Source organism: Lontra canadensis, unplaced genomic scaffold, assembly GCF_010015895.1.
Source record: "Lontra canadensis isolate GAN:19392208 unplaced genomic scaffold, GSC_riverotter_1.0 scaffold66, whole genome shotgun sequence".
Classification (NCBI taxonomy): Eukaryota; Metazoa; Chordata; class Mammalia; order Carnivora; family Mustelidae; genus Lontra; species Lontra canadensis.
Window position 1 is genome coordinate 1,040,870 of NW_022631060.1, and position 72,089 is coordinate 1,112,958.

Genomic DNA, 72,089 nt, shown 5'->3' on the forward strand with positions numbered 1-72,089 from the left:
ACATATGTATCCACATGTGTGTGTATTAAAACTTCTATGGTTCAGTCTGTGCCAACCAGAGTAGTAGTTGCTCTACCTATTTTATCACAAGTCTACGAGCCATGTGATATTATTACTATTTTACTGAAGAGAAATAGGAAAGACAGAGACATTTCATGGTATGTCCATGGCAACTGTGAGAGATGGAATTTTTGAGATGAAAACCCAGGGTTGTCTGATTTACAAGCCCCCATTGTTTACCACCACACTATATTTCCTGATATCATCACTTAGTTTCTTCTAAGTTTCATCTGTCTAGGAAGTAGGCAGTGCATGAACGTAGTGTTTCTAATTTAATTTATTTTTGCTCTGTAATAAATCAAGTGTATTTAATGAGCATTCAGAAAATACCATGCACTGCACAATCACATATGTATACACATAGTATCACACTGGATATATATTTGATTAAGATATAATCTTGCCCTATAGAAGAGAGAGAATGGGGTAAAGAGAGGGAAAAAAAGTGGGAGAGAGAGAAAAAGTAGGGAAGGAGAGACAAAGAGTCCTTGTCTACATACAAGGACTGAATATACTATTAGAAGGTATTTCTATGGTAGAAGAAAAACAGGAAAAGGAAGGAGAGGGGAAAGCTGTGCATCTCAATGTTCTGAAAGTAAAAACACCTTGCATTCCCAAAGGTAGGAGAAGAAAGTCAAACAAATAGGAGGAGTACTTGCCAGGGAAGCAGAAAAATGTAGTCTTTAAGGAGCCCTCATTTCAGCAATGTCTTTTTGACCTTCTTCTGCTGAATTTAATTTACCAACTTAATGTCCTTATATAAAGTTCTGAAGATGGTTAAAATTTTTTTTTTCTTAAGAGAGAAAGAGCACAAGAGGGGAAGGGCAGAGAGAGAAGGAAAGAGAGTCTCAAGCAGGCTCCAGGTTCAGTAAGGAGGCTGACATGACTTGATCTCATGACCTTGAGATCATGACCTGAGCTGAAATAAGTCGGCACTTAACCAACTGAACCACCCAGACGCCCCAGTGGATAAAAACTTTCAAGCACCATTAACTCATTAAATGCACGATTTATTTATTTAATTTCTGCTATTGTTGATAAAGAGCCAGTAAAATGAGCTGTCGAGTTCTCAGGGAAAAATGAGAACATCACTTTGAATTATGTATATACCAGAGTTGGATTCTGGTACTTTCCCAAATGGGGTTCTTGCACAACTGTCAGGATGCATTTTCTGGAACATTTTGTTGTTGGTCTGTTGGTGGCATCAAACCTCCTGAAAATGGTGCAGGAAATGCAGTTTCTGCCATGTAAGGATTTGATGGCATAATCAACATAACCTGTGAAGTCAATCAGAGTGCCATAGGTGAGTCAACCAAAAAAACCACAGGGCTTCTCCTTCCTATCCACACAATGGCATCACTATCAGAGTCTACTCTTTCTTCTTGGAATTTGGTTTCCATATTAACTTGGTGGGGTTTCTCTGACATTCTGGAGCTCAGACTGGATCTTGGAAAAACATGCAGCGATAGCTCGTGGCTGTTTTTGTGACTCTGTAAGTGGACTGATCTTACATATGGATCAGTGTGCACAGCAAGTTGCAGACCAAAGTGTTATGGAAAATTTAGAGCTCTTCTTCCAAATCCAGTTCTTTATGCTGATGGCAACAAGATATCCAAATCATGATTTGCTGGCCATGACTCAATCATTTCAAAAACCACAGAGACCCAGAAAGGCAGGAACCATCAGCAAACTAAGGAAAATTCTGGTCTTTCTTCCACAAACTCAAGTGTGAAATGGAGTATTTATGTGTGTGAGGGCTGGGGGAGGATAGAAACAGGAAGAGATAAAACTTTGGCCTTAATGCCTCAAAGACACTTCTCTTCTGGATTTGCCCCAAGAGATTTGTGGGAGCAGCTTTCCCCAACTGTAACTCCAGGAGCAGAAGGACACACAGGCCTAGACATTACGATAGGAAGGCTACTAAAGAATTTGCTCCCTTGTGCAGATGTTTTGGTCAATGAAAATTAAAAAGTTTCACTTAATGAAATTACAAAGTCATTAGGAATTGCTGAAAACTCTAACTTCTAGGGTCTTATAACACAGAAGTCCACACATAGAGTTAGTCCAGCTCTCTTCTGTGGGGCAGGAGATGCAGTGTACCACGGCAGCCCCAAAAGAAAGTAAAGAGGCACAAAATGGTAGAGAAGAGCAAGAGAAAAATAATCTCATCAAACTATTACTGTTTTAGGATTTGCCTTTGGATAATAAAACTATGAGCAACTCTTGGCGTTTTAATTCAATTCTTGGAAGATATCCTTGTCCTATTCTTCCCAGTGCCTCTTGGTCTCTTCTCTCTTCCCATTTACCAATTATCTCTATGTGATGCTCTTTCAGTGGCCAGGAGGATCTGCTGCAGGTCTCTGGGTAAGAGATAGGCAGGTATGCACACATTGGTAAAGAAGTTTGAAACACTAACTTTCTTTAGTAGTCCAGGGAAGGTTGCTATGATAGGATAATGAAGCAAAATCTGGCCCCCTCTGGGGACCTCTCCATTGTGAAGTATTTTCTGATCTGGACTAAGAGAGGAAGCCCTTAGGGGGAGTAAGGATGGAGAAAATTAATTTGTCTTTATTCGTTGTGGGAGGCAAGATGCTAAAAAGACACCCAGTGACCCATGCCCCTATGTGATACCCACTGCTTGAAAATGAGTGGGATCTGTGTATCTGATGGGATATCACTGCTGTGAGTAGGTACTGAGCAGTTGACTTTGAGTTTATCAAAAAGGACATTACTCTGTAAACATTTTCCCAAAGAAGACATACAGATGGCCAATAGGAAAAAGTGCTTAATGTCATTCGTGATCAGGTAAATGCAAATCAAAACCACAGCGAGGTACCACTTCACAAACATGTCAGAATGGATACTATCAAAAAAGACAAGAGACAAGTGTTGGCAAGAATGTGGATCTTGTTGCATTATTGATGGGAATGTAGATTGGTGCAGTCACTACAGAAAACAGTATAGAGGTTCCTCAAAAAATTAAAAAATAGAAATACCACATGATCCAGTAATTCCACGACTGGTATTTACCCAAAGAAAATGAAAACACTAATTTGAAAAGATATATGTTCCCCCATGTTTATTGCAGCATTATTTATAATAGCCAAGATACGGAAGTAACTGTAATATCCATCGATCAATGAATGGGTGAACAAGACGGATATATACAACTCAGCCATAAAAAAGAATGAGTTATTGGGGTGCCTGGGTTGCTCAGTGGGTTAAAGCCTCTGCCTTTGGCTCAGGTCATGATCCCAGGGTCCTGGGATTGAGCCCCGCATCAGGCTCTCTGCTCGGTGGGGAGCCTGCTTCCTCCTCTCTCTCTCTCTGCCTGCCTCTCTGCTTACTTGTGATCCCTCTCTGTTAAATAAATAAAATCTTAAAAAAAAATGAGTTCTTATTATTTGTGACAATATGGATGGATTTAGAAGCTATTATATAAGGCAGAAACAGAAAAATACCATATCATCTCCCTTACATGTGGAATCTAAAAAACAAAACAAACAAAACAGATTCTTGAATACAGAGAACAAACTGGTGGTTGCCAGAGTGAAGGTAGGTGGGGGGGGGATGGGCAAAATAGATGAAGGGGGTTAAGAGGTACAGATGTCCAATTATAAAGTGAATCAGTCATGAAAATGAAAAGTACAGCGTGGGGAATATATTGTATTGTAACAACCTTGCGTGGTGACAGGTGACATCACAGTGAGCACCGGGTACTGAAAAGAACTGTCAAATCGCTCAGCTGTATACCTCAGTTTAAAAAGGATATTATTCTGGGTAGATTAGACCTAATCCTATGAGCTATTTAAAAGAAACTTAGAGCATCAGAGATTTTCACTCTCTTGCTGGCCTCAAAAGTAGAAGTCAGTTGTCATGAGTTGCACAGCTGAAAGGAAATCAGTTCCGCCACACGAGCATGGAAGGGGAGTAGAGGCCTCAGCTGCGACCGCAGCCCCAGCCAGCTTCTTGACAACAGACCCTGAGCAGAGGAACCAGCTGAGGTGTGCCCAGACTCTTCACCCATGGAAACTGAGAAGTGATGAATGTGTGATGTTGAAACCTCTAATTTTCTGGAATGTACTACACGGCCACAGAAAACTAGCACACTTGACTTGGTGGCAAGCCCAACACTCACCCCCTCAGGATGGCAGCAGGTTACTTTGCATCCGAAGGCAGAGAGGGACACAGAAACGCAGAACTCTAGCATACTTAACAGGATCACCATAGCATCCAAACCCTAGAAAAGAATTTATAGCCAGGAAATGTGAGAAATGGAGATGACAAGATGAAAAATACAGACCATCTGTTTACAAGGCTAAACCAGAAGCACTGGCCTGCTGTCAGAAAAACTGGTTCCTCATGGCAGTCATATGCCCTTTGGCCAGTGTGGGCCTGTTGAATGCCACTTATCCTGTCATTTTTTTCATTAATGAAATAACCACTTTTCCCTACCCTCTACCTTCCAGTGCTATTGTAGCTACAGAATGTGAAAACTCTTTAAAGAGGGGTAAGGGATCATAAGATAACTTAGGTTTTTCAAACACCAGACATTCCATATAGTTGACACAATAATATCACCTCCTATCTTGGTAGTTAGACACAGAGTAATAATTGTGGGTAGAATATTAAAAGACCAAAGAGGTCCACATCTTAACCTCTGGAACTTAGGGATATGTCAAGTTACATAGCAAGGGAGAATTAAATTTGCATATTAAATTAAGGTTGTTTATTAACTGACCTTGAGATGGAAAAGTTATTCTGGATTACCTGGGTGGGCCCACAATAATGAAAGAATCCTTCTAAGTAGAAGCGGGAGGCAGGAGAGTCAAAGTCCAAGAGAGATTTGAAGATGTTGCCCTGCTTGCTTTGATGACAGAGGATGGGATCACAAGCCAAGGACTGAGGGCAGCCTCTGGAAGCCGGCAAAGGCAGGGAAACGGATTCTCCCTTACAGTCTCCAGAAAGGAATGTAACTCTGCCAACATTTTGATTTTAACGCAATGACAACCATTTGAGACTTCTGACCTCCAGAATTATAAGATAATAAATTTATGTTGTCTCGAGTCACTAAGTTGGCAATAGTTTTGTTACAGCAGCAGTAAGAAGCTGAAGTAACAATAAAAACAAAGTTAATCAGTCTTTAAGCCATCTCCCCAGAGAACCGGCCTTAGGTTTCATCTTTAACCAAAACATATGGTCAGATTTGAGAAACACTGGGCAGTACTCTTACTCCTAAAAATCTGAATTGGAGGCCTGGGATTCTTTGGTCTAAATATTCTCTCTTTCTCTCTCCATGGACGGGCATAGTATCTATCCCTAACTTTGAGAAAGTGTCAACAGATCAGAGCCCAGGACACAAGTGACACAGACTCAACTGGGCCTTGAGAATATTGGCATTCGTCATTTTAAAAAATCTATTTACTCATCTCTTCAACATATAGTAGCCTCTATGTTTCAGGAATTGTTGTAGGCACAGAAGACAGAGCAGTAAATAGAACAGACCATTTCCCTAACCTCAAGGATCTTACCATCTGATGGGGTAGCCCAGGAATTGGCAACTTTTTTCTGTAAGAGGGCAGCTAGCACATATTTTAGGTTTTATAGGCCATAAGGTCTCTGTCATAAATACTCAGGCTCTTAGAGTACCAAAGCAGCCACAGACAATATGTAAACAAATGGGTGTGGTTATGTTCCAATAAAGCTTAATTTACAAAAAAACAGTGGTCAGGCTGGATTTCCAGCAAAAAGTAGTTTGAGCAAAAAATCTGAGTTTAAGCCATATAAAACCATTGTCTTTCTAAACCAAGCAGAGTTGATCATTGGCAATTTCATACTGTTCTGCCTAATGATTACAAGTAGTATGTGCTGTTCTCTTTCCTTCAAAGAGCTCACCTTTTCTAGCCTCTTCTTATAATCGTACTCAAAAGTAAGATCTTAGGTCTTCAAAACCGCTAGCTGCTTTCCAATATTTCTAAACTTTCCTACAAGGAACTCCTAAAGGTAGAGGCCTGGTCTCCTTAAGTCTCCTGGAGTGTCAATGCTAGGACCAGGAGTATAGTATGGGCTCACAGACCTGTGGACTGACTGTGCAGGTGCACAGGCAGGAAGAGACCCGAGAGTTCAGACCCCAAGTAACCCTTATGGATTTACCCCCCAAGGACAGGCAGGAAAAATGTTCACAATAGGCATCTGTGACTACCTCTGGGAGAATGTGATTGAGATTGAATATGGAACTGGCTACCCTATTTAGAAGGCCTCTTGTTAAAAAAATCATTAAGGACTTCAAGACAGCAACAGCAGAATAGTAAAACAGGTGTAGGTCTCTTTTAACTGGTAAGCCTGTGTGTCTGCACAGGTCCCATGCCCAGGCAGCCAGCCCCATGAAGCCAGTCTGTTCCACATTTTGTCCTTAGCACTGTACCCTGACAGACTGCAAGTGGACAGAACTGCAGAAACTGAAAGTAGGCTTCTTCTTCAGGATAACAACACAGAACAATATAAAATATAGATATGGATAGGGACACTGGAGGCGGGAAAGCACAGAATCTCATCTTGCTTCTGCCAATTCCCAACTGCATGATCTTGGGGCAAAAATGAAAGTTGTCTGAAGAAACTCTATTATTTTGAGTAATAGGCAAGAAATAAGCTTTGCCTACTATGAGCCATGTTAGAAACCTCAAGGGAAGTATGCATTAGTTTAGCAGAGACAGTCAAGGGGTTGTATTGGTGTGATGATGCAGCACTCAGGACTTATCGAGGATTAGCTGGGAATGAAGAAAAACCATAATGAGTCTGGAAGAATGTTGAGTTTCCATGTTTGGGCGCAGACAAGAGAGGGTGAGACAGAGAACTAACCAAACAGCACAGAGAAAGGCCACAAGGAAGCTTGCATGGAGGGTAGACAACAGGAAACTTTGTGGTGCTGAGAATGGCTAATCGACTTTTTTTTTTTTTTTTTAAGATTTCTTAGGAGTAAAGTTTCAGTTGCATTTTGTCCAGGGCTGTACCTCAAGAGCGCTCCCTCCCTGCACTTACCCAGAGGCCCACAGCTTCACAGCCTACAATATCTTGTGTTAGTGGCAATTTGGAGAACTAAAGACATTAGGATAACATCTAAATGAGGGCAAGTGGTACAGAGAAGTAGTGATATACAGAATGGAAATTGGGAATTTGCCCGGAGCTGGATGTAGAGGCCCAAAGTGCTTAATCTTGCAAGAACATTCAGAGATGTTGGGGGTGGGGGAGGAGGGTAATGGGTGATTTGCCACTTGTTGGATAATGTTCAAGACAATTTTATTTTATTATTAGAGAACCAGGAAACTCCACCAGGGAGCTCCAGGGACACAGAGGGATTGATATCTGGGCTCCCGTTTTAGACTGGACAACAGAATTGTTGTTTTGAAATTAAACAGAAAAAAATATGCAATGTGCTTAGTGTACTAACTAGTGAGAGTAGGTGTTCCATAACTATGAGCTTCCTTCCCACTTTCCCTTATCACTTATGGAGGAACAAAGAGAGAGACGAGACACGGGCATGGCTCCAAATACAAGATTTTCCTCTTCTTCAATCATTTTCAATTTCCCAAAGTGATTCATTCATCAGTCAGGAACTACTGCGTGTTGCTTTTGCCGGAGCCAGAGCTCCTGTAACTTGCTTCCATCCCAGTACCCCAGGAAAAGAGGAAGTACTCACCATGAAAATATACAGGGACATGAAGCAGTTCTCTGTCTTCTCAAAAGTGCCGCAGTGAAAGAGATTGTATCGGAAACTATTCAAGTGGCTTGCAGTGAAATAGGTCCCGAGTGCAGCCAAGACAGAGCTGGAGATGTTTAACCCCAGGCTACTTCTGATCTAGGATGGAAGGAAAATCAATTCAGCAATCTGGTGGTATCCCCAGGGGTGTCACCAACAGGTACTCCACACCCCTCACTTCTGTCTCCACAGTCCAGCTGACCTATCATAAACAGTCACTGTGCTGTTTCCTCACTGGTCTCTCCCCTAACAGCTGCCCACGCACAAACATGATCCTGTGGTTTCCAAGCTTGAATCCTTCAGACAACCCCCACGCACATGAGATAAACTCTTTTTTCCGTGTTAACTAGACAGTTCTGTCCATGCCCATCTCCTGCCCTGCTCTGTGCTGGATGCCTGGCTGCGCATTATTTCCCAAATGTGGCCTCCAGGCTTTTTGCGTATGACCTCCCTCTGCTCTGTATTCCTTTCCTGCATTCTCTTCCTGTGGAAGCTTATTATAAGAATGAAAATTCTCCAAGAAAGCATGAGAAGTTGAGTGTGGCTGTAGCACGAGGGGGATTTTAATGGTCATAGCTGGACCAGATGCTATGGAGACACACAGGTCAGATTTGGAAAAGCCATAAAGATCATGCTCCGTAATTTGATCTTTATCCTTTGAGCAAAGAAAACGCAAATATGGCCTTTAGTGAGCAAAAACATATGTTGAGATCTGGGTTTTTAACTTTTCTTGGCTTTGTGAAAGACCTATTGGCATGAGAGTTGTATTATAAATTTGCTTTTCCTTATTTAATGGCCTTATTGTGAATTTCTTTCATTGCAAACCAAATGAAAATCCTTTTCATAAGCAGTCAGAATACACATATTAATTAATAAATCAACAAAGATTATAACCCACCAACACTTGGTGTCACTGTTATGGATTGGATCTCAAGCTGCAACGTCTGTTTGGTCAGTTCCATTAGAGATTCCTTTTCAGAAATTCTCTGTATTTTCATAAAAATTTTCTCAACACTGCCTTCCCAAACTCTTCATGGTCATATCATTAATTTTATGAGCAGCCAATTTTTTTATTATAATTTCTGAAAGACCAATGCAACTATGTAAAACAATCTCTCCTGATTTTTAAAAAACAAAACCCCTCTTGTACTCTGGCAGAACAAACACTTGAATAGTCCTTCTTCTTCTGGTACAAAAATAAGCAAACAGATTAAAAGAAAAAAAAAGGAAATATTACTCACCAGACCTTTTGTAGTTTTAGTCCCTGCTACAATTGACAAGGACCCTGAAACAATAAACTAGTAACAAGAGAAAAAAAAATGTGGGTAGAAAAACGTTAAACAAATATTTGAAGTCAAAACTTACTAAAACTTACCCCTAACGTGATAAATTTGTTAAAAAGATCAATTATGTTGGGAGAAACACAAAAGATTGTAAATAACTCTCCTCTTCTCCCGGAAAGAACAGAGAAACTCTACCAGATGGATTCACAGGAGAAGTTTTCAAGCCTCTCAGAAAAATGTCTAATTGCAATTGTATTTAAACATTTGAGGTCATTGAAATACAAAGAAAGCTCCTAAATTCCTGATATGAAGGAACCCTAATATGGTACCAAAATTTAATAAGATTTTAGAAAAGAAAAGAAAGTAAAGATCGTTTTTATTTAAAATGACTATTAAAAGTTATAAACAAAGTAGTAGCAATGGAAGTTTTAAAATTCCATATTAGATGCTGATTATTTTAAAAAGTTTTTAATAATATACTACTCCATTTGGTTCCATCAGTTGGGTGATTATTTTCCATTTACCTAAAACAGCTAGAATCAAGTTGATTGGATTCCCCCCCGCCCCTGCCTTAAATTATTTGCCTGTTTGAATTTCTGGGTTTGCTTTCCAATTTGATTTCAGGAGTTTCAAAAATTGTATCTTAATATCAAACAAAGACTGATCAAATGAAACAGCTTGGTAAATTTCTTCAAAATGTTTATAAATTCAAAGACATGGAGATGGTAAAGGTTAACTAAGTCACCTCCGGAAAAAAATAGCGGCAAGAATCATCCATTATATTATATGAAATGAATCATGACTATGTGGGATATTCCTTTAAATGTCCAGGTTTTTAAAATATTGATTAGTATTATAATTTATAAATACAAATTTAAGGAGAAAATTCACATCAAATTATTATTCAAGTTTACAATGTTAAGACATTTAATAGAATTCAACACTATTATGACTTAAACATTCTTTTTTTTTTGATAGTTGAAAGAAGATAAAAGAGGTTTTATTTTTTTAATTATTTATTTCTTTTCAGTGTAACAGTATTCATTGTTTCTGCACCACACCCAGTGCTCCATGCAATCCGTGCCCTCTCCAATACCCACCACCTGGTTCCCCCAACCTCCCACCCCCCAACCCTTCAAAACCCTCAGGTTGTTTTTCAGAGTCCATAGTCTCTCATGGTTCACCTCCCCTTCCAATTTCCCTCAACTCCCTTCTCCTCTCCATCTCCCCTTGTCCTCCGTGTTATTTGTTATGCTCCACAAATAAGTGAAACCATATGATAATTGACTCTCTCAGCTTGACTTATTTCACTCAGCATAATCTCTTCCAGTCCCGTCCATGTTGATACAAAAGTTGGGTATTCATCCTTTCTGATGGAGGCATAATACTCCATAGTGTATATGGACCACATCTTCCTTATCCATTCGTCCATTGAAGGGCATCTTGGTTCTTTCCAGTTTGGTGACCGTGGCCATTGCTGCTATAAACATTGGGGTACAGATGGCCCTTCTTTTCACTACATCTGTATCTTTGGGGTAAATACCCAGTAGTGCAATTGCAGGGTCATAGGGAAGCTCTATTTTTAATTTATAAGATACAAAGAGTTTCATCTTCCATACATAATGGAACATTTGTCTTGGTCTGGAAGTCTTTATCATATTTAATGAGGAAACACTAGGGCAATCTTTATTAAAGTCAAAATCAAGATAAAAGATAAAAGTGTAGATGAACAGATATTACTCTTCTTAGTATATTAACCAAAATAACTATGTAAGAAAAATATTTGAGGAAAATGTTTACATTTACTGCTGTTTACATATGAATGTGTTATGCTGAGGATCTCCAAGAATATCAACTAAAGGCTACTATAAACTTTAAGAAAAATTAGTAAGGCACATGGGAAGAACATTATACAGAAATTATATATAAATACATATGTATTTGTGTGTGTGTGTGTGTGTGTGTGTGTGTGTGTAAAGATTTAACTATTTGAGAGAGAAAGAGGGAGAAAGTGTATGAGTGGGGGAAGGGGCAGAGGGAGAGGGAGAGAGAGAATCTCAAGCGGTCTCCTCACTGAAGGCAGAGCCTGAGGTAGGGCTCAGTCTCATGACTATGAGATCATGACCTGAGCTGAAATCAGGAGTCTGATGCCTAAATGACTAAGCCCCCCAGGTGCCCTTGTATTTCTGTCTTTAAAACACAGGATTTAATATCACAGCAAAAAATATATTAAGTTTCCAAGAGAAAAAAAAAAACAAAGACTGTGAACAGTGTATATGAGTAAAACTTTACGGTGTTCCAAAAGTCCACAGAAGAAAACTTGAACAGATAGACTCATGAGGGAATAATTTTATAGTATTCTGAAAAAAGACATACAGCTGTACTGGAAACTAAATTGTCAAAGATAAGAGATATTTGTGATTCGTTCTTGGTATTGGTTGTACTGTATAAGAAAGTAAAGGGAAAATAAGGTTGAACGAATAATGGAAGGTTGCAGCAAAAATGTTCCACCAATTAAATAAAGACTGATCTAGTGGGATTCCTATGATGGTTTGAGTGATAGTTCAATTGACAAACACAGCTCCTGCAGTTCCTGGAAATCTATGGAACCTGTGTAGAGGACATAAATTATGAGAACTGGTTTCCAAAGCAGTGTTGAAAAGGAAATGAGGGGTGCCTGGGTGGCTCAGTGGGTTAAGCCTCTGCCTTTGGCTCAGGTCATGATCTCAGGGTCCTGGGACTGAGCCCTGCATCAGGCTCTCTGCCTGCTTCTCCCCCACCCCCCACCTGCTTCTTTGCCTACTTGAGATCTCTCTCTCTGTGTCAAATAAGGAAATAAAATCTTAAAAAAAAAGGGGGGGGAGTAAAGGGGAAGCAGAACGTGTGAGTGGCTGATGTCTGCAAGACTGAAATCAGAACGACCCTGTTTGAGCCCTGATTCCTATACCAAATAAAAGCATGATCTTGAGCAAATTGTTTAATTTCTCCAAGTCCCAGTTTCTTCATCCACAAAATGAGGACAATGGTAAATCTTTTCTCAGAAGTCTGTGATGGTTGCACAAATGGAACTGAATACATAATTCACTTAAAATAGTGCCCAGATTATGGTAAGTGTTGAATAAAAGCCATTATTGACATTAGTATCATCAGACGTGTAAAGCATGGTACAAATGCCCAGGAGTAACACAGTGTATGCTGTTCTTTAAATCTTGCACTTCTTCTGTAAATAGGCAAAGATGAACAAAAAGCCAACTCTGTAATAAAACTCTAAACTCTCTCATTCTCAACGTTGTAGATGAATGGAAACCCTACAATACCTGAACAGGGTTTTCTGGTTCTAACATAAACTTATTTTCCTCTTGTCACTTGATACTTTGCGTTCTGTTTACATTCTTAATTTGCAGAGAAACTCCCTTGTATTTTATGTTAAGGGAAAAAAATTGTAAACTTTCTTAAATTTTCACTTAATCTTACAGTTATTTTTGTTAAATTTATGAAACAATTTATCTAATAGCAGCTCCATTTGTTAAGATTTCATAGCTGATTATAAATTGCCTGCATACCAGCCATGTCTCTTCTTTCTTGTTAATGAAATCCTCATTTTGTTCATGAGGTCAGTGAGCCCTTCCCAGCCTAACTGAGAAGTAAATTTCAATTAGTCCAAGCCAACAATGGCAAATCCATTACCTTTGCCAGAGTTGGTTTGGGAATATAAAGGATTTATGCACACAAAACATTTATGAACAATGAGATGTATCCAGTCTGACACGATATGCCAGCCATCCTCAATGAGGTTCTTGCACTCCTGAACTAACCAACCCTGGTAATGACTAGCCACTGGGTTTCTAGTTGTGAAAAATCAATGCTTTCAATGTTTAATACATTCTGTTTGGGTCTTTTGCTATATGCTGCTGTAATATACCATACTAAATATTTAATCTTCCCAACTTTCTATGAGTCTTTTATTATTATTCCTATTTTAAATGTGAGAAAATGGAGTCAAAAGGAGATTAGATATCTTTCTCAAAGTTATAGAACTGCAAAAGAGGGTTAGATATGATTCTAAATCTCAAGACATTAACAACGAAGTTATGTTGTCTCCAACGATATCAGAAGGTATTCTACTCACCATCAGCGACCCCACAATTTTGTACACCTCATGCTCTAACAAATAATGATACTCATTGAATGGAAATGTGACATTAATGTTTATTATTCCCAGGCTGAGGTTTATCAGGGCAATCAGGATCTGCACAACCTAGAAATGATAAAGAAAGTAAAGACTGATTATCTGTCACCCTCTTTCCAACCACTAAGTTCCCCCTCTTCTCCATCTTCTGATATGATAGACGGTCTTGATATTCTCCTGTCGTTTTTCTTTCATATAAAGAACTATGGGTATATTAGCTTACTAAAACTGTCTCTTGGGATATCCATCCCAAATGTCCCAGTCATTTTCAAGGTAAAAAGAATGAACCAGGACCTACCCAGAGGTGCTTTACTGACCCCTGTTGTGTTACTCCTACCGCAGCTCTTGCTCTCCTTTGCTCAGATGGGAGTGACTCAGGAATTAGGAAGCAAGGAAAGATAATGTGAAGGAAGGAGCATGTGTATAGGTGAAGCAAAAGAAAAGAGCAATATGAGCTTTTCTTGGCATCTAGGATCTGAAAATAGAGGCATTAGATTACAGTTATCCCGTGGCATAAAAAGGATACAAAGCGTCATAATGATTTGGTCCCATTGGTTTAAAGCTTGGGCTAGAGATCAACCTCTGTATTCACTCTCCTTCCACCTGCACTAATCTTTCTTTAAACTGTCCATTTCTTTTAGGCACACTCACCTGAGACTCTGAACAGAAATGCACAGAGAATAAAAGAATTTTCATCCTCTGAGGAGCAGTCTGAGAAAATTTCCCAGAGACAGTAACAATGTGGGGTAATCAGCTTTCAGAAAAAACCGTTGGATGGACACCAGCTAGTGTACATGTGGCCTTTTCTTTTGCTGCTATTCCCTGTTGAAGTTACAGTTATCATGGATGACCCACAAACTTAGACTAGATCTGAAGTCACTATGTTTTAAATACAATGAGATTAGAAGCATGATGTAATAGAATATTGTACCATTTTGACTAATAGGGCCTGAGCATCAGATACCAATGTCCCTTGGGCAGGCTGATGTATTATAAGGTTAATGGGACAAAGTATTTGTCATTAAAATGGATCAGCTGTGAGTTTACAATACAACTGGTCTACTTCCGGATCTGCAACTGACTTACCCCAAGGACTTTAGGTTCCCCCTTCAAGAACTTCTCTGGCACCCATTTCCACTGATGTGGGTATAGAACCGCAGACTTCTCTGGCTGGTGCACATCAGGGCCAGCCCCTGTGGTCCCTTCTAGTCCTTGTGTGGTTACCATGGCAGCAGAAAAGGAGCTACAATAAGAAATGTAATTTAGGATGAGGTCCTGTTAATGACAGGACAAACTATGGTCTACATTCCCTAGCTTTATTATAACAGCTATTAGAACATCTTTGCAAAATGTAGTTATTGCAAACATCAGCCAGGAAAGTGGAAGAAACAACTTAAGGAGAGAAACAGAGAGAGAGAAATGCCATGTGTCATCAAGATGCTAGAAAGTACTGAAGAGAGGAAATCTAGATAGAATTGAGGTGAATATGCTGGGTCCCTCAAATATATGAAGTTTGTGCTCACATATTATCTCTCTGATTATAGCCATTTCCCCTTTGGGTTTTTTTTTTTTTTAAGATTTTATTTATTTATTTGTCAGAGAGAGCACAAGCAGGGTGAGAGGAAGAGAGAGAAACAGGTTCCGGGCTGAGCAAGGAACCCCATGAGGGACTCGATCCCAAGACCCTGGGATTATGACCTGAGTTTACGCTTAACCCACTGAGCCACCTAGGCGTCCCACCATTTCCCCTTTGAAAGATAACTTTTATAATAGGAATAAACTACACAGAATCATCTCTGTTCCCATTGATCGTAAAAGTGTTTTATGGTCTCCCTTTTCTAGTTGGAGCAGAGTTATATTCTCAGAGTTGGAAAACTCCTCCAGGTTCATCTTAATAAATTCTTTTAATCTTGGATTTTATCCTATAAACTTTGGACTTTGTGGATGGAATTTATGATCCTGAGTCGTAATCCTGGCACTGAGAATTTAAATCTCTTGTCTCATTTAAATATTTTAAAACCTGACTTGTCAATGCATAACAAGGACACATAAAATTATTTTTTATGAAGCTCAAAGCACAAACATAATACTCTTGTGCCACTTTCTCTTCTCAATCTAGTAACTCCAGTCAGGTTATGAAGTGAGTTTAAAGCACCGGAACACTTTATCTACTCATTTGAATCCATGTTCAGATGTTGCATGGCTCACATCCATAAATTTTGACAGAATTGAGACTTAAGACTTTGCAAAGCCACAATCAATTCTGATTCCATTCATGGTTCGGTGAGGCTCCGTCAAAGCCTCCAGTTTGGAGATGTGTGCTATTTCATTGGTAGCACAAGATCAAAGAATGTTCCAGCAACACACATTTTTCTAGTATTGGGAAAGAGTCCATTTTTCTCAGGAAAGGATTATTAACCTATATTTATACTCCATAGGCTAAGGGAACTACATTATTAGTTATCTAGCAAAAAAAAAAAAAAAAAAACCTGGCCAAGATAAGAAAAAAAAAAAATGAATCCATCTCAGAGACAGGCAAGGGTAAACAACCCAAATGAAAATAAAAATCATTTTAAAATATTAATTTAATTTTAGTAACAAATGTATTCAAAGTTCTGGAAAGCAGTAAAATGAAAAGTACAAAATAGTAAATCATAAAATAATAAGTAAAGCAAAATCTTTAAAAATAAGATGATAGAAAAATATAACTGGTAATTCATAAGGAATACATAATATGAAGGAGAATAAAACAGTTAAGATGAGGAAGTAAATAAAAGGATATAACCAAAAAGTCAGTGTTTCTTCTTCTGTTCTAGAATATTTCCAAAAGTAATACAGAGAAAATTAGAACTCCATTTTGAAACTGGGACACAACAAAAATTACCATAATTCAGATGAAGTATTTGTTAAAAGCAATGAAGACTGCATGAAGAAAAATTTGGGAAATGCAGAAGGGGTATCAAAGAAGCAGGACACTACGTCACAGATTTCAACATACACTTATCAAAGGCGAGAGTCTCGCTGAGGTATAAAACACATGTTCTTATTTATAATCCGGAGAATGAACACACCAGCTGACAGCTGCAGCTTCCTTGGGCAAGTATAGTTCTGAGACATAAAAGGTGGGAATAGCAGAGAAAACACATTGAAAAGCCACTTTTGTAGGAAGCCATCTGTCTCTGAATAATTCTTACACTGGAGTCTGCAAAGGAGGAAGCAAGTCTTCTTGCCAAAAATCTCCAAGAACTCCTACAGATTGGAATCATCTGAGTATATCATCATAATCAAAGATCACCAAGTATACAAAAACCAAGAGATTTAGTTATGAGGAACAACAAATGCTTCAGATATTATGATAATCAAATACAGAATGTGTATTCTGTATAGGTAAAGTGCTGAAGTGACGTGACAAATTTTAAATGTAAAGAAAACAATGTCGACATTAAAAAAAAAATACTTGGTTAATGTGTTACACAGCAATGGACACAGTAAAGGGAATCTGTGAACGGGAAAATAAATCTGGAAAAATGACCTAGAAGTCACACAGACAAAGAAATGGACATAGGAGAAGAAATGTAAAAAGTTTAGAAGTACAAAACTAAAAATTTGAGATGTGTATAGAGTCCTATAAAAAGAGGAGACAACAAATGGAAGATAGGTGAAATTAGCAATATGTGAAACTCACAGACACAGATCACATAACATACACCAAGCAGTTTTATTTCAAAATTTTATATTCAAACACATCATGGTAAACTTACAAGATAGCAAAAGGCAAAGATGATCTTAAGAGTAGTAAAAACGAAAAGTCCGATCCCGTGCAAAGTGAGAGCAATTAGACTGATTACAACATAAGCCAGAAAAGCATAGAAAAACATTTTTCAAGAGCCTGAGAGGAAACAATGATAGACCTAGAATTTTGTTACATGCACTAAAACTGGGCTTCGAGATCAAGGGTGACATGAAGACATTTTCAGATAAGTAAACCCTTGATGGTGTTTACCAGCACTGGCAAACATCCACCAAATAGAATATTCACTAAATAGAACTTTCAAATGATGTGCTTAAAAAATGAGAAACATGAGTCCCAGAAGGTTGTTTTTTGATGCAAGAAGGAATGGTTAGCAAAGAAATTGGTAAACACGTATGCATATGTGTTGTTTGTACAAAATAAGACCAACAATATTTGATTCATTAGGTGAAACATAAGGACAAAATAGAAAACACTGGACTCCCCAAAAAGCAAAATTTAGGATTGGGATGATAAGAATTGGTCTTCTAATGTCCTTGTGCTCTTTGGGAGATGGGTGAAGATAGTAACTTTAGATTTCTTTCTTTTCTTTTCTTTTTTTTACCTTTTTCTTTTTCTTTTTTATTTTTTCAGTGTTCCAAAATTCATTGTTTATGTACCACACCCAATGCTCCATGCAATACGTGCCCTCCTTAATACCCATCACCAGGCTCACCCATTCAATAAGGGTGAAAAAAACAAGAGTTACTGATAAAGATAAGGAATGGTTATGTAATTTTTTTCAATAAAGAAGGGAAAATGTTACGAGAAAATGAAGAAAAAAATGTAATCTATCCACCAAAAAGGCAAGAAAGGAGATAAAATGAACGGAAAAATAAGCAAGACAAACAGAAAGCAAAAACTATGGTAGAGGACTAATCACCTCCAGAATTGTTTGAGGGCATCTGAAAATCCACTCTTCTTTAAAAGCATTGAGATCACACTGGCAAAATGGTGAAAATCAACTTTCCCAGAACTCTAGACATTAACCAAGATCTTGTAACAATCAAAAACATTTATTCAAAGACAATTGTTGAATTTTGATAAGCATATTGAACTTTGTCACTTTTTCTTTGTCATAAAGATTCACAGGATATAATTTACCATTTAAACTAGTTTTAAGTGTAAGAGTTGCTTTAAGTCCATTCACATTGTTGTGCAAGCATTACCACTATACATTGCCAAAACTTTTTCTATTTTCTCAGCTAAAACTCTGTACTGAAACTCCCCATTTCAACCTCTCCTGGAAAACGTTCTACTTTCTGTCTTCATGAACTGAACTACTGCAGGAAACTCCTATAAGGAGAATGATGCAATACTGTTCTTTGGTGACTAGCTTATTTCACTTAACAAAATGTCTTATTTCACTCATGTGTAGCCGGGTGCCAAAACTTCTTTTCCTTTTAAGGCTGGATAGTATTCTATTATATGTATAAACTATATTTTCTTTGTCTGAGTATTGCATTAATTCTCTTCAATACTTATATCTTAGCAATTTTAGTCCATGAACATGGAATGTCTTTCCATTTATTTGTGTTATCTTCAGTTTCCTTGAGGAATATTTTGTAGTTTTCAGCATTGAAAGTCTCATCTCCTTGGTTAAGTTTAAGCTGAAATCTTTTATTATTTCAATGCTATTATAAATTGGTTTTCTTTATTTTCTTCTCAGGTTGTTCATTGTTAGTATAGAGAAATGCAGGTGATTTTTGTGTGTTGATTCTGTGTCCTGCAACTTTTCCTGAATTCATTTATTAGTTCTAACAGCTGTATGTGTGTGATCTTTAGGGTTTTCTATATATAAAAGCATGTCATCTTGCCAACAGAGATGATTTTACTTCTTTCTTTACAATGTTGATGATGCCTGTTATTACTTTAGCTTGCCTAATTTCTCTGACAGGGACTTCTGTTTCTATGCTGAATAAAAGTGGCAAAAGCAGGTCCTTGCTTTGTTCCTAATCTTAGAGGAAAAGGTTTCATTCTTTTTTTAACATTAAGTACAATGTTGACTGTAAACTTTTTACATATGGCCTTTATTATGTTAAGGGAGCTTCCTTCTATTTCTAGTTTTCTGAGTGTTTTTGTCAGGAAAGGGTATTGAATTTTGTCAAATGCTTTTTCTGCATCAATTCAGATTATCATGTGTGACTATTTAGGTCATTCTGTTAATGTGGCATATTAACTAATCCATTTTTATATATTGGACTATCCTTGCATTCTAGGTATAAGTCTCACCTGGTGTGGTATATAATCCTTTTAATAGACTGTCAAATTTGGTTTTTAGTTCTTTGTTGAAGATATTGGTGTCAATAATTATAAGGGATAGTGCTCTGTAGTTTTCTTGTCATGTCTTTATCTGGCTTTGGTAACAAGGTATAGCTCACCTCATGGAATGACTTATGGAGTGTTTCCTCTCCCCTTGAATGTTTTGGAAAAGTTGATAAAGATTGGTGTTAATTTTTCTTTAAATGTTTGGTAGTTTCACCAGTGAAGCTACCTGGTCCTTGGTTTTTCTTTTTGGGGAGGTTTTTAATTATTTATTCAATATCCTTTCTAATTATAGGCCTCTTCAGACCTTCTAATTTCTTCATGAGTAAGTCTAGGTAGGCTGTGTCTTTCTATGAATTTGTCCATTTCATTTAGGTTATCCAAGGTTTTGGGAAACAATTGTTCATAGTTTTCAAAGAACAAACTCTTGGCTTCATCAATTCTCTCTATTGTTGTTTTAACTTAATCCTACTCCTATTACCCTCTCCCAATTCTGTGGTAGCCCTGAAAACTAGAAGCCTTAGAACCATGGCAGCTACAGAAACTGGCCCCTTAACAGTCTGTGAAGGGGTTAAAATAAAATTGGAAATCTTTAACAAACCCCATCTCCAGGAAATTGTCACTACTTGACCTGTTTGGAAAACATCTGGAAAAGCTCTACTCATAGATCTTGTCTTTACTTGATATGTATAACTCAAGGCTCATTCACTGATGACAGCCTTAATCCCAAGGTGTTTGTCAAAAGCAATTATCAGAAATTGTTTAATTCATAGCTTCCTGAGGCAGTGATACAGTTGGAGTTAAAAAAAGAAAAAAAGCTGGATTAAAAAAATAGTTAAAAGAAAAAAACGGGAATGAGATTTCTGCAAGGACCTTGAAAAATTCTTAATATATTCCTGGGAATCTAGAAGGCCATATATGTATATATTGTATGTGTGCCCAGGAAAGACCTGAGAAGTTCCTAATTCCTCAACTATGGCTTATCTCAGGACTCTGTGCAAGGAAGAAGGAAAGGCTATAGAGAAAGGAAATACAGAGTCATAAACTACCAGAGTGTTAAAGTTTGCTCAATGTGTGCACACACACATGACTTTAGACAAAATGGAAGGAGACTTATTGGGGGGAGGAGGCTCTTAAAAATATCTGTTAAATCAGTAGCTGACCACTAAACTGAATCAAACAGAAATTCTAATGTGCACAGATTACACAGAATATAGACTTCACAGAAGAGATCTGGCAGATCAACAACAACAACAACAACAACAACAACAACACAGCAATGACAAATAGCCACAACAACAATGAATACTTGGAATGGGGTATTCTTTGAAAAGATCAACAAAACTGGAAAATCATTAGCTAGACTCAACAAGAAGAATTGTAAGAAGAAATTACCAAAATCAGGAATGAAGTCAACATGATAACCAACCTTACAGAAAAAAAAAATTGTAAAATTCATAGATTACTATGAATAACTATATGCCAATAAATGAGATAACTTAGATGACACAGTTAAAGTCTTGTAAAGATACTAATGAAACTGATGAAAGAAGAAACACAAAAGCTATATAGACCTATAACAAGCATTTAAATTAGGAAATTAAAAGTTTCCTATAAAGAAAAGACTAGGCCCATATGGTTTCACTGGTGATTGTATTAAGCATTTTTAAAAGATTCAATAACCCCTCTTCAAAACTTCTTTAAAAAAAGCTGGAAGAGGAAGACAAAAGATTCAATAACTTTTCTTCCAAAACTCTTTAAAAAAACTGGAAGAGGAAGGATACTTCCCAATTTATTGTTCAAGGCCAGTGTTACCTTGATATCAAAATCAAGAAAAGACATCATTAAGAAAAGAAAACCACAGATGAATATCCTTTATGAACAAAGATACAAAACTTGTTAAAGGATCCAATTCAGGCAGATATGGATCTCACTGAGTCCCCTGGTCAGAATGTTCCCCAGCCCATTCTGTAGATAAGAAAAGACACTAGAACAACAGTAGAACACACTTTCTTCTCAAGTGCACGTTCTAGGATAGACCATAGGTGTGGATACAAAGAAGTCTTAGAAAATTCAAGAAAATTAAAATCACACCATTTATCTTCTCTGACATCAATGGCATGAAGCTAGAAATCAAAACAAGAGGAAAAGAGGAAAATTCATGAACATATGGAAATTGAACAGCACTCCTCAACAACCAATGGGTCAAAAAAAGAAATTAAAGGGGAAATTTTAAAATTTCCTGAGACAAACAAAAGTGGGAACACAGCTTACCAGAACTTGTGGGATGCAGCAAAAGCAATTCTGAGGGAATTTCACAGCAATAAACACCTACATTAAGAAGCAAGAAAGATCACAAATAAACAAGCTAACTCTACCCCTTAAGGACAAGAAAAGGAAGAAAAAACTGAGTCACAAGTTAGCAGAAGAAAGGAAATAATAAAGATTAGAGCAGAAATAAATGACAGAAAACTCAAAACGATAGAAGAGGCCAGTGTCCAAAATCTATAAAGAGCTTAGCAAACTCAACACCCAAAGAACAAATAATCCAAACAAGAAATGGGCAGAGGACATGAACAGACATTTCTGCAAAGAAGACATCCAGATGGCCAACAGACACATGAAAAAGTGCTCCACATCACTCGGCATCAGGGAAATACAAATCAAAACCACAATGAGATATCACCTCACACCAGTCAGAATGGCTAAAATTAACAAGTCAGGAAATGACAGATGCTGGCTAGGATGTGGAGAAAGGGGAACCCTCCTACACTGTTGGTGGGAATGCAAGCTGGTGCAACCACTCTGAAAAACAGTATGGAGGTTCCTCAAAAAGTTGAAACTAGAGCTACCCTATGACCCAGCAATTGCACTACTGGGTATTTACCCTGGAGATACAAATGTAGTGATCCGAAGGGGCACGTGCACCCGAATGTTTATAGCAGCAATGTCCACTATAGCCAAACTATGGAAAGAACCTAGATGTCCATCAACAGACGAATGGATAAAGAAGATGTGGTATATATACACAATGGAATACTATGCAGCCATCAAAAGAAATGAAATCTTGCCATTTGCGATGACGTGGATGGAACTAGAGGGTATTATGCTTAGTGAAATAAGTCAATCGGAGAAAGACAACTATCATATGATCTCCCTGATATGAGGAAGTGGAGATGCAACATGGGGGTTTTGGGAGGTAGGAAAAGAATAAATGAAACAAGATGGGATTGATAGGGAGGCAAACAATAAGTGACTCTTAATCTCACAAAACAAACTGAGGATTGCTGGGGGGAGGGAGGTCGGGAGGGGGGGTGGGGTTATGGACATTGGGGAGGGTATGTGCTATGGTGAGTGCTGTGAAGTGCGTAAACCTGGCGATTCACAGACCTGTACCCCTGGGGAAAAAAATATATGTTTATAAAAAATAAAATTAAAAAAAATACATTATATGTTTATAAAAAATAAAATAAAATTTTTTAAAAAGAGGGAAATTTCAAACCTCATTTTATGAGGCCAGCATTAGTCTGATACCAAAACCAGGAAGGGCAATACTAATTGAGATACTGGAGGAATGTATCCCTGATGCATGCTAAAATTCTCAGTATAATACTAGGAAACTGAATTCAACAACACATTGAAAGGATTGTTCACTGTGACCAAGCAGAATTTATTCCTGAAACCAAAAATTGCTCAACATATGCAAATCAATGATACATCACAGTAATAGAATGAAAGAAAAGAACCATATGATCATCTCAATGGATGCAGGAAACAGTATTTGACAAAATTCAACATCCACTTATGATAAAAACTGTTAACCTGATAGACATAGAAGAACACACTCAACTTAATAAAGCTCATATACAAAAAGCCCATAGCTAACATCATACTCAAAGGTGAAAGGTTGAAGGCTTTTCTTCTAAGATCAGGGACAAGACAAGGTTGTCTACTCTCACCACTTCCATTCAATATGGTACTAGAAGTCCTAGCTGGACCAATCAGTCAAGAAACAGAAGTAAGAGGTATCAGAATTGGAAAGGAAGCAGTAATATTGTCTCTATTTGCAGATGATATGATTTTTATATTTAAAAAATCCTAAAGACTCAACTAAAAACCTATTAGATCTAATCAATGAATTCAGGGAAGTTGCAGGATACAAAATTAATATATACAAAAATCAGTAGCATTTTTATATACTAACTGTGGAATTTTTGAAAAAGAAATGAAAAAATTGATCTCATTTATAACACCAAAAACAATAAAACACTTATGAATAAATTTAACTAAGAAGGTAAAAGATCTATGCTGAAAACTGCAAGACATTAATGAAAGAAATTGTAAACACATATAAATGGAAAAGTATTCCCTGTTCACGGATTGGAAAAATCAATCCTGTTAAAATGTCAATACTACCAAAAGCCATCTATAGATTCAATGCATTATCAAGATTTTAATGGCATTTTTTATAGAAGTAGAAAAAAACACTCCTAAAATTTATATGTAAGCACAGAAGATTCCAACTAGCCAAAGAAAAACTGAAAAAGGAGAACAAACAGAAGGCATCACATTTCCTGATTTCAAGTTATACTATTAGGATTTAGTCATCCAAACAGTGTGGTGCTGCCATAAAAAGAGACAAACCAACAACAAAATTCAGAGCCCAGAACTAAACCCAAGCACACATGGTCAACTACTATTTGACAAGAGAGCCAAGAATACTCCACGGAGAAAAGACAGTCTCTTCTACAAATGGTGCTGGGAAAATTAGGTGAACACAAGTTGAAGAATTACACTGGACATAAATCTTACACCACTCACAAAAACTAACTCAAAATGGATAAAGACCTCAGTGTAAGACCTGGAACCATAAACTCCTACAAGGAAACATAGGAGTGAAGCTTTTGACATGGGTCATGCTGATGAATTTTTGCTATGACATCTAGAGCACAAGCAACAAAAACTCTACAATAAACAAACAGGACTACATTAAACCAAAATCTTCTATATATCAAAAGAAGCCATTAAGAAAGGGAAAAGACAACCTATGGAATGGGAAAAAGATATTTGCAAATCACATATCTGATAAAGGGTTAATGTCCAAAATACATAAAGAATTCATACAACTCAATAGGAAAAAAAAATGGGCAAAGGATTTGAAAAGAAATTTCTCCAAATAAGATATACAAATTAAAAATAGAGCTTCCCTATGACTCTGCCATTGCACTACTGGGTATTTACCCCAAAGATACAGATGTAGTGAAAAAAAGGCCATCTGTATTCCAATGTTTATAGCAGCAACGGCCACGGTCACCAAACTGTGGAAAGCACCAAGATGCCTTTCAACGACGAATGGATAAGGAAGATGTGGTCCATATACACTATGGAGTATTATGCCTCCATCAGAAAGGATGAATACCCAACTTTTGTAGCAACATGGACGGGACTGGAAGAGATTATGCTGAGTGAAATAAGTCAAGCAGAAAAAGTCAATTATCATATGGTTTCACTTATTTGTGGAGCATAACAAATAGCACGGAGGACAAGGGGAGATCGAGAGGAGAAGGGAGTTGAGAGAAATTGGAAGGGGAGGTGAACCATGAGAGACTATGGACTCTGAAAAACAATCTGAGGGTTTTGAAGGGTCAGGGGGGTGGGAGGTTGGGGGATCCAGGTTGTGGGTATTGTAGAGGGCACAGATTGCATGGAGCACTGGGTGTGGTGCAAAAATAATGAATACTGTTATGCTGAAAAAATAAAAAATAAAAAGATATACAAAACCCCAATAGATACATGAAAAGATGCTCAACATCACTAGCCCTTATGGAAATGCAAGTCAAAATCACAACGAGATATCACCTTACACTGGTTAGAATAGCCATCCTCAAAAAGAAGGGAGAGAACAAATGCTGGAGAGGATGTGGAGAAAAAGAAATACTTGTACACGGTTGGTGGGAATCTAGATTGGAGCAGTAACTGTGGGAAACAGTATGGAGGGTCCTCAAAAAATTAAAAATAGGGGCGCCTGGGTGGCTCAGTGGGTTAAGCCTCTGCCTTCAGCTCAGGTCATGGTCTCAGGGTCCTGGGATCGAGCCCCACATCGGGCTCTCTGCTCAGCTGGGAGCCTGCTTCCTCCTCTCTCTCTCTCTCTCTGCCTGCCTCTCTGCCTACTTGTGATCTCTCTCTGTCAAATAAATAAATAAAATCTTTAAAAAAAATTAAAAATAGAATGACCATATGATCCAGCAATCACATTTTTGAGAATATGTGCAAAGGAAATGAAGACACTAATTTGAAAAGGTATCTATCCCCCCACATTCATGGCAACATTACACACACACACACACACACACACACACACACACACTGGATTATTATTCAGCCATGAAAAAAAAAACAACAAGGAAATTCTACCATTTGCAACAACAGAGAGGGAGCTTGGAGACATTATGCTAAGTGGAATATGTCAGGCAAGACAAATATTGTATAATATCACTTACATGTCGAATCTTATTTTTTTTTAAAAATCCCAAACTCATAGAAAGAGATCAGAACTATGGGCACTAGAGGTGAAGAGTCAGGGTGGGCAGAAATGGCAGAAGCTGGTAAAAAGATGCAAACTTCCAGTTATAAGATCCATAAGTACTAGGGATGCAATGTACAATGTGATAACTATAGTGAACATGGCTATGTAATGTGTAGGAAAGCTGTTAAGAGAGTAAATCCTGTAATTCTCATCACAAAGAGAAATTTTTCCCCTTTTTTTCTTTTTCTTTTTATTGTATCTATAGGAGAAGATGGAGGTTAGCTTAACTGACTGATAATCATTTCACAATATATAAATGAAATGATCATGCTGTACTCCTTAAACTTATACAACGATATACGCCAATTATTTTTTAATAAACCTAGAAAAGAAAGAAAAAAAGACTCAGTTATTTCCTTCTTGCACCATAGAGACCAAAAGTATTGTAAAAGTAACTACTGGTAATTCTTAGTCCAAATAAAGGTGTACTTTAGTGTACTTCTTTTTTGATACAAATAAATTTCTGCGTTCACCTGTCAGACTTGTCTTCAGACTGAGGATCTAGGTGATATAGGCCCTATCTTGTCAAACAACCCTGGTGGTTCTTCCTCTCTATTTAATAAGACTTTGAGTTTCCCACAAGCAAACACTATATTAAAATAACACTTCCAAATGTCTCTAATGGTCTTTCCATATTCTGTGGCAACATATATATGGTCCTGGTGATTTGGGGCTGATGCTCTGGTCCTTCTAATGAACTCTGACTATAAATTTACTTAACTGCCTCCTTCTTTCCTACCACAGAAATCCATGTGTAATTGCCTAGGGGAGATAAATTCCTCAAGGATAAATACATGTTTACCCTCTAGGTCTGGACTTCCCTATTTTCAAATAAAAAGGAAACCAAAACAACAAAAAAGTTTGGATAGGTATGAGGAACATTTCCTCTAGATTGGGGAAGACTCTGAACTGTAGTATTACCATATTATTTGCGACGTGTGTTGGGCTGTTGACAAGTACAGTGTCTTCCTGTTATTGTTGTTCCTGCTACAAATGTGGAGAAACCTAGAAAACATCCCACTTTTCTTCTACTGATGTCAAATCTTCTTGGGGGTGAGTACCACCACCCATCTCTCGTTTCCTACTGCTTTATCACCAACTCCCTCCTGAGTCCCAACTGCCAATGAGGGAGCTGGACAATGGTCTTCATTAAACTTAAATCTACAAAATCCCTTTCCTCAGTGGACTTCCTCACAGGTATCTTCAGTCTCTAGCTTGGCGTCTCGTGAATGCTGCCCCGGAATGGTTGGAGAACTAGGTCAGACCACAGTGTACCCCAGGGCCTGCTTAAGACTGGGGACCCCACCTTCGCCTGACAGCATCTCCACCAAATTCTTCACGTGACAGGTCTTTTCTGACTGCTGAGTTATAAAAATGATGTCAGAGACAGAGAGTAAAGACCGTGAAAGAAGGAGACTCAAGAGTATATGAAATACTTAGTGAAAAAACATAAAATATTGCTTTCGGTTTCCTAAAAGCCTAGGGATGTAGGGATCAAACATAACTGTGACCACCTCACCCAGGCTCAGCCTCTAGGAACCTGTCCTTACCACCATCCTCTGCAACAAAGAATGTTCTCCAACCCACCCCTCCCAACATATACTTAAAGATGCACTAGACCCACCCCCAACCCAGAATACCAGCTCGTGCTGTGAGAAGTAACTTGATCCTCTCTCATTCCACTCCCAGTCACCCTAGAACCAGTGGATGAAAAACCCATCAGCCCCAGAGCCTAGGAAGGCATGCCCCTACCTTTCTTCAGGCCTGCAATGTCTGCAGTGAGTCCTTTGAGTGCCAGAGACTCTGGGCAAGTGCCTTCAGTCCAGACAAAACACTTGCCCCCACTCCACACCTCACTCAGGTCAATTCTGCATTCCTCTCTTGCAGTTTTTCTAAACCCCAAAGGCAGTGCTGAGTATTTCTGAGATGCACAGCTGCTTCCTTTTTTATGTCGGAAGTGCTAACTGATTTAGCATCCTTAATACGGGTGTGGGTGTCTGTTGTGAAATTTGCTGAACGAGCAATGACTGCCTCATACAGTCTTTTATAGGAAAATAATAGCATGTGTATTACCATATATATAGTCTATAATGTGTCTTTACTGTGTGTATCGGTGGAAATCAGTGGCTGAGGATTTACTGTGGGTCACATTCTGCTCAAAGGTCTTTATATACACAAACTAATTTAATGACATTTTAAACTCATTTGAAAACTCCTCTTCACAGCTTCACACATTTTACCTGCTCTCCTCATCTCCCTAGAGAACTGCATGTTACCATTCCATACAAAATTTAAACATTTTATTTACATGAAAATACAGCATTAGGGATGAAGGTCTGTAAAGTGGCAACAAGTTGATTGCATGGCAATAATTAATAAGACACATTTCTAAATCAAAAAGGCATCTGGTATCATAGAAAGAGCCTGTTATTTGACTAAGACAAAGCCCATTCCAACCATTTATTCATGGCCTTATTGTTTCTCTGAACATAAGATTCCTCATTTGTAATATGAAATCAATACTTTATATGGAGGAGAAAGCAAGTGGTATTCGGTTCTCATTCAGTAAATATTTTCTTAAGGAAAAATTGCTTTGAACCATCAGTGTGCTCTGTGCTGCAGATAAAATGGAGAAAATGATACATGGGCCTGTCCCTGAGGAGCTTACAGACTACCAGGCACACGAACAAGTAAATATACCACCATAATCCAGGACAATCAGCACCTTGCAAAATAGAGTAGTCTAAGAGAGCTAATGCAAGGATTTGTTAATCCAACTCTGGAGATGCAGAGGAGACTTCCCAAAGGAACCTCTAACCCGGGACCTGAGGATCGTCCAGGACAATGAAAGGAGAGTTGGGGGTTGGAGGGTGTTCCAAAGAACCAGTAAAACAAAGAAAAACCAAAGGGCAAGAGATATCAGGGTGCATTCAAGAAACTCAAAGAGCTTCAGAATCACTTGAAGAAGCTGTAAAATAGTCAGACATTCAGGGTTTTCCATCAGTGACCTTCAGGACTTTGGATTTTATTTTAGTAATGAGAATTTATAAAGTCTTCACATTAGTGAATGTAATTGTATCTATATCTAAAACTGATTAGATGTTTACTATGTGTCAGTCCATATACTTAAGATGTATGTCTACTTCAGTTTTCACAAAAGCTGGAATTGAAGCTCAGAGATATGCAGAGTTGATGTAGGTAAGACTGAAATCCAATTTTTGCCTACTCAAAAGACTGTGTTGTTTGGAATACTCTGGAATTATCATTCTCAAAATGAAAAATAAAATTTTTCAGAAATATTGTCATAGGTGCCATGTAGAGAAACAACAGGAAGAAGAGAAGTCACAGAGTTAGGCTCATGGAAGCTACAGTTATACACAGAATCGATGATGGTTACTTGAATGGCCACTGGTGCTAATGAGGGCGGAGAGAAGTGAATGAGTCTGGAAGATGCTTAGGAAGTAGAAAGGGTTGTACTTGGTGGTAGAATGGATGTATAGGATAAAGAGCAAAGACACGAAAGGATGACACTAAGATTCTGCTTCAGGGAACTGAATGAGTGATGGGACCATTCTCCAAGGTAACAGACATGGCCAGGGACAGAATGATGGGGACAAATAGTAAAATCTTAAGCATGTTTAAATGCTTAAAAGCATGTTTGGATTGTGTCAGGACCTTCAAATAGGGTTGGCAGTCAGGAATTGGATACCTGTCAGGAGCCAGGGAGTGAGAGCAGGCAATTGTCACAAGTGAAAGGATGAGACCACCCAGGGTTGCAGGTGAAGGCAATACTGAACTTTTAGAGAAGATAAAACCAGTATTAGCTGGAGTAGGAGTTCCCAGAAGGATACCGAAAGAGAGCTATGGAAAGTATTAGGAAAAAGTGCCATCACAAATGCCAAAGGCTACAGAGAGTTCATGATGTCACAGGAGAGGCTGAAAGATTGGACTAAGGACAGGTGTCCATCTCCTCCAGATTGCATGGAATGACAAAAAAGTTAGACACAGCATAACTGGCAAGTGATATTGAAGAATTATGGAAACAGGGACGCCTGGGTGGCTCAGTTGGTTGGACGACTGCCTTCGGCTCAGGTCATGATCCCGGAGTCCCGGGATCGAGTCCCACATCGGGCTCCCAGCTCCACGGGGAGTCCGCTTCTCCCTCTGACCTTCTCCTCGCTCATGCTCTCTCTCACTGCCTCTCTCTCAGATAAATAAATAAAATCTTAAAAAAAAAAAAAAAAAAAAAAAAGAATTATGGAAACAGAGTGAAGAGTAGAAATGAGACTTGACAGAGAAGCATGAATAGAATCTCTCTACCCCGAAGAAAGCAGATAGGACCACCACAGAAGTAAGAACAAACACAGAGAGTTCAGGTTCAGTGTCAGAAGCTGTAAATAATAGAGTAGGGCAGAGCCTGGGGAAGCTATTTAGCTAAATCATTTTTAAAATTTTGTTGGAAACATCTAGGTCAGTCGTCCCTTTCTCCCTCACCCAGGTACCCACGGCATTGTGGTGTAGCCCCAAGCCAAGGTTTGGGAAGTTTTTTCTGAGCAAAATTACCTTTCTGCTTTAGGCAAATACATAGGATGTGAGTACCAGATCACAGTAAGAAGCAGAACAGAGGCAGGAATAATGTCAAGCCTTCAAAATAACAGCAGAAGAAGAAAAAGTAGGAAGAAGGGTATTATGGAATTGGTACTCAAATGAAAGTCCTGACTATCCCCTCAAGAACTAGGATTCTGAAGATGGAGACTCAGAGGGCACTTTTGTCTAGAGAAGCGGGTGTTCTCCCCACCTAAATCACCATCTTCCTGCACATATGACCTGGCTTCATGCTTACTTCTCCCTCAAAATCATCAGATGTAGCCTGTGGTGAGCAGAATGTATATTTACTGACACAAATAAAGATATTACCAAGTTGAAGTGTGAATAGAAACAGAGCATTTAGGGAAACTAATACCATAAAATAGAGTAACCAGCTTAAACAAATGAACAAACAAAAAATGTTTTCTATTTTTTGGCAACTGCTCTGTATTCTCTTATTTCCCCTTTATTGCTTAATTTTCAATATGAGTACTTTTTCAATGAGTTTTTTATTATTATAGTTCTCTCTTCAATTAGTCTACTAATTATATAGTCTTTTACTATGTGTTTACTTATACCTCTAAAAATCACAGCGTGTATAATTGACTTATCAGATTCTAATAAGAATTAGAACTTTAATTTCTTCCAGGAAAGTCAATCTTAACATGGTAGATTTAATTCCAAATACACGAGTAAATATATTATGTGTAATATGTGACAAAGATTTTAGACTAGATTAAAAAAGCCAAACCCCATTACTTACTATTTAAAAGAGGCAAATCTTAATAAATACAACACAGTTTAAAGTAAAAGAATGAGAAAAGATGTATCAGGCAAACTCTAAAGCTAAGGCTTATTAATATCAGACAAATTTAACCTTAGAGCAGAAAGTGTTACTTATCCAAAAGAGGAAGATTACATAATTAAAAATTATTATTATAGTCAAAATCTCCAGGAAGATGGAACAATTTTATTTATTTATTTATTTATTTATTTATTTATTTAGATGGAACAATTTTAAATGTGTGTATACTTTTTGTGTGTGTTGAAAGCATTTTTTTAAATTTGAATTTAGTTAGCCAATATACAGTACATCATTCATTTCAGATATAGAGTTTAGTAATTTATCATTTGGATACAATACCCAGAGCTCATCACATCATGTGCTGTCCTTAATGCAAAAAAAGAGAACCTCTAATAACAGCAAAAATTGAAAATCCACTGAATTTTAGATGGCATTTTAAATATATATAAGCAAGAAAGGATATGTATCCTGAACATACAAAGAATTCTTATAAGTATTAGCTAAAGAAGAAACAACTCAGGAGAAAATTGTTTAAGAGACTTGTCCAGGCATTTCACAAAAACAGAACACCCAAATGGTCAAAGAAGATATGAAAACATGTTTAATTTCATTAGAAATAAATAAAATGAAAATTAAAGCCATATTTCGGTACCAGTGGACACCCAACAGAATCAGCAAATATTCTTAAATAAAAAGAATCCCCCATACTGGGTTCACTTCTCTGAGTTTCCTTATCATTTTCAATAATTAAGGAAAAAAATCCCCTGAGACGGCGAGCTGCTCTTGGCTATACAAAGTCTTCAACCTGTCTCTCCTCCTGTTCTCTAATTCCTGTCGTTGGCCAAGCCCAACCCACAAAGGTCACCTCTACTACTACCACTTGGTTCCAAAATGGGTTATTCTGGTGTTTCTCAAAGTGCTTCAGTTGAAAACTAGTCCCTTGAGATACTCTAAAGGGTTAAAACAGAAATGGGTAGATTCCATGGATCATTAAGTTCAGAAGGGATAGAAACTTCACTATCTTCTGGAACAACATGATGAACAGCAACTATGAGAAGTCCTATAAAATAGCAACACTCAAAAGTAAGGGCAAAAAAAAGTATTATCTAAGAAACAACTGGGCACAGAAGGCCTCCTCAGAGCTGTTTGGAATTATTAAAGGATATAACCCAGCAAAACAAAAAGCTAATGTGAAATAATGAGTAAAACACAAAATAGCATTGAACAAATAAAGCAGTAAGAGATTAAAGGCTAAGTGTTTTTTTCATGTAAAATATAACAACTGGAACTCAAAAATGACATGACTCCAACATGAGAAACAGGAGGAAAAGTACAAGTATCCTAATATCCTTTGCAGTAATTGAGGGTATTCCTTAAAGGAAAAAATTCTGAATATGGTTCAGAAAAATTAGAAAAGAGGCTGGTCAAGCCATGACCATATGTCTACTCTTTTCCATTCCTTGAATATCGAGTTCACAAACTTACAACCACCTATCAAAATCTTTATCCATCATTTATTATCTATTCTTTTTTTAAAATGTATACATCTAATGTAATGTAACTATCCCCCCTAGAGACAAAAATGCACTTGTTTCCCCCCCACCCAGGGGGAGAATAAAGCACAGATAGACTCATCTTTGGACCCAGTCTCTTTATTCTTACTTAACGGTAAATTTCACTACGTTAACACATTTCACCTATCATGAAAGGAAGAGAAAAATGAAAACCAAATGAAAATAATAGGAGGTAGGTTGTGATTTTTCCTGTAGGCCCTGGAGTTTATTTGAGACACAATTCAGAAAGTAAGAGCCAACAAGTACCCCCAAATGAAAGACAGCTTTTGGATCCATTTCTCCAGAACTTAAAAAAATGTTAGCGAAACTATTCAGTGATCATCAAACCCAGCAGCCCTTCACAGAAAAGCCTAGAGATTCATCATCAAAAAGGAGGATTTTTGAAGGGAATTTATAGGACTGCAGAAATTTTTGGCATTTCCCACGTTAGTCCTCACAAACAGACAAGTGCATGGTCAGCAAGGGAACTCTTTGGAGATTTGGGGGGAAGCAGTTGTCAGAAGGCAAGTCTGGAATTTTATTTGCTGAGCTTTAGAAAACCATAGGCGAGCCCTAAGTTGCCACTAGAGCAGAGAATAAGCAAGGTCATGTGTTAACTGGCTCATGACCCTTTAAGTCTACAATGGCTTAGAGATTCTCATCTAACTTGGTCCCAAAGAAGCCTGAAGATAGGACACTGACCAACTGTTGCCCATGGCAGAGGAAGCTAAAGAGTAGGGCAAGCTATATTTGGATGCATGGAATTTGTATGGACCAAGAGAATGCTGTAGGAGGTAGCTGCATTAACACTATCAAAAAATAATAATTGAAATAAATTCACATGGCAACTATTTTTCTGATTTTTTTGTTATGTTATAGTTAGCTAACATATAGCACACGGCAATTTTGAGGATCAAATTATCTTTACAGGAAGAGAAAAGGCCACAGTACTAGTAATCTTGAGTGTAGACTCTGGAATCAGAGAGAGCTAGGCTTGAGTCTCATTCCTTGCATGATCTGTGACCAATGAGCTCTCCAAGCTTCAGTTTATTTACCTGTAAAATGTAGATATGTCGGGGCGCCTGGGTGGCTCAGTTGTTAAGCATCTGCCTTCAGATCAGGTCATGATCCTAGTGTCCTGGGATGGAGCCCCGCATCAGGCTCCCTTCTCAGCAGGAGGCCTGCTTCTCCCTCTCCCACTCCCCCTGCTTCTGTTCCCTCTCTCACTGTGTCTCTCTCTGTCAAAAAAAAAAAAAAAAACAGATAAATAAATAAAATCTTTTTAAAAATGTAGGTAATATGTCCTATGGTTATTGAGAGGATTATCTTAGGTAATACACATAAACTGTACATAGCAGTATTTCAACAGAAAGAAATATTCTGAGGAATACCAGAAAGTTCAGAGAAGCAAGACATTAACAGCAAAATGTTCATTGGATTTAGCCTGAAGGAGATCATTAGTATCCCGTTACCAGCATCTCAACTAATTTCCTTTCTCTAGAAGCAAGCATTTAAATTTTTAGTTGTTTCATTTTGTGTTTGTTTCCGTATTTCTAAGCCAATGCATTTATTTGCTTTTAAGATTTTATTTATTTGAGAGAGAAAGAAAGAGAGAGCACAAGTGGGATGGGGGAGGCAGAGGAAGAGGGAGAAGCAGACTTCCTGCTGAGCGTGGAGCCCAAGGGGGCAACTGGATCTCAGGACCCTGAGATCACAACCTGAACTAAAGTCAGATGCTTAACAGACTGAGCCACCCAGGTGCCCTTAAGACAATGTATTTAACATTATTATTTCTTTTTCTAAAGATTTTATTTATTTATTTGACAGAGAGAGATCACAAGTAGACAGAGAGGCAGGCAGAGAGAGAGAGGGAAGCAGGCTCCCTGCTGAGCAGAGAGCCCGATGCGGGACTCGATCCCAGGACCCTGAGATCATGACCTGAGCCTAAGGCAGTGGCTTAACCCACTGAGCCACCCAGGCGCCCCTATTTAACATTATTTTTAATTTGGGGCTTTTATAAATAACTCCCCATTATTGAAGACAATGGACTCACCCCTACATCCTCCTCCCTTACTCTGGATACCCTTCCCTGTAATAACACTTTCTTTTCCCTCATTCTCCCAATAGAGTTCTATCATAATTTTTAGTTGAATCAATATATGGTGTTTTAGTCATGAATAGGTAAATTACTATGCATGTTATGATTGTATCTTCTTTCAACCACTTATTTTCCAGGACTTAAAACTACCTCACATTTCATATGCTTAGCTTTTCCTACCCCTTGGCAATTATTTCCCAAGTACCCCACTATGAATGCAAATCTCTCTATCTTTGCAGACTCAGAGGACAATATTTAATTTAATTTTTCTGGAGACATTTCTTCTGGAACTTTGTATTCTGTTGTTCCACTTAGAAATGACTACCCTCTAGGCCTTCTGAGATCTTAGTTCACCCTTCTTAGTGAATTTACTTGATTTACTAATTCACTAGCTTTTTAGTCAGAACCAGCCCTTCACCGTGTCCCGTGATACATCCAACCGGAGGCACTTCCAATTCTGGAGACTTACTGACTTCCACCAATGAGGATCAGCCTTTTTCCAGACGTCTAGCTCTATCGGTCAGATTCACACTTTCTGTGGGCTGCTAAGTTATTTACTATTTATACGTTTGCTTACTAACATTTGGAAAAAATGTGACACCCCTTTCTCTCCTATTTTTTGGATTTGTAGGTTTATAACGTTCTTCCTACCTCTTACTGTTATTTTTGTTAGGTTTCATGAAGCAACAGAATCAGATTAGTTTAATCCACCAAGATTAGCCATCAGTTAAAAATGATGTGTTTTCTTACCAGTCTATTATACCTCTGAAGATGGGTAAGTGTCTTATTTATTTTTCTGATTTCACTTAATGGTATCTGATACCACACAGGGACATTTCTATCGAATGTTATTGGGTCAAAGGAGGGAGTGGCTGTAGGTGATGCCTTAGGAGGGAATTGAGATAGATCATCAGAGGAAATTAAATTCCAACTTCAGCGAAAGACAAAGGAAAAGACTGAGACATCTGGTATTAAAGATTAGAGCAGAGGAAAAATGTGAGGACAAATATATTAGAAACTGGGGGTCATATAAAGTTGAGGTGATTTATTTATGAATTGTTCTTCATTATGTTGAATCTAGGAAGGATATTGCTTTGCTTTAATAAAGCAAAAATTTTTTAAAAAGGGTTTTTTTTCCTAGTGTTTGTAGAATTCCAAATTGGAAGCACAAACATACATATTTTTCTGTGTGGGCTTCCTCTACGATTATGAACAAAATGATTCCGCAAATAGTAAATACGCAGGAAAGAAAAGTATTATTCTTAAGAAATCACTCTGAAAATGCTTACTATGTAACCTCAGTCACTTGTGCCTGTATGTGACTAATACGTAACTGTTAGAGACCCATACACACAAAGTCTGTTCTGTGACAGTAGCCCAATCAACCTGCCCCAGCATGAAAACAGGCACACATGTTATAGTCTTCCCTTTTTTAAGAAAATTATTTTATTTATTTATTTGACAGACAGAGATCATAAGTAGGCAGAGAGGTGGGCAGAGAGAGAGGAGGAAGCAGGCTCCCCGGGAGCAGAGAGTCTGATGTGGGGCCCAATCCCAGGACCCTGGGATCATGACCTGAGCCGAAGGCAGAGACTTTAACCCACTGAGCCACCCAGGTACCCCTAGTCTTCCCTTCTTTACCATTGTCAGCTCCCTCAACTCTGCTCATTTACTGCTCTGCAATCATTTTGCCAACTAAGTAAATTGGGTTTTTCCCTGAACTTCTTAGAAAATGTTTTTCAGACAAAAGCACTGCTTCTTATTTTTTTTCTAAAGGTGAATTCTAAAGGCCTGCAATTTCAGGGACATCTAATCTCACTTGTTTTGAACACCAAGTTTCCCAGCAAATAATAAACACCAACAATCTGTGGTAAGTAATTCCCCCAACACTTCGGTTTTATCAGGAGTTATAAAGACATATTTTTGGTACACTGGATTTTATCTTGTAACCTTGGAGCAGGAAGAATAAATTCCACAAAGAGCTAAATACAAGATCTAAGCATTTCTCCAAATCCAACTTCACTGGCTTGATAGGACATTTCTCACAGTGTCATTTCCTCTAAATTCTGAACCTGGAATGATCAATTATCTCAGGTTTCCTCTAATATATTCACTAATCCAAGCAAATGCTCTTCTCCGCAGCCATTCATTTATTTATTTAATAAATAAAATAGCAGATGACTTAAAACTATATACAAACTTTTTTTTTTCCCCCTTTAAGCCAAGGGGACTGGGACTGGGAGCTGAATGAACATTGCAATAACAGAGAAGCGGACTCTGGGGGTACCTGAATCTGGGACTGGCTGCTGTGAATTAAGGGCCTATTCTGAGCAGGGTGCTGGACATGATGCTTTAGACATATCTCCTTTAATTCTCACAACAACTCTACAAGGAAGGTATCATTAGCACCAAGTTACAGCTGAGGCTCAGAGAAGCTGGGACACAAAGCTAGGATCACACAGCAAAGAAGGGCTAAGTCCAGATTTGAAACTAGAGAGATGGGTCTTCGAAGAGCCCCCATGCTTCATCTGTAGGGACCTCTGCTTCTATGCCGAGCTTACAGGGTGAGCCCCAAGAGTTCTTCACAGTCCCAGTATGCAGGAATCTATCTATCCGCCCTCCTGGGCTCTGGTGTCTGTGGTAAAGTGAGACAAAGAATGTGAAAGTATTTAGTACACTGTCAAGTGCTACAGAAATGCCAGCTGATTACAACTTGTTCCCTACCCCACCCCAGGACAAGAGCTTTCCCTGTGAATTATGAGGTTGTATTTCTATGTTTAATACTTCCTTTTTTGAGACATAGTTGACACAGCACATTATATCAGTTCCAGGTGTACAGCAGAATGATCTGACACCTGTATGTATTGCAAAATGATCACCACGATGTCTGGTTAACGTCCACCACCACACATAGTCACAAACATTTTTTTTTTCTTATGATGGGAACTTTTAAGATCCGTTCTATATAGAAACGTTTTGATGGGCCCATGAAGCCTGATTCAGTGAGATTTGAGATCTGGCTATGAATTTTAAGAAAAGGGCATGAAAACCCTGCAAGCAGGGACAAACAGGAAACAGAGATGGCCAGTGGTAACAAGGGAAAACCAGCAAAGCGCCCGCTGGACTCTGTCCCAGAGCTTGTTGCTGTGAAGACTGAGGAGCAACGGGGCCAAAGATGAGAAGCTACAGGACTTCACAGGGAGGTGGCCCAGATTTTAATTTCTGCTCAGCTGCTAAGCTCAAAGCAACGCCAGTGAGGTTTTTTTTCTTCTTCATCCTCCAGGAGAGGAACCAAAAGAGACATATTTTAATGACCAGCTGACCTGATCCCCCGTGGTTCCACATCTGGTTAGCTGCCACCATGGCTTCTCGCTCTCCCTATCTGACTGCCTCCTTGTCAGTGTGGACCCGCTGATCTGAACACCTCCTCCCCCGCCAGCAATGCCACCTTCCATGTGTATCTCGTGCTTGCTCTTTCTGCAGACCTGACCACCTTGATCCATAAAGCCCAGGCCTTGATCCATGCTGGGGCCACCGAACAGGCTCTTCACCCTTCACCTGACTGCGTGCAAGCAGCGGCACGCATAGGCAGGACTCCATGCTGCAAGGTCAGCATCTGCTCCCTTCACAGTGTATCCTGTCACCAAGAACAGATGGTGCCTGATATAGGCCAGAAGCACCAGGGCTATTTTCTCTGGTCTTTACCCTGAGAACCTGGTGGGGCTCCTGGAGGTAAAGGTCATGAAAGTGCGTCCCCTTCCTCCACTCTAAGTGAGCTGCAGCCTTCATCCTCTTAGAAGGTGACTCTAGGTATCAAAGCTACATTAAACATCAGGGAGAGCCATGGAGACCCCAGCAGACCCAGAAAGCTGCTCAGTCCAAAACTGGATGTAGCCTCACTGTCACTTCTTTTTTCTCCCTGGAGGAGAGGGAAGGGAGTGAGCAGATACTTTGTCTTCTCACCCACCTGTACTTTGAGTTTCCACATTTACTATGCCTGTGAGCCAAACCAGGTTTCATTTCATCATTTCTCCCAGGATGGCGGAGGGTGGGGGTCCCCTGTGGCATGATGGAGACTTCCCAGGGCAGCAGACATGAGCTCTAGATGTAATCTGGCCACTCACCAACTGTGCCTCAAGGAAAACCTCAAATCTCCAGTAAATTTGGAATCAGAAAGCAAACCGTATGTGGTTGTTTGGAGGATTAAGAGCAAAGCATTCCTTCCCCCATGCTTTCCCTGCATGGGCACAGCCTCTGCTGGAACTACTTCATGGCTAGCCAGCAAAGCAACTCCTTGACCGACTCCTGCCCTTATTGGACTCCAGGAAGGAACGCTTTCTTCTTTTCGTGCCGTTAGACCTAGAAGGAGTGCAGCCTCCTGCCGGTTCTCATCTTTGCTTCCTTCCATCCCTTCTTAGGCCTTTGTTAAAGTCCCTTCAAATGAATCTTGTGGGGTGAGTTATGTTTCCCAGGGAGATCCTGGCTGATAACTGGGGCTTCAACAAGACTGAACATGATGGGGTGAAGGACAGGGAAGTGCCTATCCCACTCCTGGGAATTTGTTTTGAGACGCAGTGATGCCCCCTCACAGTGATGTGAACCACCATCCTCTGTCCTGGGCATGGCCTCCTCACGGTTCTCCCCGCTTCTGCCCTTGCCCGCCCATGGTCTGTTTTCAACACAGCATGGTGGCAGAGTGATCCTGAGAAAACACAAGTCAGATCCTTTCTCTCCTTTGCTCAGAATCCCCCAACGCGTCCCACCTCACTCAGAATAAAAGCTTAAGTCCGCAGCGTGGCCTCAAGCCCTTTTGTGATCCAGTTCCCAGGCAGGGCAGACAGCATTGCCTGGTCCTCTCCCACCTCCGGCCCTCTGTGTCACACACATGCCTCCTCAGAAGCACCAGGCTCTTACTCACCTGAAGAACTTTGTTCTTTCCATTTCCTCTGCCCTAAGAATTGCTGGTGAACTCTAGGGATCTGTAGTATCCAATTGCTTGATTCCACTCACCACGTTCAACATTATTAGTCAGAAAAATAATAGTACTTATGTATTATGTTCGATTAAATTGTATTCACCTCAATTGCTCCTGAAAAAAATTCCTTTATTAGCCATATTGAACAGAGAGTGAGAACCCTAAGGGGTACACAGGGACCCAAGGTGGTTATTTAATTGCTGGCCCAGGATGGGGTGTAATTTAAAATTCTTGTGGGGGAGACAGGGCTGGAGAAGTGTTAGAACAAACCAGTGAAGCTCTGTCCTGTGTGACATAGTGAGAGAATCAAAACCAAACCAAAATCTCCAATAGTGGTAAGTGGCCCAGTCGTGATGGAACCAGGTATTACAGAAATATTCAAAGTCCTGGTTTCATTTCATCTTTTTAATGTTCCTCTCAGCTCTCCCACTGATCCACTCTATGGCATGGAGCATCTGTTCTCATCTGTTGGCTTCACTGGAAATGACCAGGTTGGCTCGATCCCCCCCAGAGACATTCTTAGCCCCAGAGATCATGAGTTATTCCAATGTCTGCCCTTGACGTATTTCCATGATATGTGTTCCAGATCCTCAAGTCCTGGTATGCAGGAGCCTCCAGGTCAGGGTCAGGCTGTTATCTGCTCCAGAGGCCAGTGGCCACCACCAGGACGGGAGGAAGCCAGACGTTGGTGGTGCCACCGGGCCACTCATCCTGGAACCTTCCCCAACCCTCACCTTCTACAGCAAGGTCCCCTTTCTACAAAACAGAAAATGACATGACATTGGCTCAGGTGTCCCACCCACAACCTAAATCATACAGAATAGGAGACCAGGTGAGATTTTCATCTTAGTCTCTCCCTCTACCTTAATCCATGCCCTCCTCCATCTGGCAGGTGCTCAGACTTCCCAGATTGTGAAGATGGAGAAAAGAGGAGACTAGAGCGTGTAACAATTACACCAAGTCTGAATGATTGCTTTCAAGTTACCCACAGTGTAGGGGATGAGATAGGATGGAGGGACAAAAACCACTCTTTGAAATGAGAGCGTTATCACTCTACGGGTCAGCATCATTAACACCCATCTCAAGATTCAACTTTGTGCTGTGTTTTTTGTCTTCAATCTCAATTATCCTTACAAACATCTTTCTATAGAACAGTGTCTCCTCTTAGCAGATGAGAAAACAGAGGCTCAGATGAATTAATTTACCCACTAAGCCCACAGGTAATATGGGATAGAAATGGGATCCAACCAGGTCTAGCACAGGTACCACAGCTATAGGTCTGCCTTCCCAGAGAGCTCTGGGAGCCTCCCCAAGACCCTAGGGCTAATGTGGGCATGCCAAGCACCTTTCCTTGCCCTCTGTCTCCCTCTTGTGGCTCCATTAAGTATGTCAACTCAATGTTAAGGAAAGGAGTCAAGTTATTGAGGAGAGAGTTGGGGAAACTGGTTGTAAATCCATTACCTTCACGATGCAAGTCACTTTCTTTCTCTGGGTCACAGTTTCCTCCTATTTCACTGTAGGGAGATCTCCAAGTCTCTTCTAGCTCTGATTTCTGTATTTCTAAGATGCACATTGGCTTCTCAGGTTGATCCCACTCCCCACCTTTACTCTGTAAGAACTGTGTGTGTGTGTGTGTGTGTGTGTGTGTGTGTGTGTGTGTGTGTTTCATTTAAGCAACTCCTCAGCAAGGGTCTCCATGACATTAGCAGTGCTCTAGAACAAAAGAAGGAACTGGAGTGTGCAGGGCTCTGAATTCACCCAGTTTATCACACGAGGGGGCAGGCAACCCAGGGCCATTCAGGGCACTGCCTAACCTCAGGGAACTTGGTCAAAATGGCTGGTAAGTGCAAGATCCTGGATGAGAACCCAGGTTTTCTGGCTCCAAGCTCAAGTTTCTTCCTTCCATGCATCTCTGTACTAGACTGAATAAACTTGGTAATGAGGCCACAGACAGGAAGAGGGCCCAAAAAGAACCACAAGGGAATGGTGAAACAGCTTGCTGGCAGTGTGAGAGCAGGATAACCGTAGTTGAAAACACAAGCATTTATGTGAATCCCTCCTTGGTGTCATCCAATGCGTTAAACACTCTCTAGAGGTGAGTCATATACACTGTTCTGCCACATACGCAAAGTTGACTTAACAGTCACTAAATTGCAGAGTTGTTTAAGGGCTGATGCATGTCATAAGAAGGTGCTTGGCAAGTGGCAATAAAGATGACTGTTTTCCTAAGCTTAGAGAAAAGCTACCCAAAGGAAACAGACTAGGAAGTCCCATGTGTAGGAAGAAAACAAACAAACAAACAAACAAACAAAATTCAGGACAGGAGAACTGGGTGTAGTGGCCTGGGATATAGGAATAGGCTAAGCCCATAGCAGAAGTTTCGTGAGGGGATATTCAGGGACGGAGGGTGATGAGGAGAGACAGGGAGATGACAACAATCAGAGCTACAGGGCAGGGACTAGCAGAGCGGTGTGTCTTTGTATTTCTGGACATCTTAAGATGGTGCGGTGTTTTCCACACGTGTTTGTAATCAATGGGGAACAGCCATGCCTAATGTCAGTGTTTGAGGTTTCCCCTAATCCTCCATCCTAATTCATCCCCCAAACTAGGAATCCCTTTTCCTTTCAATGGGGAAAGAGTGAAAAGTGCATCCTGGCTTACGTTCCTGAAACAAGTAGCCGCAGGAAGGTCTCTAACTTTAAGCTTGGATACGGTCCTCTATCAGGTTATAGGGCTTTCTTTGGCAGCTGGGCTGTATTCTGAGAACTGGACCAGTTTTCTTGAGGCCTAGCTATATTTTTTCCCATGGTTTGAAAGTAATTTATTGAGTACATTCAATAGACATTTACTAACATTTTTTATATACTATTTTCGTATAGAGACAGGGTTGCTGTCTGGGATTTCTTTCTTTTTTTTTAAAGATTTTATTTACTGACAGAGAGAGACTCAGCAAGAAAGGGAACACAGGGAGCCCGATGTGTGGCTCAAACCCAGGATCCTGGGATCATGACCTGAGCCAAAGGCAGACACTAAACAACTAAGCCACCCAAGCGCCCCTATCTGGGATTTCTACTCTATCTTACCATTCAGTTCACTTCAGCACCAGCAACACACAATTTGCACAATTTGTATATTTTTTTAAAGATTTTATTTATTTATTTGACAGAGAGAGAGAGAGATCACAAGTAGACAGAGAGGCAGGCAGAGAGGGGGGGGAAACAGGCTCCCTGCTGAGCAGACAGCCCAACACGAGGCTCGATCCCACCACCCTGAGACCATGACCTGAGCTGAAAGCAGAGGCTTAACCCACTGAGCTACCCAGGTACCCCACAATTTGTATCTTTTAACATATATTCTACTTTAATTTCTGATAATACAATCCTTCCTGCCACATTTCTGTTTCTGAAATGCTTCTGGCTAGATAAACTCATTCCAGATGAACTTCAAATCATTGTCAAGTTCTACAAGAAACTTTTTTTCGGAAGTATATTACATTTGAATTAAATTTTGGAATAACTGACATCCAGAAATATGTTAAGGTAACCAAGGTTTGTTTGATGTCCTGTAATAAAAAATGTGTATCTTTCCTCATATAAATTCTTCATGCTTTCAGTGAATTCCTGATTACTTTACACTTTTGTTGCAATGTGGACAAAATATATTCACTTCATACTTTAAATCTGGTTATTGAAGGTTTGAGAAGCTATAAATTTTCATTGGGCTTGAATCTTTTTATTTGGTAACAAATGTTTGTGTTATATATTTCCTCTTTTATTGCAGCATGATTAGTGAGTGTGATGATCTGTTTGTTTTTTTAATTTAATGAGGTTTTCTTTGGGATGAATTTATGTTGAATTTTCATCAACGTACCAAATGAGCTTAAAAGGCATGTTTCTTTTATATTGGTTTATTCAAGATTTTATGACTCAAATAATGTTTTTTGTTTGTATTTCTCAAAACTTGCAGGTTAAAAACTCTCATGACTATTGTGTTTTTGTTAGTTTCTCCTATCTCTAGGAAAACCTTTAAATTATTTTTTATTATTTGTATATTATGTGACTTGGTCATAAGGACTTTTTGTTGCCCAGTATTAATATGTCATCCTTTGAACTTCTATGTTGCATTTTGTGACCTATCTTTGCCTCTCCTTACCCATGCAAACACTACTGTACTAGGGACCTCTGGAAATACAAGTGTGACTTTATCACCACACTGCTTAAATCCTATGGCTGCTTATCACTCTTAGGACCAATCTCGGTGCCTCCAGGAGGCATTCAATGATCTGGGCATCCAAGACCTTGCACCCCTCCCAGCTGGGTCTCTCACTGCTCACTCTGTGACAGAATCACAACATTGCTTCTTTTTTCAACATCCTGACCTTTGCCTACAACTGTCTGCCCACCTAGAAACCATATGGCCACAAACATCTGCTTTTCTTTGAAATTGCCATCTACATGTCACCTGGAAAAGCCTGTTCTTCCCCTTGTTTAACTGGCTTCTCTCACCAGTGTGCTCCCACAATGCTCTTTGTACAATGCTTAAGGGCAAGGACAGTATCTTACTCATTACGTATCTTATTCATCATTCATCGCTAGTCTCCATTGCAGGCGGCGTGGGGCTGGCACCTCACAGATACTGGCTGAGTAAGATGATTAATTGTGAACGGCAGCTCACGTAGAACAGTAACCCAGGGTGGTGGTAGCACAGGAGGGCAAACATGTATGATTCTGCTCACACAGACTGCCGCTGGCACCGGGGACTCCCACAATTAATATTTGCTGGATGAATGTTGAACGGATGGACAATGGTGTGACCACTTGTGTGAAGCAGGGAAGACGAGCTTCCACAGACCTGTTTTCAGGCAGGTCTTCACTCATGGAACAGAATGCTGTCACATTTAGACAGTAATGAAGTGACGGGAGGATGATCTGAATTTGGAGCAAGAGCAACGTAAGGCAAGGTAGCAATCGCAGGCAGTGTGCCTACTTGGTATCAGTACTAGACATCCTCTTAACATATTTCTTTTGCACAATCAAGTGCAAATTAATAAATAATAATTAAATGTCACAGCCTGTAATGGATTCCTCAGCTTAATATCAATTTTCTACAGCCTAGAAAAACTTACCACCTGAAGTCCCAGTAGGGAAGCCAAAATTCCTGGTGGGAGGGAAGCCCGTTTTTTCCTTGGTTGTACTGGAGAAGAAAACATTGTTTCTTTCCAGCTCCTTTTCCCATGTCTTCCCTCAAGAACAGCTTGGTTTCCTCTCCTTATTTTCTATCCTTCATTTCTAGGGCCCAGAGTAAAGGATTTAGATAATTTATCAACCTGAATTACAATCTGAATTGGAGAGACGGTGGTTTTTGTGACAGTAAGCAGATCACTTTTGTGTTCCTAAAAGCAAAGGAGAGAAACTACATTAGTTATATTAAAAAAAAAAAAAAAAAGCTTCATACACATGTATGAGGCAGAATAATTAGATTAAAATATTCCAGATCCAATGGGATACAGGTGTCTCCCATGTTTCAAACGTTTGCATTACACCACCTGGCTTTTGTGAAAGACCTGCATGAGTGCCCGTTCGCACTAAGAGAAATTCAGAGAGGGTTTTGGCTTTTGCAGAGGGCTGTGTCTCTTCCCCTTCCTGAGGTCTTTGTTTCATTGGCTACAGGAGGACCTCGCAGCCCGTTTTCCTCGTGCCACACACCAATGACTGAAGGAAGCAAAAAGTGATATTCTGTGTTCCTGACTGATCGCACCCTAGACATTAGGATTTTATACCAAGGATTCTTCTTAAACATTTGTTTTGGCCTGAGCTTCAAACCAGAGTACTGAGAATCATCCTGATTGGACTGTGCTGGGTCCCATGCCCTGGCTGAACCAATCACTGCGGTGGGCAGGACCAAAGGCGCTGACTGACAGCCTGAAACCAGCACGCGCAGGAGAGGGGTGGAGTCAGTTCCTCAAAACCACAGGGACCTCCAGGCACAATCACCGGCTCTCTGGAAGCCCACAGTGGGGAGTGGATTTGAGGGGGCTGTATGAGGCCCCATTTTCATGCTGCTGCATTTTCTGCTCTAACGCACCCAGAGATGCTTCCCTTGGCTTCTCTCTAGAGATCTTTTAGCAGCATTCCAACGTTCCTCAGGTCCACATTCACAATATTAGAAAACGAGTGCGGAACGAACCTTCTGAGCAGTTAGCCCGCGAAAAGCTATGTTTCTAGAGCCCCGCAGTTAACCTAGACCCACGACACTATTTCCCAGCACCACAGTGGTAGCTCGGAAGTGTCCGAAGGAAGGAGGTGAGTGTAGGAAAAGCACCTTCAGCTTCCGTCCTCAAGGATGCCAGTCAATTCCAGACGATGGATGAATTTAAAATAACTTAAAATCGAATTTGGGCACCTTTTAATGCTGTCTGCACTGGGGGGGGGGAGGTTCTTTCTCTTTCAGAGGGTGGGCTTTGAGATACTGTGGTACTTTAATAGTTAGATTTCTCTAGCGAAACAGACCCAGTTGGAGGGGGAAGAAGAGGAGGAGGGGAAGGGGGAGGGCAGGGAGAGGGAGAGGAAGAGGGGCAGGTGGAGGGGAAGCAGGTAGGGGAGGAGAGGGAGAGAAGAGAAGTATCCCAGCAGTTGGCTCACGTGGTTATGGAGGCAGGGAAGTCCCGCAGTCCTGCCTGCAAGCTGGAGAACCCAACCGGGAAAACAGGTGGTGTAATTCAGTCGGGATCCAAAGGCCTGAGAATATTAATCAAGCAATAGAATTCTTCTAAAAAAACTGAAAGTAGTTTAAAGACAATTCTCAGGAAAACATACCAAGTTTCCATTTCCCAGCAGTTACATACAACCATGCTTTCCTTTCCCTCCTCACCCCACGCTGAGGCACCACAAATGTTTTTGCAAACACAGGAGGCCAAGACCCTTGTCTCAGACTCAAGCAGTGACTAGGAGGTGACATTCTATGGTGACCACCAGGGTGAGCGCTAATGGCAGAGTTGCAGCTGCCTTGAAAGATTTATTTTTATTTTCAAAGGCAGAAGCAAAGGAAACCCCCTTCCTCATGCCCTGGCAGAAAATAGAAACTGCCCATCTGCATTTTTTTCTGTGAAAGCCTCAACATAGAGGCTGCCAGGGGGGTGAGTCCTCTCCTGGAGCTGAGGGCCACTGATCCAAGCACTGCTGTGAGTCCCTTTGCTAAGAGTCTGCCCCCAGAGCTCATTCCGGGTCGGGGTGGGCTCAGAGAGGACACAGAGTGCACACCTAACCTGCAGATCAGGTGCCTGAGAACCTTCCCTCTAGAAGCCTCTCTACTTACATCCTCAAACAAAAAAATATGACCTTGAGTGAGCACCTTCACTCCTCAGTGTCCTCCTCTCTCTGGGCAACAGGAAGAGTGGAACACAGGATACTAGCCTTGTGGACTCACAGGGTGAGAAATAATGATCCAATACTTAGAACAGTGCCTGACATAGTCCCTTCCTCAGTATTCATGGGTTTCCTTTTCTTCCTTTCTTTCCTGGCTTTGGCTTCTTAGACAGTAAAGCTAGTCCACCCATGCACAGCCTGTCTCCAGAGAGTCCGACCTCCGCTGTCCCCACTTCCCGCCCCACACTTATCCCGAGACCCACTCAAGTGACTTTCCAGTACCATTCCTGTTGGCCCAGACAAAAAAGAAAAGCAATGTGTGGTGGAAAATTTGCATCAAATTCTTTACATATTAGATAGGGCCAAATGTTCCATCTGCTTTCTGAAGTCGCATGTACACAGGTGCACCTGCACACGTGCCCAGGACCACCACTTGTGAGTGTGCAGGTGGAACACAAAACTGACAAGCTCTTCACTTTTGGAACCACCATGGATTTATGTGCTTTTTACAGCTTCCCAGTGAATAGGGAAAGGGTTAAGGTACAGACAGTGGAGGAGTGAGGGGGTCCTACTCTAAAACTATTCCTGGCAGGCAGAAGCGCTAAGGCAGTTAGTTACCAAAAGATAAGGAAACAGACCTCCTGGCCCTGGATGTTAGGGAGTATTTTTCCTTGGTGGCTACAATGTCATCATAGAAAGTAACCAAACCTCAAAGAATTACGTCCTTAAGGGTGTTATCAATAGTCCTTGCTCAAACCAAGAGGGCACAAGAATCCCAAGGCCATAAGCTTCCCAGGCAGTTCTCAGTAAAAGATGGCCACCAAAAGCCCTCAGTGGCAACCCATTCGGGACCCCTGTCACTGGAGAGAGCCCTTTCCTTGCTTCATAAAACTCTATCTCCTTTGCTCACTCTCCTCTGCCCACAACATTTATTCTTTCACTCCCTGAGACAAGAACCCTGCGATCCGGTACACCAGCAGATGGCAGCCAAGTGTCCAGGAGAAGGGCAGAAGACACTGTAAAGACTAGAGGCTAAACTGTCCCTCTGGACGTTAAGGGGACTCACATAGGAGACTGTGCTCCGTTTCATCCGAGGCCCAAAGACAACAGATGACAGTACCATGGGAGGGATCTGCCCCAGGGATAGGCCACTTTTATATTAGAATTTTGATCAATGAAAGATTTTTTTCCCAGAGAGTATTTTATTATCAATATTGTTTAGAATGCTTGCATCTGGATGACATAAGGCAGAAGGCGGTTTTACTGCCTGCCCTGGGAGTGACTATGCCCATCACCACCCCCATCCCTTCGGGATTGGCCAGTGGAGCTGAAATGCCGTTCACCCAAACAGAAATTGCAAAAGAAATAGCCAAAAATGGTTTTCTCAACCAGCCTATAAAAGAAACTTAAATACTGGGGTGCCTGGGTGGCTCAGTGGGTTAAAGCCTCTGCCTTCAGCTCAGGTCATGATCCCAGGATACAGGGATCGAGCCCCGTATCGGGCTCTCTGCTTTAGCAGGGAGCCTGCTTCCTCCTCTCTCTCTGCCTACTTGTGATCTCTGTCTGTCAAATAAATAAATGAAATATTAAAAAAAAAAAAAAACTTAAATACTGAGTTGGAACTCAGAGAATTTCATTAGCCACAGGATAGCACTTGAAAACTTTACTGAGAATTTCACTGGAAGAAACTTGTTGGGGTTCTATGGTTTTTTTTCCCCTCTTTCCACTGTAGGAGAAGGAAGGAGGACTTCTCTCTCACCTCTAGGCTCAGAAACAGATGCTGCAATGGTAGCACATGGGGAACTTAATGTGGAGACTCACAATTTGGGGAAGACGGTAGACTTGAATCTAACACACTCCGAGGAACCAAAAGAGGCTAAGGTTTGGGCTTTCAACTCTGATGCCTGGAGTATTATCTATCACTGCACACCAAATGACCACAACCTTACAGGTTTAATACAACACGCCTTTATTATCTCACAGTTTCTAAGGTCAGGACTGGGCATGGGTTAACTAGGCTCTTCACTTCGGGGTCTCACAAGGCTGCAATCAAGGTGTTGGCAGGGCTTTGGTCTCAACTGAGGCTTGTCTGAGGAAGGATCCACTTCCAAGCTTCCAGAGTTGGTGAAAGAATCCAATTCCTTGCAGCTGTAGAACAAAGGGCCCCCCACCTTTTCTTTCTCTTTCTTTCTTTCTTTCTTTCTTTCTTTCTTTCTTTCTTTCTTCCTTCCTTCCTTCCTTCCTTCCTTCCTTCCTTCCTTTCTTTCTTTCTTTCTTTCCTTCCTTCCTTCCTTTCTTTCTTTCTTTCTTTCATTTTTGGCTGGGTGTTGCCTGGAAGTCTTTGTAGGCTGTTGGTTAGAGTCTACTCTAAGTTCCTAACAGCTACTCACAGTCCCTGGCCACGTAGAGCTCCACAACATGGCTGCCTGCTTCCTCCAAGCCAGCAAGAAAGAGAAAGAGACACCAGTAAGGCATGCTACCATCTCTTGCAATGTGATCAAGCAAGCGTTCTGTCACCTTGCTGTGTTCTATTTATTCAAAGCAAGTCATAGGTCTCACCTCTACTCAAGGGGAAGCAATCACAAAGGGCATGAACAGGAGGAGGCAGGAAGCATTAGAGCACCCTGAAGTTGATCTGCCACAACTAGCAGGAGAAGCAGGTTGTATTGGGATGGCCTGTCCTTCCATAAGTCAGCCATGTGAAAGTTAACTCCACCTGAGTGGTCTTAGACTTGCTCCAAAAGGATACCAAAAGAGGCAAGGAGACCTTGAAGAGAAAGAGGCTAGAGATTTTTGATGGCCACCCAGGGGTGGGACGTAGGCGGAATCATGAACCACTGGCTGAGGAAAGGCATTAGAGTACTGCGAGGGCCAAGCCAAGGAATCCCAGTGGTGCAGCTCTGGTGCACTCAGCCCCTAGCCCCCTGACATCACGGTGGGAAAGTACCAGTTGATGTTCTCTGTCCCTCAGCATTCCTCACTCCTGCCCCTGATTGCAAGGAACAGAAATCCCTGTCAGCAAGCTGGGGAGGGCTGTTAGAGAGAAAAAAAAGAGTACTCTTTCCTCCTTCCCACAATAGATGTCCTGTCTAGAGCAGACCAGAACTGAGAGAGAAGCTTTCACAGTAAATGACAGCTGAACTTTGATTCTTATGTAAAACAGTACATTTTAAATATGCAAGTGCCTAGAATTCTCTACTCCTTGAAAGCAACTTACCTAAGATTTTAAATAAAAAGCTGGGGACATGTAGTCCTACTGAGAACATCTGGATAGGACAGTTGTGGGGGAAGAATGAGGTTGTTTTCTTTGAATTCTGTAAGTCCTGCTTATTCAAATACAAGTTACAAAGATTTTGAAAACCCAAAAAGAAAAAGTGCTATGTTACTATTATTATTTTTTTTTTTAGATTTTCTTAATTTATTCAAGAGAGAAAGAGCACGTGAGAGAGCACAAGCAGGGGGAGCTGCAGAGGTAAAGGGAGAAGCAGGCTCCCCACTGAGTAGGAAGCTGGATGTGGGGCTTAGTCCCAGGACGCTGGGATCATGACCTGAGCCCCAGGCGATGCTTAACCAATTGAGTCACCCAGGTGCCCCATGATATATTATTTTTGTGCTCTCCATGTTGCATACACTCATGCTTGAGAAATTGAGCCATTAGATTCCTTAACACCATGGTATGCTCCTTAGAGAAGAACTGGGATTTCTTAAGTGCCCATCTTAGAAAATGTGCCCTATCCCCAAATTCTAATTAAAGAACCATGACTGTAAACCAGTTGAAATTTAGCAATTTTAACTAACTCACTTTTTCTACTTAAATAAATGCATTTAAAAAAGTAAATGTCAGGGCGCCTGGGTGGCTCAGTAGTTAAGCCTCCATCTTTGGCTCAGGTCATGATTACAGGGTCCTGGGATCAAGCCCCACATCAGGCTCCCTGCTCAACAGAGAGCCTGCTTCTCTCTCTCCCTCTGCCTGCTGCTCTGCTTACTTCTACTCTCTCTATCTCTCTGTCAAATAAATAAAAAATCTTTAAAAAAAAGTAAATGTCATCACTGTATAATTTTGAGCAGTATTATTTGTTAAAATAAAAATAACCATGAATAAATGTAATTTTATATGACAATCATTGCATATTAAGTAAATAAGAAATATCTGTAGCAATAAATCTAAGTTGACTATTTAATGGCAAAAGTTAGTATGATTATAATAGGTTAAGCAGTGAGGGGATTTTGTCTGAGTACCACTTACTTAAAGTGAAGGCGACATTTCATATCAATAAGGAGTTTTTTTCAAAATTTAACCAATATTAAGAATCTCAAATCACAGAAGGTTGATAAGACTTTATCTGATAAGATTTGACATGTGTTGGGATGCCTGAGTGGCTCAGTCAATTAAGTATCTGCCTTTGGCTCAGGTGATGATCCCAGGATTGGGTTCCTTACTCAGCGAGGAGTCTGCTTCTCCCTCTGCCTCTACCATTCCCCCTGCCTGTGCTTTCTTTCTCTCTCTCTCTTTCTGACAAATAAATACAATCTTGAAAAAAAAAAAAAAAGATTTCACATGTGTCAAAGAGCAAAATAAACATCATCAGAGTTACCAAACATAAAGAAAGAAACCAAGGAAGGAAGGAAGGAAGGAAGGAAGGAAGGAGAAAGAAAGAAAGAAAGAAAGAAAGAAAGAAAGAAAGAAAGAAAGAGAAAAGAAAGAGCGAGAGGAGGAGGGAAGGAAGGAAAGAAGGAAGGAGGGGAGGGAGGGGAAAAAGAAGGAGGGAGGGAGGAAAGCTAAGTTTATGTGTTTATATATGTGCCTGGTAAGGAAGCACCACAGAGAGTAAATTCATTAAGAAATCACTGAGTGGGGTAAGTAAGGATTTTTCCAAATGGTAAGAAGGACATTTCGTGGTGGTTATGTAAACTGAAGACTGAAAGCTAGCACTCTGGATAGGGAAAATTAGTTGTTTAGAACAAATCCTGCTATTCAACATTTATAATCATTTATCAGCTTCAGTGGGTGGAATCAGTTGTTACGAGACACAATACTCAGTTTTGATTTATTTCCTAGAAATATTTACCTTTCACACTCAAAATTATTTGCTAGTCCAAATTATAGAGGGAAAAAAAACTAATGAAATTTTGGTCTTCAAAATGTGATTAAAATTTGATATAATATAGGTGTGTGTGTGTGTGTGTGTGTGTGTGTGTTTAAAAATGAAATATAAAATTCTTCCAAATATATTTTAATATCTGCAAAGTGATGGTAAAATAGTTTCATATCCTTACACGGCTACTATTTAAGAAAATAGGAAGAAATCTTCCCAAGTCTTAAATGTGCCATTTCATAGTTTTTCAAATATTTTCAGCTATATCTTCAAATGAGTTCATAACCAGCTTATGTGAACGATGTAAATAATCCAGCTAACCAAGAAATTACCTTTCAAATTCAACACTAATTGTAGCAAGATAATTTTCTTCTTCATTATAGGGTCTCCTTATCTTTCTTATAAAGTCATGGTGACTTTATTCAGGAATGGTGTAGTGCACAACTAAAAATCTGGTATTTTCTAGCTTATGGATGGAAATGGCAATATGACATGTTTCTGGACAATGAGACTTGAGAAGAATTTTGTTGGAGATTCATGGGAATGTGTCAATGTCTACCTTCCTCTTTGATACTTTTCTTCTGCCTCCCAATAGTGGAGCACCCAAATTATTACCACCATATAGCTCCCATGAGGATGAAACCCTATGTTAGTTAAGGATAGCTGAGCAGAAAGATGGAAAGGAGGAGCTCAAATGTCGAAGAAAATGAACCATGCTCTGGGGAACCCTTTTTGGATAGTCTGTATCCCCTGTTTCTGGAGAAAAGAAATCTCAGTCATCTCTGTTCCAGTTCATAGATCTGAGATGCACTTCCATACTTACTAACTTCAGGGTCAGCCTGGACCAGGGAGGGGGAAATTGGGAAATTCTTGGACTTCACCCTTGAAGCAAGCTTAGCACCATGAGTCATTTGCCGTCTAGAGTGCTAGGACTCTGGAAAGGGATGAGGATACCCAATCAATACACAGGAGCATGGATTTAGAGTATATGTAGAAAAATTACACATAGAGGCCAGAGATCAATCAAGACATGAAACATACTTTTCTATAAAGGGTGTGGGAGAAGATGTTGGGCAAAGAACACAGATTTTTATGAATTCTAATATATGTGAGACTTTGTGCTGGGCACATTATAGACTTATATAAGTGACTTAATACATGACCAACTCTTCACAGAAATTCTGAAAACCTCTTTATTATCATTTTATATATGAGAAAACTGGTTATTTAACTGATTTCCCCACAAATTCCTTCTCAGACTCAGAAGAGGTGTGAGAGAAGCCCAATGACCTATGTCTTTCTTTGACAATTTGTTCAAAGCAGGTCACAGACCCAGAGGAAGGTCTGGACCATGAAGGTTTTCCTCAATGACGATGATGTTGGCCATGAGGATGGAGATGATGACAAAGTGACAGACTGTTTTCCCGATGCACACCTGACCCAGAAGCCAAGAGACTTGGATTCTAGTCCTACTTCTTCCACTGACATGATGAGTCATCTGTGGTAGGCTCCTTCAGTAGTATTTCCTCACTTGGAGGTGAAAGGACTGGACTAAAATTCTCTCCAAGATTTTATGAGTTCCTTAAATACCCCTGGCTTAGTTTTGTTCCTCTCTCAGGGGACAGCTTTGCCACCTTCAGGAAACTGAGGAATTATGGAGCACATCATGCTGCCAGCTCTTGGTGTGCAGGTCACACTTCCAGAGCCATCTTAATCTCTGTCCTTCTGAGCAGAGGCTGTTCTCCAAGCAGTCTTAAAAGGAATGTTAATGTAGCAACAATGTCCCCTCAATACCCCTACTTCCCAGCATGTGAGCTTGTATGCAGTCTAAATGGCTGTGCTTCTGAACCCCATCCACTGTATCCTTCCCAAGATGTGCCTGGACTTGCCTGAGCACGAAGTTATTCGGAAGATATGAAGCCAGAAGCAGAGAAGAAAAAAAGCACCCAAAGAAGTGACAATTGGACAACAAGTCCCCAGAGGTGGCTTTCAATTTGCCAAGAACCTGGGAAATGGGAAAATAAATAAATTCCCCCAAATCCAAAATGAATATCATTGTTATCACTACTTTTTGTAAGCTCTTTGCATCTTTTCTCTTTAGTCTTCCCAACAGCCAACAGTGGAATCCCTATTATCCATCCCTATTCAGTAGACCAAAAACTCAGGCTCAGATAAACTAGTTGACTTACCTACAGGGATGGAGGAAATGAATTCTAACTGGGATCATGCAAGTCACTAGTCTTCACCAGCTATTTATTCTTACGTGTTACTTGTATTTTGTGTTAGTTTCCAGTCCTTGAAATTTAGAAAAGGAAAGCAGAGGTATTTTTCATGCATTGACTGTAAGTACACCGAAGATCATATCTTGTGTAATCATAGCTACTGCTCTGAGAAAGGGGCAGGAAGTCTCAGAGGCTGGAGAGCAGAGGAGTGAGATCATTCTGGCAGGAACAAGTAGGAAGTTCTGGCTGAGAGCTCCCCAGCAGAGAGCTGGCCCACCAACCACCACTTGCAGGACCGGGCTATAAGAACAGGTGGGCACCTTGGTTTGAATCCTGAATTTTGGGGGGAGATGACTGTCCTTGGAATAACCAGCCAGGAATCAGATTCTTATTCTTTCTTCTGAGTCCCTGCATGACTGGTGAGTTAATTCCCTGCTCTGGTGATTAGTTTACCTACTTTCCAAACAAAAGAATTGGGTGAAACAATCTTTCGGTTCCCTTCAAGAATTGAGGTGATGATTTTCTACGAGTCTCTGCATTTCTTGGCATGTCACTCATTTTTACACAGAATATGCTCTCAGAAAATACTGTGCGATTAGACTGGATCCTGCATTAGGACTCCAATGTTCCATTCTATTCCTGTCATAGAGAAAGTTGCTGAATGCAGAGAAATTGTCTTCTAAGCTAGATTTGTTTCCAAAGTGGGGGTTTTAGAACTGTCTCGAAAAGTTGTGGGCCATGCCAAGTTTGCCTCCACTTGACGAATGTGGAGGGACCAAGCATCACTCTCAGACTTTGGAGAATGGGGATGATGGCATCAGTCTGGAGACTCCTATGAAACCACAAATAATGCTGGCTCTATAGAATTACCCCTAAAAAGTAGCAATACATGTATCATAGCCTTAAACTCCGCAAATCCACTTCTAAATGTTACTCTGAGGAGATAGTTGAATAGATGAGGTACCACAGAAGTGCAAAGATGTTCACTATAGCATTGTTCATAATGGTAAGGAGAGAGAGAAAAGGAGGGGTGGGGGAGAGAGAGATGAAAACAATCTAAATAACCTTCACTGGTTAAATGAATTTTGAAACATCATTCATTTGGATACAGTCTTTTTTATTGTGGTAAAATATATATAACACAAGATTTAGCATTTTAACCATTTTTAAGTGTATCGTTCAGTGGTATTTAGTATATCTTTATTCTCATGCAACCATCCCCACAAATGAACTCCAGAACTTTTCATCTTCCCAGAATGAAACTCCGTGCCCATTAAGCACTAACCCACATTTCCCTCTCCACCCAGCCATTGTTCTACTTCTGTCCTGATGAACTTGAGTACTCTGGCTGCCTCGCAGAAGTGCCATCATACAATATTTGTCCTTCTGTGACTGGCTATTTCACTTCACATACTGTCTTCAAGGTTTATCCACATTGTATCATGTGTCAGAATGTACCACTTGGCTCTTAAATTTAGGATTTTTATCACCTACATTCATTAGTGTCAGAGATGTCCACAGAATAATGTTGAGTGCAGAAAGATTTCTAACTGGCATGGATAGAATGATTCTGTTTATGCAGAAGACTGAATGTGTGTAAACACATAAAAAGAAAGAAGGAGAAAATGCAGGAATGCAAAGGATATGTATGCAATGTTAGTTATTGTGTAGAAGTTGGGATTTAAGTAACTTCATTTTCTTCTTCAAAATGTATTTCCTTTTTCATTGTATTTGCTATGCTATATACTCTTTCAAACAGAACAATTAAAAAAAATAATAAAAGAAAATAAATGTACGTGGTATCCAGAGTATGGTAATTGTACCAAGGAGGCTTCCAGGTCCTAGCCTCAGTACTAGAATCAAGTATATCCTGTAGTTCTTGGGTATGAGGACTGAAAAATATAGGAAGGAATCCTATAGAACTCCTATAGGAAAGGACCCAGAACTAGAAACTTTTGTTTTTAAAATCCTAAATTGTGATTTTAAATTTTTTTTTAGGTTTTTATTGTGGTAAGAATACTTAACATGATATCTATTCTCTAACATATTTTTAAATGTATAATACAGTAGGTCTACTTATAGGCCCAACGCTGTGCTGCAGATCTCTAGAACTTACCTTGCACAACAGAAATTTTATACCCATTGTACAGCAACTCCCCATTCCTTCCTTTCCCCTATCCTGGCAACCACCATTCTAGTCTTTGCCTCTGTGAGTCTATTTTAGGTACCTCATGTAAGTTCAGTCACTCAGTATCTGTCATTCTGTGACCAGCTCGTTCCACTTAGCACAGTGTCCTCATGGTCCGCCTTACAAAGGAGGAAATCCTGCAATTTGTGACAAAGTGGCTGAACCCCAAGAGACTGGCGATTAAGACTAGAAAGAGAAAGGGGTCTCCTTAGCCCTTTGAGCTAGTAAACCAGGGGAACTCAGCAGAAGCAAATTTGCCAGGAATATGGGACCAAATGTCCAAGGTCAGAAATGCTCCTATGGCTAATATCCAAAATCTATAAAGAATTTATCAAACTCAACACCCAAGGAACAAATAATCCAATCAAGAAATGGGCAGAAGGCATGAACAGACATTTCTGCAAAGAAGATATCCAAATAGCTAATAGACACATAAAATATGTGTCTATAAATTGAGTAAAAAATACTCAACACCACTCGGGTTCAGGGAAATGCAAATCAAAACCACAATGAGATACCACTTCACACCAGTCAGAATGGCTAAAATTAACCAGTCGGGAAGCAAAAGATGTTGGCGAGGATGTGAAGAGAGGGGAACCCTTCTACACTGTTGGTGGGAATGCAAGCTGGTACAGCCATTCTGGAAAACAGTATGGAGGTTCCTCAAAAAGTTAAAAATAGAGCTACCCTATGACTCAGCAACTACACTACTGGGTATTTACCCCAAAGATACAGATATAGTTAAAAGAAGAGGCACCTGCACCCCAATGTTCATAGCAGCAATATCCACAATAGTCAAACTATGGAAAGAGCCCAGATCCTTCAACAGAAGAATGGATAAAGAAGTTGTGGTACACACACACACACACACACACACACACACACACACACACACAGGAATATTACACAGCCATCAAAAATGAAAACCTTGCCGTGGATTGAACAAGAAGGTATTGTGCTAAGTGAAATAAGTCAATCAGAGAAAGACAATTATCATGTGATCTCACTGATATGTGGTATTTAAGAAATAAAACAGAGGATCATAGGGGAAGAGAGGAAAAATAAAATAAGATGAAATCATAGAGGGAGAAAAACCATGAGAGACTCTTAATCATAGGAAACAAACTAAGGATCACTGGAGGGGAGGAGGGTGAGGGGATGGGGTAACTGGGTGATGGGCATTAAGGAGGGCATGTGGTGTAATGAGCATTGGGTATTATATAAGACTGATGAATCACAGGCCTGTACCTCTGAAACCAATAATATATCATGTTAATTAATTAAAAAAAAAAAAAGAAAAGAAAAGAAATGCTCCTGCGAGTGAATATGAACCTGGAGAGTAGCAGCATAGAAAAGCCCAGGCATTACATTGCCTGGGTTCAAATCTTGTTCCATCATATGTTATACATATAATCTTATGCAAACCATTTACCTTCTCTAGGCCTCAATTTTTCTTTTTCTTTTATTAATTTAAATTCCAGTTAGTTAACATACAGTGTAATATTAGGTTCAGGTGTATAATTTAGTGATTCAACACTTCCATAAAACTGGATGCTCATCACAAATGCCCTCTTTAGGATTAAGGATCACCTTAGGATTAAGCATTACCTGTTAAACAAACCTCCCCCACTTCCCCTCTGGTAACCATCAATTTGTTCCTATAGTCAAGAGTTTGTTTCTTGATTTTCCTCTCTTTTCTCCCCCTATGTTCATTTGTTTCTTAAATTCCACATACAACTGAGATCATATTTGTATATATATCGTATTTGTCTTTCTCTTACCAACTTACTCACTTAGCATGATCCTCTCCAGCTCCATCCATGTTGTTGTGAATGGCAAGATTTCATTCTTTTGATGGCTGAGTAATATTCCATTGCATAGCATGTCTGTTTCTGTGTGTCTGTGTGTGTGTGTGCGCACGTGTGCACGTGTGTGTATACAACACCTTCTATATCCATTCATCAGGTGATGGACATTTGGGCTCTTTCCATAATTTGGCTATTGCAGATAATGCTTCTATAAACATTGAGTTGCATATATCCCTTTGAACTAGTACTTTTGTATCCTTTAGGTATATACTTAATGGTGCAATTACTGGGTAGTAGGGTAGCTCTTCTTTCAACTTCGAGGAACCTCCATACTGTTTTCCAGAGTGCCTGTGCCAGTTTGCATTCCCACCAACAATGTAAGAGGGTTCTTCTTTCTCCACACCCTCACCAACATTGGTTGTTTCCTGTTGTTAATTTTAGGCATTCTGATTGGGGTGAGATGATATCTCATGATAGTATTGATTTGTGATGAGTGATGTTGAGCATCTTTTCATGTGCCTGTTGGCCATCTGTATGTCTTTTTGGAAAAATATCTATCCATGTCTTCTGAACTGGACTCTCTGTTGTTGTTGTTGTTGTTTTTTAACTAGATTATTTGTTTTTTGAACTGGATTATTTGTTTTTTGGGTGTTGTGTTTTATAAGTTCTTTATATATTTTGAATACTAACCCTTCATCTGATGTGTCATTTGCAAATATATTCTCCCATTCCATAGGCTTCCTTTTAGTTTCATTGGTGGTTTCCTTCACTGTGCAGAAGCCTTTTATTTTGATGAAGTCCGAATAGTTTATTTTTGCTTTTGTTTCCCTTGCCTCAGGTTATACATCCAATAAGAAGTTGTTGTGGCTGATGTCAAAGAGGTTACTGCCTATGTTGTCCTCTAGAATTTTAATGGTTTCCTGCCTCACATTTAGGTCTTTCATCTATTTTGAATTTATTTTTGTGTATGGTGTAAGAAAGTGGTCCAGTTTCATTCTTCTGCATGTTGCTGTCCACTATTCCCAATACCATTTGTTGAAGGAACTTTTTTCCATTGGATATTATTTCCTGCTTCGTTGAAGATTAGTTGACCATATAGTTGTGGGTTCATTTCTGGGTTTTCTATTCTATTCTATTGACCTATGTGTCTATTTTTGTGCCCAGTACCATACTGTCTTGATCATTACAACTTTGTAATAAAACTTGAAAGTCCGGAATTGTGATGCCTCCAGCTTTGATTTTCTTTTTCAAGATTGCTTTGGCTAATCAAAAGAAATGAAATCTTGCCATTTGCGACTACGTGGATGGAACTAGAGGGTATTATGCTTAGCGAAATAAGTCAATCGGAGAAAGACAACTATCATATGATCCCCTGATATGAGGAACTGGAGATGCAACGTGGGGAGTTTGCAGGGTAGGAAAGGAATAAATGAAACAAGATGGGATTGGAGGGAGACAAACCATAAGGGACTCTTAATTTCACAAAACAAACTGAGGGTTGCTGGGGGGAGGGGGATTGGGAGAGGGTGGTGGGGTTTTGGACATTGGGGAGCCTGTGTGCTATGGTGAGTGCTGTGAAGTGTGTAAACCTGGCGATTCATAGACCTGTACCCCGGGGATAAAAATACATTTTATGTTTATAAAAAAATTTTAAAAATTTAATTAAAAAAAAAGATTGCTTTGGCTATTTGGGGTCTTTTGTAGTTCCATATAAATTTTAGGATTGTTTGTTCTAGCTCTGTGAAAAATGCTGTTGGATTTTCACAGGGATTGCACTCAATGTGTCAACTGGTTTGGGTAATATAGGCATTTTAACAATATTTGTTCTTTCAACATGAACATAGGATGTGTTTCTATTTCTTTGGGTCATCTTTAATTTCTTTCATCAGAGTTTTATAGTTTTCAGAGTACAAATCTTTTGCCTCTTTGGTTAGGTTTATTCCTAGGTATCTTATGGGTTTTGGTGCAATTATAAATGGGATCGATTCCTTGATTTCTTTTTCTCCTGTTTCATTATTGGTATATAGAAATGCGGGGCACCTGGGTGGCTCAGTGGGTTAAAGCCTCTGCCTTCGGCTCAGGTCATGATCTCAGAGTCCTGGGATCGAGCCCCACATCGGGCTCTCTGCTCAGCAGGGAGCCTGCTTCCTCCTCTCTCTCTGCCTGCCTCTCTGCCTACTTGTAATCTCTGTCAAATAAATAAATAAAATCTTAAAAAAAAAAAAGAAATGCAACAAATTTCTGTACACTGATTTTGTATCCTGCAACTTCATTGAATTCATGTATTAATTCTAGCAATCTTTTGGTGGAGTCTTTCGGGTTTTCTATATAGATTATCATGTCATCTTCAAATAGTGAAAGACCTCTTCCTTGCTGATCTGGATGCCTTTTATTTCCTTTTGTTGTCTGATTGCTGTGGCAGGGACTTCCAGTGCTATGTTAAATAACAGTGGTCAGAGTGGACATCCCTGTCTTGTTCCTGACCATAGAGGAAAATCTAAGCCTTGTTTTCATATGTGTAGAATTCAAGTAACAAAGCACCTATTTCTGAGAGTCATTGTGTAAACTAGATAAGACTCTCCACAAAGCTCTTACCAGAGTGCCAGACTAAGTGGATGCTGAGTAAATGTTAGCAATTATTACCACTTTATTAGGGACTACTGTTTTCTTTTTAAAGATTTTATTTATCTATTTAACAGAGATCACAAGTAGGCAAAGAGGTACTCAGAGAGGGGTGAGGGAAGCAGACTCCCTGCTGAGCAGAGAGTCCTGATGTGGGGCTCAATCCCATGACCCTGAGATCATGACTTAAGCTAAAGGCAAAGGCTTAACCCACTGAGCCACTCAGGTGCCCCAGGAACTACTGTTTGATTGTGAAGCCCAGAATCTCTCCAAACCTGATACTTTTTCTACTATTCTGGTTTTAAAGATGTGCTAGAATGCTGGCCCATGGCCCCCTGTCCCAGTCCTACTATAAAGGATTGAGCGTCAACACTAGTTCCCTCCTTAGTCATGTCACCTCAACCATACTTGTGTTCAGATTCCAAAATTCCCTAAAAAGGAAATGAACTCCTTAGACAAGGAGTACTGTATTTATAATAACTTTTCAAATGTATTTGATGCCTAGAGAGCATAAGAAATGACCAGGGCATGGATCTAGGAGTAGAAATGGGATAGAGCTCACCAAATCTTTTATTGAGTATTATGGAGCACCCGAAAAAGCTCACAGAAACACAACAAAAGGCACTCATCTAAATTACCTCAGTCACACCCTCACAGGAGTCCTTCATGACAGCATTATCATCCCTATTTTATATATAATAAAACAGGATAAATGAAGGGAAATAACCTGCCCGTGGCCAGCAAATAAATATCTCTGGAATCCTACTGAGTTTTAGATATAACTAATACGTATTGAGAGTATATCATGTGCCCCTGTTCTATGTTGAAGCCATTACATTCATCATCTCATCTCTCCCTCACCATGAACCTCTGAAGTGGCTAAAACAACTTGCTTATATTTAGTAATAACCGATGGGATAGAACACAAGCACAGGACTGTTCTCCAAGACATAACACTCAAATGTGCAAACTTCTGAAGTCCAATGTGACTTCCAGCTCGATGTCCCTTCCCATCTCCCTCCCTGGTAATGAGATTATAGATGCCAGTTTCAATCTTTATAGGTTATGCACTCCCTCCAGGAGAACCTGGATGTTGAGGAGAAGGATCACGGAACAGAACTGTGGCACCATCAGATTAACACAAGCCTTTATCCAAACTACGGCCTTCAAGGGGGAGAATGTTGTACTGAGAACAGATCTAAGGAGCATCCCAGTGGCTGGACTCTGCTGTTCACACCACAGAGGCTCAGCAACACTGCTTAGCTGGTGGGCAGCAGGCGACATGCCTCTTGAGTCTACACTGGAACTGCCAATGTTAGGAAAGAAAGAAAGATGAGGAGAATTAATGTGGTATTGAGAAAACTATCACAAGCTTCTGAGCCAGATCGACTTGGTTCAGACTGTTATGCAAATATAGGATAATAATAATTTTATTTCTGGGGCGCCTGGGTGGCTCAGTGGGTTAAGCCTTTGCCTTAGGCTCAGGTCATGATCTCAGGGTCCTGGGATCGAGCCCCACCTCAGGCTCTCTGCTCAGCAGGAAGCCTGCTTCCCCCTCTCTCTCTGCTTGCTGCTCTGCCTATATGTGATCTGTCTGTCAAATAAATAAATAAAATCTTTTAAAAAATAATAATAATTTTATTTGCTACCATGTGTTAAACACTTTCAGTGCGCCAGGCTGAGCACTTTGTGTATTTAATATAATGAAAATCACTTGAACTTATTAGTCCTGAGTTTCTAATGCATGAAGTGGAGTTAGTAACACCCAAGTTGTTATAAAGATTAAAGCTACTATGGCATAGTGCCCGGAATTAGCAGGAGTTAAATAAATGTTCATATTAACAGTCATTGCGCTACTATATGCAAGGTCATTCCGTGTGGGACAGGACTGATACAAGAAAGAGATGTGGACTAGGAGTAACCAACACCTGAATGGAAAGGAAACAAGACTCTGATGGAAGACTGAGCAGTACAGGTGCACGTGAAAGTACAATACTGGGACATGGGCGTGGGAATGCAGCACAGGTGAAGTAGCTGCATCCGGGTATGAGAGGGGGGCTGGAAGCAGAGCTTGTTGGAAGGACTGTGAGGTGGATACACTCAAGGCTGCAAGGTAAGTTCTATATGAATTGTTTACCTTTCAACTGTGGGACTCCTCAAAATGTTTACAGTTTTCCTCCAGTGCCTCCTGTCCACAGTTTTCCTCCAGTGCCTCCTGTCCACAATGCTTCCTGTCCACGTGGATGGACTGTGCCGAGCATGCTGGCCTTCCAAGGCTTCCACTGCTCCCTACCTTCAGTTTTGTTCCTAAAGGATAGGTCACCCCTTAGGCAATGGAGAAAAATCTATAATGGTTTCACACCTTCAAGTTGAACCTTGGGTCCTAAATGAGTTCACTGCCTCTTCCAGCACCACCAGCATCATGCTGTTCCAGCCCAAGACCAAGACCAAAGGAGCCTCTGACTCCTTTACTCCAAATGGCATTATCATCCTCAAAAGAGAAAAACCCAAGCACAGCTACCAAAAGGAAGATAACCCACAGAACAGTCTGAAGGAAGAAGCTACAGTCCTTGGAGTAAGTTGATGTCGCTGCAAGGGGAACCCTGGGGGAAATGTGGTGAATGTCTTCCGATTACAGATCTATAGTGGATCTCGGAGAGTCTTTCATTTTTTTCTGTCTGACTCCAGGCTAACTGGGACACGAAATGGGGCTTTATGGGAAAACTCTACCCAACTCAGGCTTTTCTATAAACTAAAACCACTAGGTCTCTACATGAAATTTGTACAAAAAAAAGTATCTTGCAATTTGTCTCTAATATAGTCGATTTTGGATTTAAACACATGATTTTACTCAATAAAGTTAAATTAGATTTTTCTGTTTTGAGCTTATTTCTTAACCATTTTGAGATGAGACAGTCTGGATTAACCTCACTGTACATGTTCTCCCTGTTCGCCTATCTATAAGACATCCAAGTGTCTCTGGTCATACCAGGACTTTATTATGTTTTTTAATTTTTATTTATTTTTTAAATTTCTTTTCAGTGTTCCAGAAATCATTGTTTATGCACCACACCCAGTGCTCCATGCAATACGTGCCCTCTCTAACACCACCACCAGGCTCAGCCAACCCCCTACCCCTCTCCCCTCCAAAACCCTCAGTTTGTTTCTCAGAGTCCACAGTCTCTCATGGTTCGTCTCCCCCTCCAATTGCCCCCAACTCCCTTCTCCAGGACTGTAATTCCCACCTGGCTCTGAATATCCCTTTTAAGACCTGACTCATACTTATTTCCAACTTTGGAAACCTGCCTAGTTGTGGCCTCTGGAATTCAGGATCAGTTAACTGCATAATCCTCTTCATTCCCGAATGTGTTTCTCAAAAGCCTCCAAATCTTTTGTGTAAACAGAAACCCTTGGGCACTGTTTCCACTGCTACCCTCACTTCTGGGCCTGGAAATGAAAGCAACCCATTCTTTGTTTCTCAGGGACACTTCTAGATCAATCTTCTCCTCTCCATCTCTAAAAGCTCCTACTTTAGAATCTCATGTCATCCAACTAAGTAATTCACTCCCACTTTTCTTTCTAAAGATTTTACTTATTTATTTGACAGAAAGAGAGAGCACAAGCAGGGAGGAGGAGGAGGAAAGGGAGAAGCAGGCTCCCTGCTGAGCAGGAAGCCCCAGTGTGGGCCTTGATCCCAGGACCCTCGGATCATGACCTGAACCTCAGGCACAGGCATAACCAACTGAGCTACCCCTCACTAACCAACCCAGATACTGCTCACTCCCACTTCCTTTAAAAAACCACATAATGACTCTTTTTACATATTACTTGAAAAATCCTAATTCAGTCTTCTACCCCCAAAAAAGGTATTTTTTAGAAGTTATCTATATTTTGAAAAAGTTATCTATATTTTGAGCACGGGAAAAAATAATTATCTCAAGCAATTTAAATAGTCATGAACTTCAAAAGGTTCTCTTAGGTAATTCCAGTATTAGGAATAATCAAAAATTGGTAGGAGAATTAAAATTTCAGAAGACTGAGTTTAGTTTAAAAACATAAAAATATTCGGTGTTTAGGAAATAACATTAAATGATGTACTGGAAAATTTGAAAAATGATCATCCTTAGAAAAATCTTTTAATGTGTTGCTTGAAAATAAAACCAATTAATATTTGTCATCCCATCATTGTAAGACTTAACTGTTTCAATCTTCATGTTTATGATCCCTCCAGTATCACATCCTCTCTGTTCCTTGACCTCCTCTCCCCAGGTATCTTGTCCATCCTTCCTTAGTCATACCCTGGGCCTTATCAATACTAACAGCAATAAAGCCACCATTACCTACATTTCGAGCACCCCATATTCCACCAACTCTGACCTTTCCAGATCAACTCCCTCTGACTCTACGTTGACTCTCTCTTTAACCTCACTGACTTATTGATAATATTCCTATTTCATAGAGCCTTTCTCACCCACCCAAGATCCCATAGTTCACTCCCACTTGTGAACACCCTCAACATCCTTGTGTTCCTCAACTTAAGGCATAATCTTCAGGAAAAATAGCAATATTGGTTTAATTCTAGCTCTGCCCATTTGCCTATTCTACACCTGAACCCATGCAGGGTTGGGTTGGCCGAAACTTGGCCGAAAACCAAATGTGGACTCCACTTCTGGTTTATGACCGTAACCTCAGATGGATGGTAAAAGCTGTCTGAAAAGAACATGATCTTTCCTTCATATTCACTTACCTACTACCCCAGAAAACTATTTCATACATTCTATCTCCTGAAACCTCTGATGCTTCTTCCTTCTCCACTGATTACCTTGCTTCCTAAAACACTAAAAAATTTGAGGCAATTTGGAGAGAATGTCCACAAGCTGCTATACATCTGCAATTACTCACATCTGTGCCATATATTCTCCCTCCCCCCTCCATTACCAATATGATCTTCTGATGATAACCCTCCCTTTGTGCAATAGATCCTATCCCTTATTACTCGTTCCAGTAAGTCTCTTTATTTTCTCCGCAAAAATTTTTATCAGTCCCATGAGCACAGAATCTTACAGTATTTTCTCCCATCTTGAGAACAAAAAAGCAGAAACAAATAATTATAATTTCACACTCCCTTCAACTATTGCACACTGGCCACTTGCTTTCCCAGCAACACTCCTCTAAGGGGTAGGAAGTCCATGTTTCTAGTTTCTCCAGAATGATATTCTCTCTTAAATCACACCTAATGGCATTTGTCCCCATTACTCCACATTAGTAACCTAATTTCCGAGTCTCGGTTGTTAATGTTCTTGATCTAATAGAAGTGTTTTACGCAGCTGACTATACTCTCCTACTTGAAATATTTTACTCACTTGGCTTCTTACACACCACGTTCTTCTGATTTCCCTCCTTCCCTCTTGGCTTGTCCTTTTATGCTCCTTTACCATTCCTATTTATTTCTCAGATCCTACATTTGCAGTATTTGATAGCTCAGTCCTTAATTCCATTTTGTTTCTGTATCTGCTGCAATAGTGATCCCAACTGGTAATACAGTTTTAAATATTATCTTCACTTAAGACTTTGGGGGGTGGAACTATATCCCTTACCTGGCTGTCTCCTCTAAACTTAAGATTTATTTACCCAACACCTTGGATATCTACTAGATATCTCTCCCCTAACCTATCCCAGACTGAAATCATCATCTTTGTCCCCAAACCCACCCCTCATCCAACATTCCCAGCTCAGATCAATATCAGTTCCATCATTTCAGATGCTCAAGCGAAAACCCTTGGAGGCAACCTTCATCCCTATGTTTCATAATCCACAAACTCTCAGCAAATCCTACATATTTAATCTTCATCATGCATCTAGGATCCAACTCCGTCTTGCTATCTCCATGGTCAACATCTTCTGTCAAGTCAACATCATCTCACATGTGAATTAATGCAATGTCCTCCTTATTGATCTCCCTACTCTGTTTCCTTATGTTCTATTCTCAACACAGCAGGTAGAACCATCCTTTAAAAATATAAATTGGATCATGTAATTTCTTCACTCAAAATTATCCACTTCACTTCCCTTTTTACTCAGAATGAAAGACAACATTCGTAAAATAGCCTACAAATTCCTACGTGGTTTGCACCATGCTGCCACTACTTTTTGGACCTCATTTAATGTTGCTTTACTCTTAACTCATTCTATACTTTCCAAGGAACATACCTGTAAAGCACAAAATACGTGGCCAGTGGCAGGGATTTTCATTTGCTTCATTTCCCTGGTGCTGACCCAAAATAGATATTTAATACATATTAATTATATGAATTTTTGAATTCTCTTGACTTTAGGTTATTTCTCCTATGTTTATACCAACTTTCAATTGCATGTGCATTAAATAGTGGGTTACAGTGTGGGTTCTAGATCAAAGTAATAGGGCTAAAACCTAGCTCTCCCATTTGGCCATCTGTGTGGTTTTGTACAAACTATTTTTAACCTGGTGCCTCATTTTTCTCACCCATAAATAAGATGAGAAAAATAATCAGAGTGTAGAAAGTGTTCAACAAATATAGATTATCATAATTATCACTAATGTCATGAAAATAGTAATTATTATTAAAATCCAATGATGAACAAAATGGATTATGGCACTAGAGACTTTCTGCCTTACTTTATTTCAACTGAAATAAATTCAAATAAAAAATTGAGTCCTTTATTAACTCTTCCTTGATAAGTTTGCTTTCTACATCCATCTAACTGAACTAGTATCCAGAAAAATTTTCTTCATTTGCTTTTCCTAGAATAATAAGAATAACAAATTGTCAATTATCTTTTTCAAACAAAGTTAGTGTACATATGATCACTTCCTGAATTGCTAATTTAATAATCCTATCAGAAGAGAAGAGGTTAGTTATACATGGATTTCTTTCTCTTAGAAAATGCTTACTGACTCCTTATAACACATTTTTCCCCCTTTTAGTAAATAAAATAAATAAATTAATTAATTAATTGTTAGAGAAGAGATAGATTGAGCACACATGAGAGAGCAGGGGGAGCAGAAAGAAAGGGAGAAAGAGAATTTTAAGCAGGCTTAACTGACTGAGCCACCCAGGTGCCCCTTTTTTCCTTTTTAATATGACAAATTATAGCATATTTTATACTCTTTATAAACACAATTTACATTAAAACAGTCACTTTCATCTGTTCACATGTTCTTAAAATTTTCCTTCTTGTCTCTTGTAGGTTATCCAGATCCTGTGTTGCCTGTTGATTTCAAGTTTGGGGGCCATTTTGGTTTCTGCTCCCTACTCTTCCCACTTCAAGCCAACAATTTCCACCATTTTGATGTCTGGGTATCCATTTGTAGGAGCTCCATGTGTGAGTACAGTGGGGTCTCCAAGAGACAACATGCTTTCTAAATGCTAAGTAGGTACTAAGTCACTCCATGACTCCCAAGAGGTAGGGATAGAGGACAAGGCAGCCAAGGCCTCTGACTTTCCCTCTGTCATTGTCCCATGTCACATTTCTCCAATTCAGGAAGAGCAGCAGAGGGGTTTAATCCCTCCTCCTGTGTCAGCACCCCAGGGAGTGGCTCATTGGGGCAGGACACAAGAGGGTCATACAGTGGACATATCAGTCCAGCATTTCTCACCTGGCCTCACAGCCTACCTTTGGAATAATGGAAGATTTTTCACATTCTTCTTTGGGCTTTTGATAAGGCCATTGGATTTCCTCCAGTTTAAGAATAATCCACCTGCCAGGTAGGGAGTGAAAAGATCATTTTTAAAATAGAATGAGCACCACTGGTAGATTACACAGATTGCAGGGAATTAAACTGGCAATAGTAAAATTCATGGGAAGCAAAGACTCTTGTTATCTGTACAGAAATAATCCTGAGAATTTGGAAAACTTTTTTGCTGCCTTCCATTTAATCACTCATAGAGAAGGTCCTAGTTAATCTTTTTCTTTGAAGAGAGCCAAGGCCTAGTCACGCCTCCCACAAAGGGCCACTTATTTCCCATGTAGTATCTTGTACAAAAGGAGAAAAAAGCACACATTCTGGGCAAACGAACTCTACAAGGCACCACCACTGTATGGATATAGCCTCTGTGTGAACACAAACTATGCAGTGAGGCAAGGAAGCCGTGCTCCTGCCTCTAGAGCATAATTTGTCCTATATCTCTATCTGATCAGTAGTTGTGGTTCCCACATTCCCTTATGAAAGGTAGAAATAGGTCATGCTGGACCCTCTTTGTTTGTGACTACCCAACCCCTAAAAGCCACAAGCTTAACCAATGTTTCAGCTTCTCCAAACATTCTTCCTCCACCAGCTGGATCTGTTAACACTACTGGTCTCAAATACTGAGTTCTGGGGCTTCAGGATGACTCTTCACATCTGTCCCTGTAACTTCCCACCTTCCTCAGCAACTAGTCTAACAGAGATTCCCTATACTAATACTCGAAGCCCATGTGTTTCTGTACCTTGTGCCATCAGAGACCCTTTCCTAAGTGCTTCTTTTGGCTGCTCTCACCTTCCTATCCCTTCAAGTCATTGGTCTTTCTCAACCTCCACTCTTCCCACCTTGTAATTCAGCACTACTCTCCTCCCTCCATGTACACCTCCTCTCCAGGCCACCTCAGCTCACAGCGATTTTTGCTAACATAAATACAGATCCTCTGGATTTCTTCAAAGTCAACATAAGCATTGAGAGATTTCCACATTTCCACTAGACAACTGAACTGACTATTTCTCTCTTTTCTGAGCAGTTTGCCATTACTGGATCCCTCTCGATTATTTCTGGGAAAAAAGCAACTAAGCCCTTTGTAAGTATGAGAACTATCAAATCTCAGCTCATTGGAATAAAGGGAGCTCGACAGTTAATTACCCTAGTTTAGTTTCCATTCACAAGTTAGGAAAACAGGGCTCTAAGCAAGGTAGAGAACCCAAATTCTCAGCGCTGGTCCACTGGCAGAACTGGGTAGTAACATCAAATTCCCTACCTTCTAGACAGGTGCTCTTCCCCTACACAATGTCCTCCTGGATTATATTGCAAGTTTGGAGATTTACCTCAGTTGCTTAAACAGTAGAAATTTTTAAATACACCATGGAGTCTTTATAGTTTGTTATCTTGGCCCTGAATAGGGTAGATGACCATCCCAGCTAGAACCTAGAGCTCCTTTTTCTGGAAAAACCTGTCTCATAATGAATCAATTTCCCTAAATGGCAAGGTCAGAGGCACAGGTGTGTGGGCTTAGATCCTGTGGTTAGCTCCTCCACCCCCTCAGAAACAAGAAATTAGCAGACTCTAGCCACTTTCCTGACAAAAGTCCGGAAAGTGTGGGTGGGGTCTTTGATCCTCTCATTGCAACCTTTCCCTTTCCCTTTCCACACACTCACAAAGATGACTCAGGGAAAAGCCACATCCTGATTCAGGAAGATCCAAGGTGTAGTTAGCCATGGATGAGAGAACCTAAGATGGTGTGTGAAACTGGTATGTGTTCCTGGTACCTGAAGCTAGAATCTAAACCCCAGAATCAGTGGACAGAATTTTGAAATGTTTACCCCATTGGATGGAGTTTACCCCATTGCATGGAGTTCTGGACTTGGAATCAGGAAACCTATACTCTTGTCCCAGCGCTGTGACTGACCCATCTGTGTGCTCAAAAAAGTTCCTTCCTTCTCTGGGTTTCAGTATTCTCATTTATAAAATGTGGAAGATGAACATTTGGATCTCACACGTGGCTTTCCAAGTGTCCTAAAAGGGAAAACTATACTTGAACATGATGTGGACTTCATACATAAGACAAAAGCCAACATGTGGGCTCCATTACCCATGTGGCAGCTCTGGGCAAAGGCACTACCCACTCTGTCTGCTCTTCCTTCGGTAACTCAGCACTTGAAGCCACATAGCTACCAGGTCCAGGGAGAAGACGGAAGAGCAACCATCCTCCCACCCTACAGTATCCTATAATGATGTTTAAGTAGAAAAGAACATATACTGGGAACCTAGCACAGAATCTAGCACTTCAGTTTCTTTGCAGAGGAACCATATTCTGTGAGAAACCTTTACTCTAAAATGTAGAACATGACTCAGGAGAGAGTGTGGTCCATGTGGTTCTCAGGCCTGACCCACCTATAGATAAGTATTCCAGCTTCTCCAGTTTTCTCTTTTATGGAAAGAAAAGGCACAGAGGCCACCAAAGGCCATATTCTAGAACATCTTAAAGCAACAGAATGATTCTAAGACTGTTGAGGAAGTCAAGGAATAGACTGGTATTGGTTTGAGCAGGGCCACCTCTGTCTGCAGAGAGCCAAGGAGCCAGAATCCCTACCCCGAAGAAGAAATCATTCATGCATTCATGCACTGTACTCAACAAATATGTGTTAATTATATCAGGTGATAAATTAGATAGTGAAGCGGGATACAGAGGTGAATAAAACACAGTCCACGCCCCCAGGAGTACACAGATTAGAGAGGAAACAGACTCAGGGAAGCGCCACTGTAGTGTAATGGATGGAAGGATAACAGCATCACATGCTGCTTCTGCCATGAGATCCCAGTACAGATTTATCTTTTTCAGGCCATGAGCAGCCTGACCTCAAGTGCAGTGAGTTCTCTCACAGCTGGAGCAGGCCTCTTCCTCCTTGCTGATGGTCTGGCAGCCCTAGAGACTGCCTCTCGACGGTGTGACTCAGAAAGGGAGTATCTATCCACACTGCCTTATTCGATGTACTATTATTCGATATATGAATTCAAGGGCTGTCTCCTGGATAGCGTCAGTCTAACAGTAAGTAGCTTCAGACTCAATATCCTGTCATGTGAAATCTCAGCTTCTCTCTTTTGCATGATTTCTGCT

At 40.1% G+C, this 72,089-nt stretch overlaps 2 protein-coding genes across 4 annotated transcripts in view; one reads left to right on the forward strand and one right to left on the reverse strand.

Moving 5' to 3' along the window:
• Positions 1-1,057: 1,057 nt before the first annotated feature.
• LOC116880190 (membrane-spanning 4-domains subfamily A member 4A-like) lies at positions 1,058-27,868 on the reverse strand. Of its 2 annotated transcripts, XM_032879051.1 has the most exons (7): positions 27,682-27,868; positions 14,375-14,531; positions 13,229-13,357; positions 9,058-9,114; positions 7,757-7,915; positions 4,199-4,300; positions 1,058-1,337 (listed from the first exon to the last, which is right to left on the reverse strand). In XM_032879051.1, the coding sequence occupies exons 2-7, from the start codon at positions 14,513-14,515 to the stop codon at positions 1,218-1,220; spliced, it is 708 nt and encodes a 235-aa protein (XP_032734942.1). In that variant the 5' UTR covers positions 14,516-14,531; positions 27,682-27,868; the 3' UTR covers positions 1,058-1,217. The 2 variants fall into 2 exon arrangements, with proteins under 2 accessions (XP_032734942.1, XP_032734943.1); XM_032879052.1 differs by lacking the exon at positions 4,199-4,300.
• A 26,927-nt stretch (positions 27,869-54,795) lies between these two features.
• Positions 54,796-72,089, forward strand: part of MS4A7 (membrane spanning 4-domains A7) — a 23,035-nt gene continuing 5,741 nt past the window's right edge. The window contains exons 1-5 of one of the 2 annotated variants that reach the window (XM_032879125.1): positions 54,796-55,048; positions 63,657-63,822; positions 68,475-68,609; positions 69,999-70,055; positions 71,814-72,020. In XM_032879125.1, coding sequence (XP_032735016.1) covers positions 63,670-63,822; positions 68,475-68,609; positions 69,999-70,055; positions 71,814-72,020 — 552 coding nt within the window. In that variant the 5' untranslated portion in view covers positions 54,796-55,048; positions 63,657-63,669. The remainder of the gene's footprint in view (positions 55,049-63,656; positions 63,823-68,474; positions 68,610-69,998; positions 70,056-71,813; positions 72,021-72,089) is intronic. The other variant, XM_032879123.1, reaches the window with a different exon arrangement.

Excerpts from the sequence above, each read along its gene's own strand:
- LOC116880190 (XM_032879051.1), bottom strand. The coding sequence starts at position 14,515 with ATGGTAACCACACAAGGACTAGAAGGGACCACAGGGGCTGGCCCTGAT. Across the intron at positions 9,115-13,228 it reads AAATTGTGGGGTCGCTGATG|TTTATTGTTTCAGGGTCCTT; the intron begins GTGAGTAGAATA and ends TCTTGTTACTAG. Across the intron at positions 4,301-7,756 it reads TGTCCCTGTATATTTTCATG|GGTTTGGATGCTATGGTGAT; the intron begins GTGAGTACTTCC and ends ATTCTTTTCTAG.